The sequence below is a fragment of the Nuphar pumila genome, chromosome 2 (assembly GCF_984573655.1).
Source record: "Nuphar pumila chromosome 2, dmNupPumi1.hap1.1, whole genome shotgun sequence".
Taxonomy (NCBI): Eukaryota; Viridiplantae; Streptophyta; class Magnoliopsida; order Nymphaeales; family Nymphaeaceae; genus Nuphar; species Nuphar pumila.
The window spans coordinates 148,976,308-149,048,396 of NC_143250.1; the positions used below are offsets into that span (position 1 = coordinate 148,976,308).

General features: G+C 38.8%; 1 protein-coding gene and 1 long non-coding RNA gene across 2 annotated transcripts; one reads left to right on the forward strand and one right to left on the reverse strand.

Annotated features, from left to right (window-relative positions):
• Positions 1–3,618: 3,618 nt before the first annotated feature.
• On the reverse strand, positions 3,619–32,767 carry LOC149847609 (PHD finger protein ALFIN-LIKE 3-like). Its single transcript, XM_089997123.1, has 5 exons — positions 32,581–32,767; positions 32,478–32,510; positions 32,064–32,292; positions 4,360–4,495; positions 3,619–4,258 (listed from the first exon to the last, which is right to left on the reverse strand). The coding sequence occupies exons 1-5, from the start codon at positions 32,678–32,680 to the stop codon at positions 3,989–3,991; spliced, it is 768 nt and encodes a 255-aa protein (XP_089853249.1). The 5' UTR covers positions 32,681–32,767; the 3' UTR covers positions 3,619–3,988.
• Positions 32,768–40,653: 7,886 nt separating this feature from the next.
• LOC149847610 (uncharacterized) lies at positions 40,654–42,221 on the forward strand. The gene is made up of 2 exons (XR_016430633.1): positions 40,654–40,809; positions 41,672–42,221. It is a non-coding gene; the product is annotated as an uncharacterized LOC149847610 (long non-coding RNA).
• The last annotated feature ends 29,868 nt before the right edge of the window (positions 42,222–72,089 follow it).

The following is a 72,089-nucleotide window of genomic DNA, read 5'->3' on the forward strand; positions in this document are numbered from 1 at the left end:
AGTAGAAAAAATCATCAACAAAACTTATATTTGTCTTGCTTAGCTTGCACAAAATTTTTATAAATTGATCATGTTACATGTGATGACCCATCAATCTTCCACCAGTTATCTCTTCACTACTTGATCAAAAAAATGTTGCAACATGTGAAAATCCATGTGGACAAACATCCAATGGAGGCCTTATAGTGGTTATGTGTTCCCATATCCATACTTGCAAGGATTAATACACAATATAGTACATTAATATATAAATAATTTCCTACAGTACAATGAAGAAATAAATACCTCCAACAACACCAACATTCCCCCATATTTTTACTTTCACTCATCGCGCTACTCAGACTTGTATACAAGTACGTAAGTGAAGCTACTCATGCATATTGATCGACGTGATCCACGTATTGTATAAAATTACATGTATGATGCATGGATCAACTTTCCACCAATGTTGATAAATAAGCATGTCCCAAAGAAGTAGAGCAAGAATACTCTCACTTCATTCTCCACCCTACTATCGGCCTTAGTTACCAAACATGGTAGCTTCTCCTTCTTGGGACAAAAAAGTTCCTCAACCATGATAGCTTAATCTTTTCTTTGTTAAATGTATCCTCATTTACTTTAAAATAAATATCACACAAATGCTTGAAATCTCCACATTGATGTCCACTGACTGGCTCTCCATGGCACTTCAATCTATTGATTCATGCCATATCTTTCAACGTGATGGTCATCTCAAAATCTTTGAAATAGAATGTGTTGGTTGCCAGATTCTAGAACTGAACAACAGTCTGTAAAAAGGGCGGTCGATGTTCCATGGTGTGATTTCAAAGAATTGCCAGAAATACATCCCATGCAACAACCCTTTCGCTACATCCGTTAGTCTTACGAACCACTGGTGTGCTTGAAACCAATAACACCAGTGTGTGGGGGATGATGGATCTTTTGAATCTTTTGGTTGTGGATCCTGCAATTACAATTAATTTTGTTAGAATAAGTTAAATAAATCATTTTACGAAATATATATATAGTAGTTTACACATTGTACTACAATAATTAAATTAGTTATTCTAACATGTTTCATATATACATGATTCAATGAGAAAATAATAGTTCATGCTTCACACACACATGCACACACACACACACACACACACACACACACACACACACACACACACATATATATATATATATATATATATATATATATATATATATATATATATATATATATATATATATATATATATATATATATATAACATTTTAAACATTGAATCAAACTAAGAAATAAATACGTAATTAATATCTGTCCAGGAGCACCAGACCTTGTTCCCCGCTGCAACATCTACTTCGGAGCTTACACTTTCTCCTCCAAGATCGGATGCTTTGACTCATGAAGTTGATCCCCCTTACGATCATTCAGGGCACTTTTCATCTCAACCTGAAAATTGCCCTCCACATCCAAAATAGCCATAGGACTCTCGGATACATCTACTTCCTGAAACTCAGCCTTAGGTTTCTCATCATCCACTTGCTGAGGTACCTCCATCCACATCTCGCCATTGCCACATCAGCTGGACGCATCTCCAACCTTATCTATTCAAGCACTCAGGCCTGCAATAATATAAGAGTGAGCCAATGGATCACTCTTCTTTACCAATGAGTGACCCTCCCGCTCTTTAGATACTTTCAGGATGGGAGACAAGATTGTGGCCACAAACCTTTCAACTTTTTTGACACATTCTTTGTTAGATGCATGCTATTGTGAACAACTAGCTATTGTTTGACCAACTTTCTTTTCATTTCCTATTGAGTATTTGGTTGCAGTTTTCTAAGTTTGCGAAAGGTGCCTTTTTTATGCAAAATGCCAAATACCCAAACTCTTGGCATTGGATATGACTCCCTCTCTATCCACATGTCAAGCAACTTTCTAGTTTCATAGAACCAAGGATCACTCAGTTCATAAATTTTTTCCTTTGGCTTTTTCTGTTGTGCACTAACAGTAGAAGATGATTCGGGTGTAGACCCCTCCGACACAGTCTTCTCAGTTTGCATATTGTATTAAACAAATTAACAATTTCCTACAATACCAAGACAAGAGAATATAGGTAAATAAGCTTGCAACAAAAACATGGGATAAAAACTCAAATTGTTAAAGAAACGACAAAAAACCAAACATTGTGCCAACATACCATGTTTATTGTAAAAGATCCACAAAATATAAACAACAAAACTGAAGGATGGAATAGAAGCATATGAATCGTCCAAACACATGGAGAAAATTTGTGTTTATAAAAAAATAATTGGTTCAATAAATGAATATGTGCTTACCGAAAAAAATCACCATCGAAGATTCCAAAATACTTGAGGATGAAGTAATGCCATAATAGTTTCCAGAAAAGTGGTCACCGTGAAGCAGGTTGGGAACCTCAAATAACCCTAAAAATTTATGCTCACGAAGTTCGCATAGATTTTGGGTTGCGGTGTTCCAATTTTTTATACTCATAAAGTTTGCACATAATTTTATGCAAACTCTGTGACATATATGCGAACTTCGTGACATATATGCGAACTTCGTGACATATGTGCGATGTTTCGACATTTGAGAGTAAAATGAGGTTCGCAGAAAATTATGTGCAAACTTCATGACATATGTGCAATTTTTTAAAGTTTGAGATTAACACGAAATTTGCACATAAATGTTATGCGACCTTTGTGATGTTCGTAAACGCGCAGAACTCCTTTTAAGTGATGGTTTGCATTAACCAAGTGAAGCAATATATCATGTGAACTTCGCCAATTCCGCACATGCAGGGGTTAAAATGGTCATAGTGAAGTTGGGTATTTACGATTTTGGACATGAAAAGAATAGCAAAAATTGCAGGGCATTTCAAGAAACGTCATATTTTTCGTATCGTATGGTCATTTTTTTGTAAAATATACTCACCATTATGGTTCCCCATAGTGAAGCCGTAACACCACTGGATAGAACATATACTAAAAATGGAGATTTTGAGCCATCCAAGGCATGGGGCTCGCCATCGATCTGCATATAACCAGTTTAGGCATAACTTGTGAGGATTGATCAATGTCAAATAGCTGCACAAGATATGTCCGCACTATGAATTGAGGATGACACATTCTGAAGATATTTGTTCAATCTGAAAACGTATTATATTTCTACATACCCAAATTTTATGAACTCTAAGTTGGAATCCAACACTGGTAGAGCATTTCGTCTGAAATTGATGGCCTCATCATAGCAATGATTCAGAAGGATCATATGGTGGGATCTTCTTTTGTTCAAACAGGCGCAATTCATCTCCAAATTCCATTGGACACCTCGCAATGCACAAAGGAATGGCCTTTGGTCTCCTCTTAATTCTGACAAAGCACACAGCGATTTGCTAAAGATACACCAAGAGATTTTTATCTTACATGAAATTCAACATTAAGCATTCATCACTGCCTACCATCGTCAATGTCATTCACTTTTTGAAGGGCCAGATAAACCATATATATATATATATATATATATATATATATATATATATATATATATATATATATATATATATATATATATATATAGAGAGAGAGAGAGAGAGAGAGAGAGAGAGAGAGAGATTACCTTGTTTGAAATGAACGATACTTTACAATGTCTCCTACCTAATTTTGGTAATTGGTCAAGACTATCAGGCTGCACGTGAAATGACATGGAATCATGCGCCTGGAAGTAACTAAAAAATAGAATTTGTGAAAGGTCCATCCGGAGAAGCTTCAAAGCAAAATTTGGGCACCGGAAACGGAACACAAATAAAAAGAGAAAGAAATCATCACAAAGAACGCATCCTAGTTTTGCATAGTCAACAAAAACCAACAAATCTGAAGAATGTGAACTAAACAAGTCCCACACATCCCCATATCAGAAACCAGCTCATTTGTTAAAAAAGGGTTCTGAATGTGTTCAATCCTGCTCCGCCTTCTAGACTCTTGCCCGCTTGTTGCTGCATGCCGGGCACTTGTACTGCTTGATATGTTCAGCTCTTGCCGGGGTTATCTTAACACACTTTCCATGGAACCATCTTTCGCATATATCACAACAGATCCAGAACTCGTCAGATGCATAGTTTTCCCCACATGCCCCACAAAGCGCATCACCATGCTCATCTTCCTCTTCATCACCACTCTCCTCATCATCCTTTGGTCGAGGTAACTTTGTCAATTTTGTCTGGGATTCTGATGGCCGGGATTGCTGGGAAAAAGGACAAGAGGGGTATCAATGTTAGATCAACCCGTCAACAAAGCCAATAACCGGGAATTTTTATTTTTTCAGAGTCAGCAAAATGTGGTCACCATCTTAATGCTGGACTTGCTCTTGCTGCTGCTGTTGGGGGTGATGGTTGACTTCTCTCTGGCTAGCTTTTTAGAAACGCCTGTCACAACCTCAAATATCGTTGGGAGATCATTCAGCATGTTGAAGAGCCTCTTCCTGCAAATCCATATAAAGTCATGAAACAGATAGGACATCAAAATAAATTCTCGAACTCCATGATTCGGCACAAAGAGAGTGTGTAACAAGTGGAATGTAACTTGACACGTGGACCAGAAAAGTAATCAGAATTCCATGGAAGAACAAGTTTCAACTGTGTATGATCACAGAGCAAAATATGTAGTGACATGATTGTGCATAACTTTAGCTGGATTGGTAAGAAAAAGAGCAGTAATAAGATAGATCACACGGACACTTAACTTAGCACTAATAAGCTGCACAGGCATTTAGCATGTGTCCCATATTGTTACAACACAGGATACACCATGCCACTTCATGAAAACAGTCAAACATGTGCTGAACACGATCAACACTGTTAACTTTATCTGTTTCTTCTCATGGTCTTAATTGTTTATTTTTTATTTACTTGTGTGCATTTTTTAGATTCATTGTTCCATGTTTTAGAATTGTTCGGAAATTTGTGCATAAGATGATATTCATGTGCAAGAATCAAGCAACCAAAATGAAATTTTGGGTGACGCTCAAGTAAATGCAATTGAATACTCATTCATGATGTTCAGAACTGAGACACGTCCTGCAAAGACAGATTGTTCTGCATTGCATCTTTAATAATAGAAACCTGACATTTTCCACATCAGCATTAATCCATCAATATCTTAAAAATCTTGACATTTGAACAAAAAATAAACAGAAAGGTGACATAAAGCACCATTAAAATTGTATTCATGAGCTTCCAAGAAAACATAAAGGCAGGTCTGAAGATCTTTTTCACATACATCAAATCAACGTAATGCAAGCTTCCAAATTTCTTGGGGAGGGAATACCACTTCCAAGCTTCTTGGGAGGGAATACTATATATCAACAGAGAAGTCACCTTTGCTGGCACCCATATTATAGAATCCACAAACTTGCCTGTCCATTTTCTGCCCCTGTTATAGCCACCATAAGTACCTGATGCCTTCATCTACAACCTCCATGTCAAGGGAAGGCAATCCACCGGCTCCAAAATTTGTCCATGTACACTGCAATAAAGCCCGTAAAATGAAGGCCATAAGCTGATGTTGTACATTCACTTGTGGATTCCTCCAGAAATATAATGATCCCAGAATTACCAAATATTAACCACCATAACCATCTGTGAGTTCCTTCAGACTATGTAGCCAAGTACATTCCCCCATCTAGAGCATCATTTCCCATACAATGCTGAAACCTTCACTCAGTATGCTTCTAGTCGTACATACCACCACACATCTTTATTTTTCATCATAACCCAAAGGCCACCATTAATTTACATGCCTCGCCTACTTTGATGTGCCAGTTCTAATACCCAGGCCATGAATATGAGACCACCTAATCATCTCCTACCCTATGTCACCACGACACAGCATAAGAGGCCATGTACCGTGTCGACACGGCCCGACACGTCTATGGGTACCAGACGGCACAGGTACGTTGGCCTGTGGGTTGCATTGGGTCCAACTAAGACCCAACTCCAAACCCATAATCTCTCTTTTTTTTGCCTTAACCCTACCTCTTCCCACCCTCGGCAGCAACAGCAGCAGAAGAAGAAGATGAGAGAGAGAAGAAAAAGAGGAGGAACGAAGAGAGAGAGGTACCTTCTTCTTCTCTTACTCGCAGAGAGAGAGGCGGTGTGGGTGGGGGTTACGAAGAGAGAGGAGAGAGGCAGTGGGTGAGGGTTACAAAGAGAGAGAGAGAGGGGGGGAGGGGAGGGGTGGGGTGGGGGTTATGAAGAGAGGGAGATGGAGAGAAGAGGTGGGGTTGGGTTAATAAGAGAGAGAAAAGGGGGGGTTGGGTCTGGATCTAGACCCAAACTCTCTCTCTCTCTCTCTCTCTCTCTCTCTCTCTCTCTCTCTCTCTCTCTCTCTCTATATATATATATATATATATATATATATATATATATATATATATATATATAGAGAGAGAGAGAGAGAGAGAGAGAGAGAGTCACTAGAATATGAGAACTAGAAATATGGGCATTTCCAATATTTTTTTGCAAATCCAAACATGTAGCCTCCATAGATTTTGGGAAGAGTGGTGGATTTGGAAGCCACTTTCTGCAAGGAAAGTGGATCCTGTTTTTAATGCACACATATGGTGTTTGCAGAAAACAATTCCTACTTACAAAAATGTAAGACATGACTCCATATGGATTAACATTTGCTCACCTTTGTAAATAATAGCGCTTTCAATAGTCATTTCTCTATTGTTTCTCCCAAAGTTACCAGAAGCATCATATGGAGTGGGGAAGCGCGCTTCACCGAAGCACGTTTCAAAAACGCAAAATGTCGCGCTTCCAAAACGTGCTGGGAAGTGCAAAAAAATTTTGGGAAGCGCGCTTCCCATTTGGGGGCTTCCCCCCTTTTTTCATTTTTTTGTATTTTTATTTTTTTTTCTCTTTTTTCGCTTTCCCCTTGCTTCTGGTTCGCTTCCTAGGTCGGTTTCGAGACGATTCCTGGTTTGCTTCTAAGTCATCACACGCTTCCTGCTTCCCGCTTCCTCGACTGGCAACTCTGGTTTCTCCCTTCATCACATTGTACACTTTTAAGTCTACCCCAATAGAATGTATGAGAGGGGACCCCGATGGAAAGGGTGAGGGAGGAGATAGTGGAAAGGGCAAGAGGCTCTCAGTTAGCGTTTGATGTACAGGAACACAGTGGAGAAAATGACCGGATTAATAAAGAATGGAGTTTTCTACATGAAGTGATCCTCCACCAAAACTGCATAGAACACTTGATAGATAACTATAGATGAGAGCACGTGTGTGCATGAGAATGAATATACGCATATATATATATATATATATATATATATATATATATAGAGAGAGAGAGAGAGAGAGAGAGAGAGAGCTCCAAGAGAACCTACTCCCACATGCTAAATGGGTTAGCTAGCCTTCTGTCGTTTGTTTTTAAATTCTGACCATACAGATGTGATCTCTGTACTTGATTTTATAGGGATTAGCTCTTGGAGAGTTCAACTCCAACACATGGGTGGGGTTTTATAAAGTTTGAAAAATCAATGGTCCAATATCTTCGTAAATGTTCAAGGCTCTAAATATCACTTTTTCATCAAAAACACATAATCCAGGTGTCAATTCCTAGTCAAAGCACCAGAGAGAGAGCATCTAAAATAATTATATATTTAGAATATTACTTTTGATGGAACCAATCACAAAATTGCAGTGGTGGAAAACCACCATCCTTGTGCCATTGCTTTGCTTTTTAGCAATAAAATTAGTTACGTTCCTATAACATTCGCAGGTATTATGTCAACAATCATTTTCGTATCATCTAGTGCAGATTTTATTTAGGTAAAATAAATAACTTTACAACTAAGAATGCTCACTAAGGAATAGTTCATAGGGTTTCAATTAGTTGCTAATAGTCATAGAGAGGTATATTGGTCGTTGTCATTCATAAACATTGGCATTGAGGGATCATACACCTGTTTTACATGTTTGTATGCAATAATATATCTGCAGCGGACCAAATTTTGTACTCATCACAGAATCATGCAAATGCTTAAGCTTCAGACTCTCTGTTGAGACTACCAAAATGAACAAATACGAGGGAATCAAATGATTGCAAAAGAAGTATGCACACATTGATGAGAAAATATAAGGCCCAAGTTTAATGGCTTAAATATTTATAAAGGTAGTTACATGGTATGGTTCTGCTTATTGAGTAGTGTAAGAAACATTTCTTCCAAAGGACAAACTTGTTTTATCTGTTTTTCTCCCACTGAACAAATGTTTCTGCAATTGGTTGTCTTACCTATTTCTCAAACGAACTGCAATGTGCTTATTTAAATCACTAAACAGGCTGCCAACAAACCAAGGTCACATATTGCTATTCTTCATCATAGTTCATATTCCAGAGCACACACCTATATTATCTAGCTGGGGTCTTGCCAAATAAAAGATTTTTTCAATAAGAATCGAAGAGCTTATTTGAAATAGAGATGAAATTTCTGGTCAGATTAATCAAGCATGTCCATGTCATGTTTTTGTAATGAAGCACTAGTTCCAAGAACAATGCCACAAAGCGACTACAAAGAAGGCACAAACATATACAAGAAGCCACTAATGGGCAAAATACAATAAGCCACAAAGGGCTAATCACCAATCACACACAAATTACACAATGTAAGAAGAGAGAACTTAAAATATAAAAAATGATATATTGAAAATGCTTTGAAAAGCATTAAGAATGAGAGTGACTTTGACCCTTATTTATACAACTATGGGGACCAAGGGGAGCTCCCCAACGGTCATATTTATGACCATTGGGGAGGGTCCCAACGACTCTAAGGGGTGGATCCTTTACCTTTGATCAAATGAGAAAAAGAAAAAAGTAAAGAAAAAGCCAAAAAAGTCCCTAGTAGAGATGTCTATTTACATAAGAACAAAAAGACTAAATTACCCCTAGTGGGCATTACAAAAAACATAAGTATATATATATATATGATACCCATATATTTTAACACCCTCCCTTGAACTGACGGTGAGATCACCGAAAGTTTGCTTAGGAGAAAGGAGAACTGGGGGGATGACAAAGATTTGGTAAAAAAATCAAGTTGATACTCTGAAATGACATATGGCAGTTGAATGGTGCACCGCAAAAATTCATCCCGAACATAATGGCAGTTGAATGGTGCGCCGCAAAAATTCAACCTGAACATAATAGCAGTTCATCTTGATGTGCTTTGTTTGTTTTGGCAATGTAAATTACACTTTTGTTGTCACAATGCAACTTTGAAGGAATAGAGATGATGACTCCCACATCTTTTGTGGTCATCGTCCTGTACTCGGCTTCCATGGAAGACAATGACACCTTTTGTTGTTTCTTACGTCTCCAAGAAATTAATGGTTCTCCAAGAAAAATACAATAACCTGTGGTACAAATATGATCATTGGGGTTACCACCCCAATCAGAGTCAGTATAAGCAATTAAATTTGGAGATGAAGAAGATAATAATTTCTTTTTTTACTGCTTCTTTCAAATATCTGATAATTCGCATGATAACAACCATGTGAATAGTAGTAAGAGCATTTTGAAATTGACTTATACTATAAACGACATGAGCAATATCTGACCTAGTAATAAACAAATATGTTACTGATCCAATCAATTGACGATAAAGAGTGAGATCATCTAAAGGAGTTTCATCATTGACTCTCATCTTAGCATTGATTACTTTGAGAGTCTCCACCTTTTTTTTGTCAGTTAATCCAGACTTGACAATAATATCTGATGCAAACTTCATTTGAGAAAGAACATATCCTCTAGGAGCAACTTTAATTCTTAAAAAATACCTTAGAAATCAAAGGTTACACATATCAAAATTATTTTTATGAACATTTTTAATAGACTCAATGCTCCTTTTACCATTCTCATTGATGATCATATCATCAACATATAACAATAAAATAGTCATGTGGCCACCTGCATTTTTAACAAAAAGAGCAGTACCGATAATAACAAGTAAATCCACTATCAAGAAGAACTTTGCTAAAGCGATCATATCAAGCTTTTGAGTTTTTTTTAAGACCATAAAAGCTTTATTAAGTTTAAGGGTTTTCACTTTTTCTATCTCAAGACCCGGTAAGAGATCCATATAGACTTATTGACAAAGATCTCTATTTAAAAAGCATTTTTTGTATCCAATTGGTAGATAGGTCATTGTTTAATAGATGTTAAGGCTATTAAAGTTCTTACACTAGTCATCCTAACAATCGAAGCAAAAGTTTTTTCATAATCAATTTCATATTCTTGAGAATACCCCTTAGCAACTAACCTAACCTGGTATCTTTTGAGTAATCCATCACTTTTAGTTTTTACTTTATAAACCCATCTACAACCAATAGCCTTTTTTCCCAAAAGAAGAGTTATCATTTTTCCAAGTGTTCACTTTGTTGAGTGCTTCTAATTCTAGTTTCAATATAGACATATTCACAAAGATCTTCATTTAAAAAGCATTTTTGACATCCAATTGGTAGATAGGTTATTGTTTGATAGATGCTAAAGCTATTAAAGTTCTTACACTAGTCATCCTAGCAATCGGAGCAAAAGTTTTTTTATAATCAATTTCATATTCTTGAGAATAACCCTTAGCAACTAACCTAACCTTGTATCTTTTGAGTGATCCATCACTTTTAGTTTTTACTTTATAAACCCATCTACAGCCAATAGCCTTTTTTCCCAAAGGAAGAGTTACCATTTTTCAAGTGTTCGCTTTGTTGAGTGCTTCTAATTCTAGTTTCAATATAGACATATTCATAAATATCTTAATTTAAAAAGCATTTTTGACATCCAATTGGTAGATAGGTCATTGTTTGATAGATGCTAAGGCTATTAAAGTTATTACACTAATCATCCTAGCAACCGGAGCAAAAGTTTTTTCATAATCAATTTCATATTCTTGAGAATACCCCTTAGCAACTAACCTAACCTTGTATCTTTCGAGTGATCCATGACTTTTAGTTTTTACTTTATAAACTCATCTACCGCCAATAGCCTTTTTTTCCAATGGAAGAGTTACCATTTTTCAAGTGTTCGCTTTGTTGAGTGCTTCTAATTCTAGTTTCAATATAGACATTCACAAAGATCTTCATTTAAAAAGCATTTTTGACAGCCAATTGGTAGATAGGTCATTGTTTGATAGATGCTAAGGCTATTAAAGTTTTTACACTAGTCATCCTAGCAACCGGAGCAAAAGTTTTTTCATAATCAATTTCATATTCTTGAGAATATCCCTTAGCAACTAACCTAACCTTGTATCTTTATTTCGAGTGATCCATCACTTTTAGTTTTTACATTATAAACCCATCTACAGCCAATTGCCTTTTATCCCAAAGAGTTATCATTTTTCAAGTGTTCGCTTTGTTGAGTGCCTCTAATTTTAGTTTCATGGCATCTACCCAAAGTGAATTTTGCTTAGCTTCTTTAAAGTTTGAAGGCTCATGATGAGAATGGATCATATCCTTAGACAAACTCTATAATTTGGGGAGAAGGAATCATATGATACAAATTTTCTAGGAGGTCTAACACTTCTAGAGGATCGCCTAGGTAAGGGTTCCTCTACTTGGTCATCTAAAGAGAGATTTTGTAAATATATATCAAAAGCATTTTGATGCTCATTTCCCTCACATCGGGTATACACATGAATATCATTAAGATTCCCATAAGGAAAATCATCCCTTTGAGAAGAATTGTTATCACAAACAATTTCATCATCACAAATCATATTATTAGAAATTTTAGAATCATTTTTATGTCATCAAATAAAAAAGAATAATCAACATCTTCCTTGGGCTTTTGATGTTCAAATCCATTTTTGTCCTCAATAAAAGTCACATTTCTTGAAATATAAAGTTTGTTATTTTTAATATCATAATACCTATATTCCTTTTTTGTTGTCGCCATAGCAAATAAAAGCACATTCAAGAGCATTTGGTGAAAGTTTGTCTTGTCCTTCAAAAAGAACAAAACATTGGCAACCAAAAATTCTTAATCTTTTGAAATTCGAAGACATTTTGAACAATTTTTCAAAAAGAGAAACATTTTTTAAAGACAAAGATGGCATCCTATTTATAAGATATATTGCGGAAAAGCGGCTTCGGCCAAAAAATTCTTTGGAACATCCTTAAAAATGACAAGAGTTCTTGTGGTTTCAATAAGATGCTTGTGCATTCTTTTGGCAAGACAATTTTGTTGAGGAGTTTTGGGGCAAGATCTTTAATGAACAATGTCATTTTGTTTGAGATAATTTTGGAATTCATTTACATGTATTTTCCTCCGGAGTCGGGTCTAAAAATACCTATATTATTTTAAATTTGATTTTAAATAAGGATATGAAATTCTTTAAAAATAGAAAAAACATCAGATTTGAACTTAAGTAAACCCAAGTGTATCTAGTGAAATCATCAATAGAAACAACATAGTATGAAAATCCTCCCTTACATGCGACGGGTGCCGGTTCCCATACATCCGAATGCACAAGCCTAAAAGGTCTTTTAGAAATGAAGTTATTCGTTTTCATTACAAAATTTCTCTAAGGAAAGGGATACAACTTAGAGATACTAGGATGACCAAGCCTTTTGTGCCAAGTGATAACATCTTTAAATTGAACAGGAATGCAAAAAGATTTAGATAGTAATGACAAAAAATCCAATCAATATAGGTCTCCCCTCCTATGGTCTTGCCCAATCCGCTTTCCGGAACAAAGATCCTGGACATAGCAATTTGTAGATGAAAAAGACACAGTACAACCGAAATCGAATATTTGAAAAACCGAAAAAAGATTTAAATTGAGTTTTGAAATAATTTTAATTTTTGAAACTAAAAATTCTGTCTTTACTCGAGATTTTTTCAAGATTTCCTATTCCTTTAACATTTAAGGATGTTCCATTGGCCATAGAAACAAATGATTTAAAAGAGTTAATGTTTGATTTGGATAAAAAAGATGCATTTGGTGTCATATGGAAAGAAACACCCGAATCAAGAATCCAAGAAATTATACCGGGAGTTGATGAAACTACGACACCGAAAGTAGAAGATGTGGAAGAGTTGTTTCTTATAAATTGTTAAAAAGCTTCCGTAAGTTGAGCAATGGAGTCCTTCCAATCATCATCCCTTTTAAGTTCTTTATTTGCATTGCTTGGGTTAACTCGAACGGAAGCCACCTTTCTTTTAAGCTTATGACAATCAGGTTTAAGATGTCCCGGTTTATTACAATCTAAGTCACAGGGATTCGGCCAATCGGGTGCCGCACCCGCATCGACGCAACGTGACACGGGTACGCGTGCGGCACCAGGTGCAGTCAACTGGACCCTGGGTGCGGTTAACGCACCCAGGGTCATTTGTGTCCAATTTTTGGACAAAAAAAATGCCCGATGAAAAGGGTTGAGGGGAGGAGGATTAGGGCAAAAAAAAATTGCCCTAATCCTCCTGAGTTTGCTTCCTTCGCCGACGCTGACTCCTTTCGACCAGTTATCAAATACGTCTCTCTCTCACTCTCACGAGCTCTCTCACTCTCACTCACGAGCTCTTCCTCACTCTCACAGTCTCTCTTCTCTCACTCTCACTGTCTCTCTCTCTCTCACTCTCAGTCGCTCTCTTTCTCACTCAAATTTTCAATAATGTTATTTGGGGGTTTTCCTATGTGTTTTATTGGGCATGTGTGTGGATTTCTCAAGGGGGGTTTCGATCTCGATTTCGTCCCAGTTTGGTGTTTTGGATTTCTAAATATTGTGCGCTTTGCGCTTTGAAACCCGCCATCTGATTTCTAGGTTAATTTGTTGTTTTGAATACCGGTGTCTTTTTTAATACCTTTCGCTATTTTGTCTGTTTTCTGAATTTAAATTTCATCATTCTTTCTCGAAATTAAAACAGCTATTGCCTAATTTGCAGGGTTCTATTTTTTTTTAGTAGATGGATGATTTCGGAGGAGTTGGGATTCTAAATGTTAGTTGTTAGATGGGAGGAATTTATATAAAGTGTATGGTGATAGAGCGTATTGAAAATGGGTGCATTAACATATAGTAGGAAAAGAGTCCTCCAAGCTTCCTTGTTCTCATTTGGTGGAAAAAGGGAGAATGGGTTTCCCAACATCGTTCTGAGTTTGAGATTCAGGAGGATTTCATGCCCACGAAGAAACAGAAGATTACACCTACAAGACTTGTTTCAGAACCTATTTTTGCAGCTCAACTTTCACCACAACCACCATTTGCAACCAATACAGTTGTGTAGGATATACTTTTGGTATGTAATTATGCATTTTTTGTTTATTTTATTAGTATACTATATAATTTACTTCTTTTCTGCTTTACTTATTTGATTGTTCTTAGAATTGTGGTGTTGGTTTTTATGATGTAGAATAGAATTGTGGATTGTTAATTTGATTTATTGCATGCATGATGATGAATTGATTTGATGATATTGTGATAATTATTTTTTATTTCATTAGTGTTAATGTTGTTAACTGTTAAAACTTAAAAAGTATATATATATATATATATATATATATATATATATTTTGGCACACCCCCGCCCGCACCCATGTAACATAGATTACAATGATGACACACAATTTTTCTACATCCACCATTGTTGTTATAGTTATTTTTTTTAACAATGAGGTTTAAATGTCCTCATGTTATTGTCCGGTTTAGATACTGCATGCACTTCAACAACATCCTTTCTTAGAGCCAAACGAGTTTCTTCTTGGCATAGATCGACATGAATTTCACTAAGAGGAGTTGATGCCCTATGAAGTAGGGATCATCTTACTCGCTCAAATTTGAGTTGAAGACCATGAATGAATTGAAAAATCTGTCTCTCTCTCAATTGGCTCTTACCTCATGGCAATAGCACTTCCTTTTCAATGAGGTTCAAGGAGAGCAAGTTCATCCCATAGAGGCGATAAAGTACTATAATAGTCTCTAATACTCATATCCTCTTTCTTGGTTCCTTTTACTTTTTTTTGCAAAAAAAAATGCCTAGCAAGGCCTCATTGAGTATACATACCTTTCATGAAGAACTATACTTATTTTGATATCCACATTATTCATGAACCATGCCAATAGTTTAGCATGCTCACTTTCTCAATCTTCAACTTTGAATTGGTATTCCTGAATGACCTTTGCTTTTCATCATTCAGGACTTTTTCTTCATCTTCTTCCTTCTTGGTGAGCTTTAATTGAGGTTCTGAAACCGTGTCACGTACGTATCCCCAAAGTTTCTTGCCTTTGAAGTTGTTTCCCATAGCATCCGCCCACATTCTATAATTTGTCCCATTCAATTTGAATGAAAGTCAATCGTTGCAACTTTATCGGCCATTATGGAAGAAAGGAAGAAGAGAAGAAAAGAACAAGTGTGCAAAACTCAAGTACACTTAAAAACAATACAAAAGTGAGTCCCAAGAGTGTTCAAACACCTAGGGGCTCTTGTACCATATAATGAAACACTAGTGTCAAGAACAATGTCACAAAGTGAGTACAAAGTGTTAAAAATGTAATATATACATATATATATATATATATTTGTTATTTTACTTTTATCTTTTGTTATTTTTATTTTATCTTTATAGGTATTTTTCGTATCTAGATACACTATTCAGTCAAGTTCCTAGTTGGAACTTGACTGCAGTATAGCCGTTGGACTAGAGTCCAACGTCAAATGAGCTCTCCTCTCTTGCTTCTCTTAGTATAAATAGGGGTGAACCCCTTCGATGTAATTCAACTTCTTCAAATGCTTCTTAAGCATTTTTTGTATGAATAAAATATTATTTTTTTCAAGTGTTCTTCCATTTATACCCTTTCATGGGTTATGCTTGTAGTGTCTCCAATAGACATTTGTTGTGAGTTTCTTCGTGCATTTGTGGAAGACCACCATTTCATTACATGGTATCAAAGGCGTGAATCTTTTTGATCGTGGAAGATTCCCACAGTGTTTTTTGTGCCTTCTTTGCAAAAGTAACTCGTTCTTTTGTTCGTGATTCAAGTAATCCTTTTTAAAGAAGGAAAGCAATTGGCAAAAAGTTTGGCTATAAAATTTGTTTTTACATTTACTTTTTCTCCTCTTTTCTCTCTTTTTTGGTTATCTACTCTTCTCCTATCTCTCTTTCATTTTTCTCTTTCCCTTGTAAAAGATGGATGATAATGATAAGATCACCATCATGCCCATGAAATTAAATGACACAAATTATGTAATGTGGGCTTCAATCATGAAGCACGACATTTTGGAAAAAGGGTTGTGGGTCATAGTGGATGGTTTCGATTCGGAACCTAAACTAATTCTCACAAAGGTCAAGAATGATAAAGAGTACCTCTATCGGAAGGAGAAAAGAATAAAGTTATAGCAACATATGAGAAAAAGTGGAAGGAATGGAGGATAGGGCACGCCAAAATTATGTCATGGCTAATCAATAGCGTTGACATAAAGAAATGTTTTAACCTCACTAAATTTGAGCATGCTAATAAAGCTTGGGAATATCTTAAAAACATGTATTCTCTTCAAGATATTGCACATGTGTGCAATTTCCAAGACAAAGTTCGAACAATTACTCAAAAGGATAAAACCATTAGAGAATATTACAATGAGTTGTCCGAACTTTGGGAAGAATTGGCTCTTTTAGAACCAAAATAGAATTGTCCCGAAGACATTGAGCTCCATCAAAAACAACTTGATATGGAACATTTCTATCAATTCATAAACGGTTAAGACCGGAATTTGAGTCGACTAACTCGGCTCTTCTTTATCGAGGAAAAGTTCTCTCTGTTGTTGATACTATAGAGGAATTGACTATGGAAGAGAACAGACTTAGAAAAAATACTCCAAAATCAGAAGATGATTCCGTTCTAGCTGTGTCTAGACCAGGAAACCATGTACGCTGGCTCTTATAGGCCACCTCATTTCAATAGACAAAATGGTGACTTTGACAAAAGAAAAGTCATCTGCCACCATTGTCGTGAACCAGGGCACTATAGGTCCCAGTGTCCTAAGCTAAGAGAGCTAAGAGGAAAAGAAGAAAAGAAAGTTGCGTCTGTTGAATCGGAATCCAAAGATCAAGATGCATCGGTTTCTATGGCTCAATTAATGGAGATTTTTTAACCTCTTCTCAAAGGAGCTTCCTCTTTTGAAGCCTCAACTGAAACAGTTGTTTCTTCCTTCTCCGATCCAGGTAACCTTCCTTGGCTCCTTGACTCTGGTGCTTCCCTTAATATGACTCCAAATATCAATAGTTTATCTGAATGTTCCAAAACTAAGTCAAGTATGTCAAAAGGTTTTACAAGAACCTCTCTTGAAATAGAAGGAATAGGAAATTTTGAAAATTTTCATAAAACAAGGCAATTTTTAATTCCAAAAGTTAAATATATTCCTAAACTAAATCTAAATCTTCTATCTGTTTCTCAAATGTCTGATTATGGATGTAATGTTTCATTCTCTTCTCAGGGTTGTTGGGTACAAGATCACCAGTCAGGAAAGCTGATTGGGAAAGGCCATAGAGAATAAGGACTCTATTACATGAATTTTTTGAAATTTCCTAAGAATAATTTCTATTATAATATTCAGAAAATAGAGTTGGTTTTATGGCACAATAGACTTGGTCATCCACATATAACCAAAATCCAATATTTTTCAAGTTTAGGAAAATTTTGTAATTTTGAGCATAATTTTACTTGTAAAGATTGTATTATTGGCAAAATGAAAAGATTATCATTTCATGATAGAACCTTCGTTTCTTCCAGACCACTTGAATTAATACATTCGGATGTTTGGGGTCCTGCACCAATTGTTTTCAAAGGTAGATTTGCATATTATGTTATTTTTGTTAACGATTTTTCTAGACATACTTGGATTTATTTTCTTAAACATAAATATGTGGTTTTTTCATATTTTTTAATATTTCATAACATGGTTAAAAACAAGTTTCAAAATGATATTTCCATTTTTCGCACGGATTTAGGAGGAGAACTTATGTCCAAAGAATTCAAAGATTATCTTAATTTGCATGGCATTATACATGAAAGGTCTTGTCCATATACACCACAACAAAATGGACTGGCTGAACATAAGCATTGACATATCATGGAAACAACTAGGACATTATTGATAGCACACCAAGTTCCAAAAGAATTTTGAGCAGAAGGTGTCTTAACCAGAGTTACCAGTCGAGGAAGCGATACGGGAAGCGGGAGCGGGAAGCGAGGCACTTTCAAAAATTTAGGAAGCGGGGAAGCGTGGGACCACTTAGAAGAAAATTCCGAACCGTCTCGGAAACGACCTAGGAAGCGAACCGGAAGCGAGGGGAAGCGAAAAAAAAATGAAAAAAATGGGGAAGCGAGGGGGAAGCGTGGGGGAAGCGCGCTTCCCATTTATGGGAAGCGCGTTTCCCATAAAAGGGGGACGTGCTTCCCATAAAAGGGAAGCGCGCTTCCCAAAAAAGGGGGACGCTTCCCCTCACGCTTCGGAAGCACGACGTTTCGCGCTTCCGAAGCGCGCTTCGGGGAAGCGCGCTTCCCCTTTTGCCTAGGCGCTTCCGGTAACTCTGGTCTTAACTGCTACATATCTTATTAATCGAATGTCATCTTTCTCTTTGAAAAAATATAACTCCAATTGAAAAACTTGTAAATCCTACTCCAGATTGAGAGTGTTTGAATGCAAGTGCTTTGTTTTTACTGACAAGAATGGCAAACTCTCTCATCGTGTGATTCCATGTGCCTTTTTAGGATATGCCGATAATAAAAAAGTTATCGATGTTTTGATCTTCAAAATGAAAAATTGTAAGTATCAAGAAATGTCTCTTTCCTAGAAAAAGAGAGCTTCTTTGATTTTGAAAAACCTAAGGAAGTTACTGAATACGCTTTTCTAATAGATTTAACATCAAAAGATAATGAATATGATCTTGAATGTGACTTTGACAATGATCAAACTACTATTGATCTGGAATACAATGATGACAATGAAGAGTTAATCCATAGAGATGTTAGTTTACAATATTCAAGGCGAAGACAATCAAGCCTTCCATGTGCACTTTATTCTGATATACCAACCAAAAGGTCAGAGTGTCAAGGCCTCCTGAAAAGATTGTATCGTACGAATCTTTTTCACCTACGTATAGGGCAGTTATTGCACTAATACATTCATATATTGAACCATCTTCATACTCTCAAGCCAAAAATCATGTAAAATGGGTAAAAGCCATGAAAATTGAGTTAAATGCTCTTGAAAAAGCCTCCACTTGGACTATTCACGATATTCCTCTAGGTAATAAACCTATAGGCTGTCGTTGGGTTTACAAAGTCAAAACCAAGAGCGATGAAACTCTTGAAAGGTATAAAGCCCGATTAGTGGCCAAAGGCTATGCCCAAGAATATGGCATCGATTATGAAGAAACTTTTGCACCAGTTGCTCGTATGACCACTGACAAAACCCTAATTTCCTTGGCTTCCATTAGAAAATGGCTCATATTTCAGATGGATGTCAAAAATGCATTTCTCAATGGAAACCTAGTTGAAGAAGTATACATGAAAGCCCCGCCTGGTATTAGTATCCCTAATGGTAAAGCTCTTCGCTTAGAAAAGGCTTTTTATGGTTTTAAACAAGCACCAAAAGTTTGGTAAGATAGGTTTAGTCATGTTATGCTTGACATTGGTTTTCAATCATGTTTGACTGACACTGCTTTGTTTGTTAAAAATTCTGATGCATGAATTATAATGATTCTCCTCTATATGGATGACATAATCATCACCGGAAGCGATAAACAGGGAGTTGAAAACATCAAAAATCTTCTTAAAACTCATTTTGAAATGACTGATTTAGGTCTATTAAGATATTTTTTAGGAATTGAAATTGCTTATTCCTCTCGTGGGTATTTAATGTCTCAATCTAAATTTATTTTTTATATTGTTTTCAGGTCTGGAATTACAGATGATAAGAAAGTAGACACTCTAGAAGTTGTCAATGTTAAAATGAGAATTGATGATGGAAAACCTCTTGATGATGTCACTTCTTACAAACAACTTATCGAAGCACATTCTTACCTTTTCATTGTCAGACCAGACATTTGCACACGTTGTACACACAGCCAGCCAGTTCCAACATGCTCCCACCTTTGTTCATATGGGAGTTATTTTGCGTATTATTAGATACATCAAGTTCACTCTTTCACGAGGACTTTTCTTATCTGCAACCTCCTCACTAGATTTAATTTCATATATTGATGCTGATTGGGGAGGCGATCCTAATAACAGACACTCAACCACTGGTTTTTGTGTTTTCTTAGGTGAATCTTTAATATCGTGCAAATGCAAAAAGCAGCAAAAGATCTCTTTTTCATCCACTGAAGCTGAATACCGAGTCATGACAACCACGACTATAGAAGTAGTTTGGCTCAGACGTCTGCTTGTTGACATGAGAGTTGAAGCTACACAAGCTTCACGTATGTGCTGTGACAACAAGTGTGCGATCTACATTACAAGCAACCAAACATTTCATGAGCGCACCAAACATATTGAAATGAACTGTCACTACGTCAGAGAGGAGTATCTAGATAGAACCATTGATCTGCCATATGTTACATCAGAGTATCAATTAGCAGACTTTTTCACCAAACCTCTCCCGGCTCCCAGATTTTACTTCCTCTTAAGCAAACTTTTGATCATTATATTGTAAGTTTGAGGAGAGTGTTAAAATGTAATATATATATATATATATATTGTTATTTTATTTTTATCTTTTGTTATTTTTATTTTATCTTTATAGGTATGTTTTGTATCTAGTTCATAAGGAACTAGATATATTCTTCAGTCAAGTTCCTAGTTGGAACTTGACTACAGTATAGTTGTTGGACTCTAGTCCAACGGCTATAATAAGAGTCGTTGGACTAGAGTCCAACGTCTCTTTTGAGGAGAGCTCACCTCTTGCTTCTCTTAGTATAAATAGGGGTGAACCCCCTCAATGTAATTCAACTTCTTCAAATGCTTCTTAAGCATTTTTGTGTATGAATAAAATATTATTTTTTTCAAGTGTTCTTCTATTTATACCCTTTCATGGTTATGATTGTAGTGTCATCAATAGACATTTGCTATGAGTTTCTTCGTGCATTTGTGGAAGACCACCATTTCATTACACAAAGAAGGCACAAACATAAACAAGAAGTCACTAATGGGCAAAATACAATAAGCCACAAAGGGATAATCACCGGACACACACATTGTAAGAAGAGAGAGAACTTAAAATATAAAAAAATGATATATTGAAAATGCTTTAAAAAACATCAAGAATGGGGGGGGGGGGTGACCCCTATTTATACAACTATGGGGACCAAGGGGAGCCCCCATAGAGTTGTTGGGGAGGGTCCCAGGGTGGACCCTTTTACCCTTGATCAAATGAGAAAAGGAAAAAAGAAAGAATAAAGGAAAAGCCAAAAAAGTCCCTATTGAACATGTCTATTTGCATAGGAACAAAAAAACTAAATTACCCCTAGTGGGCATTACAAAAGACATAAGTAAATATATATATATATATATATATATATATTACAAAAACATAATATATATATATATATATAAACACACACACACACACACATATATATATATATGATACTCATATATTAAAAGTTTTGAACCCATGTTGGTGTCTCCGTGACATTATCTAATATAAACATCATGACTTAAGATAAGCAGTTGTTTATATGTAATCATTTATTTAGAAAAATCATAAACTTAAGCCTTTCAATTAGGACATGAAAGTGAAAAGTAAGAGCTTTCCCTCATCTTTTTTTAATGAACTTATAAATTGAAAGTGTGTACATTTCATGACCAGAATCACTATATTTGTTGAATAATGCTATTGTTCCCTTGCGACTTACATTGTAAAGTTGTGCTTAGAGTCTGTTTTGCTTTTGTTGAGTCTGATGTAAATTGCACGTTTCAGGTGAATCAATACCCCGAAGGGGTAGCCCGTATGCTCGAACTGTAATAGCCCTCGGGCAAAATTGTGAATGAATTAAATGCGTTGAGCTTTCTTTTGTTCACCCTCATTATGATTGCTTCTTGTGATTGCAATTCTTCTCCCTCTATTCTGATTGCTTCTTGTGATTGCAATTTTTCTTCATCTATTCTCTTTTGCACTCTGATTACAAGCTTCTGCGACTGGCAAGCGAGCTGACAAGTAGGCTTGCGGCGGTAAGGAAGGACTCTCACGCCGCGTTGGCCCATTAAAGGAAATAGGCACGTGACAAGTAGTATCAGAACCCGTTCTCGTGCTGGGAAAGGGACTCCGGAGTCTGTGTCGACAGACACGCCGACAGACTGCGATTTGTGAGCAAGACATCTTGACGCCTTATCAAAATCTATGCAACACCAAAGGCAAGGCAGTTGCCGAAGCTGAGGAGATGGGTTCACCTCAGGGCCAAGAAGAGATGACTGCAACTGTCAACAAGTTGATGGAAGATGTGACTTCGCACAAGAAAGCGATTTCACGGGCAGTTGAATCATTCGATGGACTGAATGATATGGTGGCGAGCCTACAAGAGCAGGTGAACTTACAGATGGGGCAGATTACTTCGTTGACGACAACAGTGACTGACTTGCAGACTGAAGTAGGGGAGCTTCAGTTGAAAAACCGCACATTGCAGCGGTCAGTGACCCTAAATGGCAAAAATGGTGAGAGGTCATTAAGGATTAATATGCCAAGACCCACAAAGTTCAATGGTTCTCGAGACAGCAAGGCCATTGAGAACTTTTTGTTCCAAGTAGAAGACTACTTGGATATTCAAAATATGATGCTTGAAGATCTCTGGATTAAGGCTGCAGTAGCGTTATTGGATGGAGATGCTATCACTTGGTGGAGGCAGAAGCGCAGCGACATGGAAAGAGGTCAATGTGTGATAGACACCTTTGACGACTTTAAAATAGAGTTGTGCAACTACTTTATGCCGATGAATGCACAGACGCAGGCGTATCGGATGGTTCGTGAGCTTAAACATACTGGTTTGTTACAAGACTATGTCAGAACGTTCCAGAAGCTTATGTTGGAGTTGCATAACATGCCAGAAGAGGATAAGCTCAACTGGTTCATTGTGGGACTTCAGCTATGGGCACAGTCTGAAGTGGAAAGGAGCAACTCCCGTATTTTGGAAGATACATATGTGACGGCCGAGCGCAACGCAAGAAGAATGCAGTGATACTGAATGCAGTGACACTGAGACCATGCAACCGCAGATGAGAGTCATGCAGTCGATCAACGCAGCTAGAAGTTGCGCAGTTGAGAACAGGTAGGTTAGCAAAGAACTGATGTATCTCGAAGTCATTACGAATGGAAAGTCTACTTCAACTATGGTAGACTCCGGGGCCACACACAACTTTATCTCGCGGGAAGAGGCAGAGCGGTTGGGCTTGAAGCTCATGCCAAAGCAGAGGACCATTAAAACGGTAAACTCTGAGGCCAAGCTCATCCTTGGTGAAGCAAGAGATGTGGCTATCCAAGTGGGGAGTTGGGCCGGCAAAGCCAACTTCTCCGTAGTGCCCCTGGACGATTTCAAGATGATTCTGGGTATGGAATTTCTGCGAAGCCAGAATATTATGATGCTGCCAAAGTTTAACATGTTGACAATTATGGGGCCAAAACCTGTCTCACATAGTTCAGTGCCTTACGCAGAAAGGCAAGTCATCAGTGTTATCGGTGATGCAGTTGAAAAATGGTGTCAAGCATGGGGAGCAGACATTCTTAGTTGTTGTGCGTACAGAAGAAGGGAAGGTAGAAGCACCAGTGTCGCCGACCCTAGCCCCACTGTTGGAGGAGTTTCGGGGGGTGATGCTTCCGGAATTGACAAAGTGTCTTCCACCAAGATGTGAGGTCGGCCATAAGATTGAGTTGACCCCGGAAGCAAAGTCTCCCGCAATGGTTCTATACCGTATGGGGTCAGCTGAGTTGAAGGAGTTGCGCAGGCAGTTAGACGAGATGTTAAACGCAGGCATCATTCGTCCATCGCAAGCCCCATTTGACGCCCTGGTTCTTTTTCAGATAAAACATGACGGCTTCAAACGATTGTGTGGATTATTGTGCTTTGAACAAGGTCACAGTGAATAACAAGTACCCATTGTCATTGATAGCAGACTTGTTCGATCAGTTAGGCAATGCCTGTATCTTTTCCAAGTTAGATCTGCGATCGGGTTACTAGCAGGTGAAGATTGCTGAATGTGATGAACCGAAGACAACTTGTGTCACTCGCTATGGTGCTTACAAATTCTTAGTAATATCATTCGGGTTGACAAATGCTCCAGCCACGTTTATGACTTTAATGAACCAGATCTACCCTTACTTAGACAAGTTCGTGGTAATCTACCTGGATGATATCGTGATCTATAGCAACAACATAAAGGAACATGTCGAGCACTTGCGAACAGTGTTTCAGGTGCTGAAGGAGAATGACCTCTGTGTCAAACGAGAGAAGTGTCTCTTCGGGCAGGAGAAGATCAGCTTCCTTGGCCACGTTATGGGGCGTGGTGTGCTACGTATGGATGAACAGAAGATAAGGGTCATCCAGAAATTGGTTCCACCAAACAAAGTGTCAGAATTGTGGTCATTCTTTGGTTTGGCAAATTATTATCGACGTTTCATCGAAGGTTATTCCCACATTGTTGCGCCCCTCATAGATTTGTTAAAGAAGAATCGGGTATGGCTCTAAACAAGAGCGTGCCAAGATGCCTTTGATGGCTTGAAGAAAGCTTTAGTGAGGGAGTCAGTGTTGCAACTGTCTGATCACTCAAAACCCTTTGAGGTCCACACAGACGCCTCAGACTTTGCCATTGGCGGAGTTATTATGCAGGAGGGTCATCCAATTACATATGAGAGTCGGAAGCTGAAAGATGCAGAGAGGCGTTACACGGTGCATGAACGTGGGATGATCGTCATCGTGTATTGCCTCAGGACCTGGCGGCACTACCTTCTGGGTGTCAAGTTCGTCGTCAAGACGGACAATATGGTCATGAGCTACTATAAGACACAGAAGAAGTTGGCGCCTAAACAAGCTCAGTGGCAGATGTTTTTGGCTGAGTTCGACTTTGCCTTAGAGTACAAGGTTGGAAAGACCAATGTTGTTGCGGATGCCCTGAGCCGCAGGGCTAAACTGGCAGTTGCACACGTGGAGCCTTCTGAAGTGCATTTGGAGGGCACATTATTGAGCCGCATACGCGAAGGGACACAGGAAGATCCGACAGCACAACATCTTGTTTCTCTGGCGCAAGCAAGGAAGACTCGACGATTTTGGCTACAGGATGGCCTTCTCGTGACAAAAGGGATATGCATCTTCGTGCCGCGGTGGGGAAGCCTCCACCGAGAACTGCTTAAGAAGTGCCATGATACACTATGGGCTGGTCATCCTAGTCAGGAGCGGACCTTAGCACTACTTGTGCGCGGCTACTATTGGTCGTAGATGAGAGACGACGTTGAGGGGTACGTGCGGGCATGCCTCATCACCAGCAAGATAAGGAGACAAACCAGAAGGTTGTCGGTCTCCTTGAGCCTCTGTCAATTCTAGAACGTCCTTGGGATAGCAGCTCCATGGACTTCATTGTTAGTCTGCCAAAGGTAGAGGGTCTCAGTTCTATTTTGGTTGTGGTGGATCATTTCTCAAAGTATGTCACCTTCATCCCAGCTTCTAAGGAGTGTCCTACAGAGAAGACTGCAGAGTTGTTCGTAAAGCATATGGTGAAGCACTGGGGCATACCAAAGAGCATTGTGAGTAATCGCGATGCTCATTTCATGGGCAAGTTCTGGCATGAAGTATTTCGGCTACTTGGCTCTAATTTGATGTTTTCAATAAGCTTTCATCCGCAGACGGATGGGCAGACAGAGCGCATCAACGGGATACTTGAGCAGTACCTTAGGCACTTTGTTAGTGCCAATCAGAAAAATTGGGTGAACCGCCTTGACGTGACACAGTTTTGTTACAATCTGCAGAAGAGCGAGTCTTCAGGCCACAACCCGTTTGAGATAGCCACGGGGCAACAGCCACTAACCCCACACACTCTTGCCGCACAAGAAAAGGGAAGGTCATCCTTCGCCTATCAGTTTGTTCGCGACTGGCACGAGCAGAATGAGTTGGCAAAGGCATTCTTACACAAGGCAGCAAAGAGAATGAAGAAGTGGGCGGACAAGCATCGTCGGCCCGCTGGGTTCCAAGTTGGGGACCAAGTGTTGGTGAAGTTATATCCTGGACGCACAGGCATCTTCCGCGGACGGCACCGCGAACTGCTCAGAAAGTATGAAGGACCCTTCACCATCACAAAGAAGGTGGGCAAGATGGCGTATAAGCTGGAGTTGCCCCGAGACTTCAAGGTGCACCCAGTGTTCCACATGTGCAACCTGAAGCAGTTTCATCCAGACGATGGAGATCGAGAACGCGACGTGCCACAATGAGCTTCCATCATGCAGAGGGCCCCGGCAGCACAACGGGCCGAGAAGCGCCTCAGTAAGATCCTTCGTCACAAGGTCAACTACTTAGGGGAAGCAAAGAAATATCTAGTGCAGTAGGAGGAAATAGTGAAACCAACGTGAGAGCCTACATTCCGAATGAACAGCCGCTACCCGACTGAAGTCAGAGCTTACCATGAAACAGATGGCGCCGAGGACGGCGCATGATTTGAAGGGGGGAGCATGTTCCTTTGCGACTTACATTGTAAAGTTGTGCTTAGAGTTTGTTTTGCTTTTATTGAGTCTGATGTAAGTTGCCCGATTCAGGTGAATCAATGCCCCGAAGGGGCAGCCCGTATGCTTGAACTGTAATAGTCCTTAGGCAAAATTGTGAATGAATTAAATGTGTTGAGCTTTCTTTTGTTCGCCCTCGTTATGATTGCTTCTTGTGATTGTAATTCTTCTTCATTTATTCTCTCTTGCTCTCATGCACTCTGATTACAAGCTTCCGCGACTGGCAAGCGAGCTGACAAGTAGGCTTGCGGCGGTAAGGAAGGTTCGTCGCGCCGCGATGGCCCATTGAAGGAAATAGGTCTGTGACAGCTACTGTAATTTGAAAATTCAAATCTTAGGTGCATGAATCTCATATATTCAATTAAGAATCTCTTCCTTTAAAAGTAGTTCTATTCAAGGTTTTAAAACCCGTGACTCGGAACTTGACTCGTTCTTTATTGACTCGTGACTCGGCGGGTCAACTCGGTGACTCGGACCGGGTTTTGTTAACTTTTGATTTTAAAAGAAAAACAATATATAATTTGTCTGAAACCATGTTTTTGAGTAAACATAGTCTCCAAATGTCTGTAAGAATATAAAAACAACTGCAAAGAGCTATAGAGGTTTGCTTGAATAATTGAATTTGATATCTATACAAGCACTTTGACAGTCAATTTGTCATGTGCCACAGAAATCTGGGAGTTTAAAGATCAAAAGTTTATTAGATGTAGAACAGTTGGTCACGACAAGCAAAAATTCATTAATTTTGCTAGTTTAAGTCCCGACTGCCAAACCATTTCATCAGCTTGCAGAAAGTACTAGACTCTTTTAGCCTTACTCAAGACCTGGTTCTCCATTTCAACAGTTTATCTGATTTTTCATATCAATCCCAATTTTGAGGTAAACAAGGTCTGAAACTGCAAAATAGACCATTTTTTATTTGACAAAAGCAAATGCATACAAAAATCTCCTGGTTTTGCCAATAGAGTAAGTTTTTCAATGTATGTTTTTAAACAGTCAATTGTACATACAATCTATTAGAACACAATTTTTTTTTCAAATAGTTTGTCAACATGTAAGCAAGTTTCTCAAGGGCTTCACAAATCAATGGCCTACAATATGCCAAAATTTCATGACTCAAAAAAACATATTTTTACATAAAAAAATATGATAAAGGTGTGATTCCTAGCAAATAAACCATGTTGAAGTTGAACACATATATGAGGTCAGATTGCTTAGATACAACTTGCATCTATGATTTTTCAACTAGATTGTACAGACAGTAAACAGTAGACTGCATATATGTAAATATATCATTACCATTTTAAACTAAAAAAACAAATTTCAAACATCCCAGAACTCGCCCGAGTCAGGCCGAGTCAAGCTCGAGTCAAGCCCGAGTTTTGGCAAACCGAGTTTGCCTTGCCGGGTTGACTCGCTGGAGGGCCGAGTCAGCCGAGTCAACGAGTTGACTCGGCGAGTTTTAAAACACTTGTTCTATTAGTTTTGTTGTGTCATGGTATGTAATAAGCATAATATTAAACATAACTCAAAGATAGCATGAGAGTGGAATAGGAAACAAAGATACTTGGTACTGGGCAAGAACTCCAGTGATGGCCTGAAGAAAATTTCATGATTCTATAAGTGGGTTATATAGAGACTCCTACCTTGCACAGAAAAAGTCCTCTAGTAAAACCATCATGCCACTCAAAAAAGGATTAACTTTTCAAACATAAAATAATCATGTACCAGAAAAAATATTAATGAAATAGAAGACAAAGTCCAGAAAATGCATAGCAAGAATAGAAGAGACAACTTGCTTGCATATTGCACCAACCAATAAAAACATCCAAGCTATTCTGAATGGTACGATTTTACCATGTGCAACAAAATGATGAAAAGCTTAACAAACACAGGAACAAAAAAAAGGGTGTCAAATAACAGGGAAACATTGGAACTTCATACTCAGGGAACCAAAAAAGTTACAAGACAAGACGCTCAAGGTTAAAGCATGGCTAAATGAAAAAAAAAATGTCAAGGAAAAGCACAGAAAAAATTCATGTATTAGAAGCGGAATTAAATTATTTGCATAAGCATGCAACGCCTACGATAACAAGAAGTTGTAGCTCCATTTTTAAGGAGAAAATCACAAAAGATACAACTTTGTTCCTTGCATGCTCTCTAGGGAAAGGGCAAGTGAATAGAAAAAGGATAAATACTTATATTTAGGTTGACATGTACACAAGGTGTTTCCTATCTTTCCTCTGACACAAGTATTCACATAATACAATAAAGATAATATGTTTGCACATGTCATTATCACACTGAATCACAAAGCAAGGCTAACCAAATAAAAACCTTTTAAGTTAAAAAAAAAAGATTAGAGAACATTTTAAATTCTATATGTAAGAAAAGCAAACAGTTTCATCTTAGCTAAAGACCATGGATTTGAATCTAAAAATCTATTATTTCAAAGACAAAAACAACATAAACTTAGTTCCATCTTAGCCAAAGGTTGCTGGTTTAGAACTGCAAAGGCAAATATCCCCACATTGTCAATCCCAAAAGAAAAAGCTTAAGGGGGGAGGGGGGAAACAAAATATTAGATAGACTGTGACAATAAGACAATGTCATCTCTCTCTCTCTCTCTCTCTCTCTCTCTCTCTCTCTCTCTCTCTCTCTCTCTCTCTCTCTCTCTCTCTCAAGTCTACTAAGGCTTGACCAAGTCATTGACTAGCCATGTAGTCAAAGGCGTTGACTAGGCACCTAGTTGGGCTAGTCGAAAGAAAAACTAGGAATCTGTTTGATTCCTAATTTACCCCAACAAGGGGCACCGATTTTCACGACTAGATGCCAGGTCAGCGCTTAATCTATCCTCGCCTAGGCGCGATGGAAGTTATGTTTTTTTTACGATAACCGGGGGGGTTATTAACCATCTCTCTCTCTCTCTCTCTCTCTCTCTCTCTCTCTCTCTCTCTCTCTCTCTCTCTCTCTCTCTCTCTCTCTCTCTCTCTCTCTCCCTTCCTCCACGGCTCCGCCTCTTCTTCTTCTTCTTCTTCTTCTTCTTCTTCTATGCCTCCCCCTTCTTCAATCAATTTTCTGATTTGCTGAAAAGGTTGATATGCAAGGTTGTATTGAAAAGTGGTGATTAATCAGATTTTGTTATTGCTGATTATTTTTTGTTGCTATAAGTTCTGTAATTGTTGTAATTGCTCTGTCTCTATTTTTTGTTGCAGCTAATTTTGTGATTGGGTGTTGAACTGTTATTACTTATTAGTATTCATGTAATATGTACATGTTTCTTTGATTTTTTTCCTCTAAATTGTGTATTTTTATGAACTTTTTTAACTGGGTGACTTTAGTATTACTCATTATATATATATATATATATATATATATATATATATATATATATATATATATATATATTAGTTATGTGTGTATATATAAGATTTGGGCAGGCTGTTAGTATTATCAACTTTTTCCCCTCTAAATTGTGTGTTGAAGAGGCTGTTTGTCTTAATAATATTTGGGCAGGTTTTGTAATATAACATGTTTACTATGCTTGACGATAGCAATATCTTATGCTTTGTGCATTTGGTGTTGATTAATTTTATGTTGGATACATGTTTGTCGTTAGTTTTAGCACTTTGTTTTAAGAATTTAGATTATTTTTAAATTATTTGGCATTTGTTGATAGCTGTTTGCCTTGCTTATTCAATTGTTTTTAATATTTAGGCAGCTTTTGTAATGTTCTACGTGTTTTTTTGGTCCATTATTGTTGATTGATTTTATGTTGCATACATGTTTGTTATTTTAGCAATTCATTTGCATATATATATATATATATATATATATATATTAATTAAGGTATTGACTAGTCAGCCTAGTCCCGCCTAGTCTTTTTAGGGGTCCACCAACTAGGCACCGCCTAGCACTTTTGACTACATAGTTGACTAGCTACACCCAGCCTGATTTGCTGACTAAACGTATCATCTAGTAGCAGCCAATCTAATTTAGCAAACAATGTCTGAAAATGTACATTCAAGTGACTGCAAGCCGAGTAAGCTAAAGCTGTCAGTATGACCAAGGTCACCAGGCCCTTAACCCAAAGACTCATCGATCACTTGGGAAAACAAAAGACAAACAAGTCATTCTAAATCCAAAGCTACATAGATAAGTCCAGAACCCTGTCCATGTCATTCATATAATCTATTTTTACTTGTTTTTTGCTCTTTACTCTTTCTCCAACTTTTTGCTCTCTTTGTCCAAGGTGCTGCCCTTCAACCTCTTTCATTTCTTCCCATAACCCACTTGCACATATGACTGCCCAATTGATGGTTACCAGAATAACTTTCCAAAGGTCACTAAGATGGAGGAGAGGTGAGATGACTGACTCCAAAGAAAAGCAGCACTCTTCCTCCATTGCCACTTTTAGAACATCCCTCTCTTCTTCCTCATATAAGCAGAATGGCACACAACCATGATGGGGTTAGGGTTTCAGTTTCAGAGAGTGAGAGGGTTGCTTGTCCTATAGATGATTAAACCAGGTGTTTACATTCTGAGAAATACTGACGGAGAGTGTGAATTGTAGGTTCTTGGCATTGGATAAAAAAGGAACAATTCCAATAGCATTCCCTAATATCACCGAAAACACTGTTAAAATACTTCTACTGGACGGTTTTATTGAAAATGTTAGGAAGCACAGGGAAAGAAACAAACATTGTTGGTTTTCACACTCATATAAGAAAACATAACTTCAAAACAACTTCCTCGACATAGCAAGTCAGAGTTAGGGTCACTCTTTTTATATCTTACATCACTCCCCTGCTTCGCAAAGTCAGTTGAATGTCTTGTAGCAGAAGTTGTAAACAGACAAAAAATAAGCATATCAGCAGACCATTATCTTACTAAGTCAAAGAAATATCCAATTCATCCACCGGTACTTATAGGGACAGTTTATGCTTCAGCTCTGCAAAGGTAAGAGACAATAGATATAACAAGATTGCAGACCTGAAGGGCATCCTGAATCGGTAACACGGAAGCTCCTGAAGTCATATCCAAGAAAGAAAACCGAAACGTAACATACAGAGGAACAATTGCTAAGATGCATCCAATCTCTCGATGACCATCTATGACTTCATATTAGATGATATAGCACATGGAAATACAAGTGAAAGGAACCACACACATGAATAAGTGATATAACTGATAATAGCGAAGAGGAATAATTATCATAAAATGGATAGAGTCGCACATCCTACTGATGAAGAAGAGAAGTAACGCGCTTTCAAATATAACATGCAGAGTAACCTAAAGAAGTTCACCTATCGTTCTTGTCAAAGCCGAAGCGTGCGCCAAAGTAGAAAGCAACAGCAAGCAGCCAAGCATCACTGTGAACGGCCACGAGAGACAACCAATCCTTCTCTTGCATACCGTCCCTAGCAAAGTTGATTCCGAGAGCTGGTTCAGGGAGTTCGGGAGGAACCTCCTCTGCGGGGAGATTGACTTCCCAAGACTCGTTCGGGAATCCATAGAGGCACAGGTTCTCTTTCTCTGCAAGAGAAGGAGAAAAAGCATCATCAACCACACAGACATAGGGTAAACTTCAGATCAAACTATCGTAAGCCAGCCTCAAAAGCGAGCAAGAACAAAGAGGCGTTAAACTAGGGAAAAGGGGACGAAGATAGCAGGAGAAACCAAAAGGCTAAGAATCATTGGACGGAACAAGAAAGGTTCACCTGGATCACACTGCTGGTAAAACTTGTCGACCTCTGCACAAAGAACGACCGATCAGTTGTTAAGAAGACACCACACACACATACACACACACACACACAATACCGGTGGTAAGAGCCTTAATCATTCCGGTACGTCGACCCCTGAAATCCTTAAAGACCTCCTCGACACTGCGAGGGTTGTAATGGCCCGACCCTCCTTCCATGTCCTTACCCCCACCCCCACGCTCCGCCCTATGCACTAAAACTTCGACCGACAGAGAGAGAGAGAGAGAGAGGATTGGGACCAAGGAAGAAATGTGGGGAAGAGAGAAAAGCGATGTTCCCTCTCCTTTGCGACTACGATTGCGAGGGTTTAGTCATCGCCCTCATTTGGTGGTAAGGTTTCCCAATACTATGTAAGAAGGAAAGGGAAGGAAGGACAGAGAGAGAGAGAGAGAGAAAGCGACTCGATTAGAGCGTGGAGGAGGAAAGAGCCGTCGTTGTCGTCGTCGTCGTTAGCATGGGCGAGGGCAGAGAGAGAGAGAGATAGAGGAGAAGAGGAGACGAAGAGGTAGAGAGCTGGGGATCATGGGAGACTTTGCTGAGGAACGCCTACGCCTCAGATAGCGGTGCGCGTGGCCCTTTCGGGGGGCAGAGGCAGGGCTCAAACGCTCCCTTTCCACGGTCAACATAGCCTCACCCACCAGGTGTACGTGTGTCTATGCTACCGGGCTTTAGACTCCTTCCATCTCCCCAGTGCGGCTTGGCAGTTATATTGCTAACGAGCAATACAATTGTTTCCTTGCCACTTACATTATACAATTGTGTTCAGAGTTTGTCGATTCAAGTGAATCAATATCCCAAAGAGGTAGCCCGTATACTTGAACTGTAATAGCCTACGGGCAAAATTGTGAATGAAGTAAATGCATTAAGCTTTCTTTTGTTCATCCTCGTTGTAATTGCTTATTGTGATTGCAATTTTTCTTCATCAATTCTCCCTTGTTCTCTTGCACTCTAATTACAAGCTTCTGCAACCGGCAAGCGAGCTGACAAGTAGGTTTTCGGCGATGAGGAGAGACCATTGTGCCGCGCTGGCCCATTGAAGAAAATAGGCCTGTGACAAGTGGTATCAGAGCTCATTCTCGTGTTAGGGAAGAGACTTCGGAGTCGGTGTCGACAGACACATCGACAGGCTGCGATTTGTGAGCAAGACATCGGGTGCCTTATCAAAACTTGTGCAACACCAAAAGCAAGGCAGTTATTGAAGCTAAGGAGATGGGTTCACCTCAGGACTAAAAAGAATTGGTTGCAACTGTTAACAAGCTGTTAGAATATGTGACTTCGCATAAGGAAGCGATTTCACATGCATGTGAATCATTCAGTGGACTGAATGATATGGTGGCAAGCCTGCAAGAGCAGATAAACTTATTAATGGGGCAGGTCACTTCGTTGACGACTGCAGTTACTGACTTGCAGACTGAAGTAGAGGAGCTTCAGTTGAAGAACTGTACGTTGCAGTGGATGGTGACCCTAAATGGCGGAAATGGTGAGAGGCCATCAAGGATTAATGTGCCAAGACCTGCGAAATTCAATGGTTCTCGTGATAACAGGGTCATTGAGAACTTCTTGTTCCAAGTAGAAGACTACTTGGATATCCAGAGTGTGATCCTTGAAGATCTAAGGATTAAGGTTGCAGCGGCCTTACTTGATGGAAATGTTATCGCTTGGTGGAGGCGGAAGCGCAGCGACATGGAGAGGGGTCAATGTGTGATAGACACTTTTGATGACTTCAAAATGGAGTTGCATAATTATTTTATGCCAAAAAATGCGCAGAGGTAGGCGTACCGGATGGTTCGTGAGCTCAAACACTTTGATTCATTGCATGACTATGTTAGAACGTTCCAGTTTATGCCGGAGATACCTAACATGTCAAAAGACGATATGCTCAACTGGTTCATTATGAGACTTCAACCATGGGCACAGTCCGAAGTAGAAATGAGCGAGCCCCGTATTTTGAAAGATGCATACGTGGAGGCTGAGCGCTTAGTTGACACTCAACGTAAGTCTTTCACCCCATCAATCAAAGTTGAGAAGAAGCCTGACCACGGAGGCAAGAAGGATAACCAGTGTAATTATAAAGGTGAGGCACTGTCACGCCATCAATCTGAAAAAAAACAGAACTTCACAAAGCATAACAACAACAACAACAAAGGTACGGTTGTGACATGTTGGTTCTGTAGCGATGACATATCGTCAATCAGTGCCCAAAGCGCCTCGTAAAGGACGACGGGCAAACTAATGTTACACAGGAAGAATGCAACGATACTAAATGCAGTGACACTAAAGCGATGCAACTAAGGATGGGGGCCATGAGATCAATTAACGCGGCTAGAAGTTGTGCGGCTAAGAACATGCAGGTTAGTAAGAAACGTATGTACTTGGAGGTCATTATGAATAGAAAGTCTACTTCAGCAATAATAGACTCCGGGACCACAAACAACTTTGTCTTGTGGGAAGAGGCAGAACGGTTGAGCTTAAAGCCTTGGTGAAAGTAGAGGACCATCAAGATAGTAAACTCTAAGGCCAAGCCCATCCTTGGTGAAGTAGGAGATGTGGTTACTCAAGTGGGGAGTTGGGTCGGCAAAGTCAACTTCTTTGTAGTGCCCCTGGATGATTTCAAGGTGATTTTGGGTATGGAGTTTCTGCGAAGCCAAAATGTTATGATACTGGCAAAGTTTAATACGTTGACGATCATGGGGTCAGACCTGTCCCACACAGTACAGTGCCTTACGCAAAAAGGTAAGTCTTCGGTGTTATCAGCAATGCAACTGAAGAAAGATGTCAAGCATGGGGAGCAAACATTTTTAGTTGTAGTGCGCGCAGAAGAAGGAAAGGTAGAAGCAGCAGTGTCGTCGACCCTACCCCCATTATTGGAAAAGTTTTGGGGGAAAATGCCTCTAGAATTGTCGAATCGTCTTCCACCAAGACGTGAGGTCGACCACAAAAATGAGTTGACCTCCGGAGCAAAGTCTCTCACAATGGTTTCATACTGTATGGGGTCAGCTGAGTTGAAGGAGATACACAGGCAGCTAGACAAGATGTTGGACGCAGGCATTATTCATCCATCAAAAGCCCCATTTGGTGGCCGAGTCATTTTTCAGATGAAACGTGATGGCTCCAAATGGTTATATGTGGATTATCATGCTTTAAACAAGGTCATGGTGAAGAACAAGTACCCATTGCCACTGATAGCGGACTTGTTCAATCAGTTAGGCAGTGCCTATATCTTTTTCAAGCTAGATCTGCGATCGGGTTCCTGGCAGGTAAGAATTGCTGAAGGTGATGAGCCGAAGACAACTTGCGTCACCCTCTATGGTGCTTACGAATTCCTATTAATGTCATTTGGGTGGACAAATGCTCCAGCCACGTTCACAACTTTAATGAACCAGATCTTCTACCCTTACTTAGACAAGTTTGTGGTAGTCTACCTGTATGATATCGTGATCTACAACAACAACAACATAGAGGAACATGTCGGACACTTACGAACTGAGTTTCAGGTGCTGAAGGAGAATAACCTATATGTCAAACGAGAGAAGTGTCGCTTCGTACAGGAGCAGATCAGCTTCCTTGGCCACGTTGTGGGGCATGGTGTGCTGCGTATGGATGCGTGCGCGGAGTCTTTTGAAGTGCACTTGGAGGACACATTGCTGAGCCGCATCCGCGAAGGTACGCAGCAGGATCTGACTGCACAACACATTGTTTCTCTGGCGCAGGTAGGGAAGACTCAACAACTTTGGCTATAGGATGGCCTCCTCGTAACAAAAGGGGGACACATATTCGTGTCGTGGTGGGGAAGCCTTCGTTGAGAACTACTTAAAGAGTGACATGATACACTATGGGTCGACCATCATGGTCAGGAGCGGACCTTAACACTCATTGAGCGTGTCTACTATTGGCCGCAGATAAGAGACAATATTGAGGGGTATGTGCGGACATGCCTCATCTGCCAACAAGATAAGAGGACAAACCAGAAGGTTGCCGGTCTTCATGAGCCTCTACCAATTCTAGAACGTCCTTGGGATAACATCTTCATGAACTTTATTGTTAGTCTGCCAAAAGTAGAGGGCATCAGTTCTATTTTGGTTATGGTGGGTCGTTTATCAAAGTATGTCACCTTCATCCCAACTTCCAAGGAGTGCCTTGCAGAGAAGATTACAGAGTTGTTCGTAAAACATGTGGTGAAGCGTTGGGGCATACCAAAGAACATTGTGAGTGATCGCGATGCTCGCTTCATGGGCAAGTTCTGGCGTGAAGTATTTCGGCTACTTGACTTTGATTTGCTGTTTTCAACAAGCTTTCATCCGCAGACAAATGGGCAGACAAAGCGCATCAATGGGATACTTGAGCAGTATCTTAGGCACTTTGTTAGTGTCAATAAGAAAAAATTGGGTGAAGCTCCTTTATGTGACACAGTTTTGTTACAATTTGCAGAAAAGCGAGTCTTTAGGCCACAACCCGTTTGAGATAGCCACATGACAACAATCACTAACCCCGCACACTCTTGCCGCACAAGAAAAGGGAAGATCATCATTCACCTATATGTTTATTCTCAACTAACACGAGCAGAATGAGTTGGCAAAGACATTCTTACACAAGGCGACAAAGATAATCAAGAAGTGGGCGGACAAGCATCGTCGACCCATGGGGTTCAAAGTTGGGTACCAAGTGTTGGTGAAGCTATATCCCGGTCATACATGCATCTTCCGCGGGTGACACCGCAGACTGCTCAGAAAGTATGAAGGACCCTTCACCATCACAAAGAAGGTGGACAAACTGGCATACAAGCTGGAGTTGCCCCCAGACTTCAAGGTGCACCCGGTGTTTCACATGTGCAACATCAAGCAGTTTCATCAGGATGATAGAGACCCATAACGCAGTGTGCCATAGCGCGCTCCCATCATGCAGAGGGCTCCGGCAGCACAATGGGCCGAAAAGCACCTCAGTCAGATCTTTTGCCACAAGGTCAACTACTTGGGGGAGGCAAATAAATACTTGGTGCTATGAGAAGAAACAACAGAACCAACATGAGAGTCTGCATTCCGAATGAACAGACGTTACTCGGCTGAAGTCAGAGCTTACCATGAAACAGATGACGCTGATGACGGTGCATGATTTGAAGGGGAGAGCATGTTCCCTTGCGACTTATATTGTACAGTTGCGCTTAGAGTCTGTTTTGCTTTTGTCGAGTCTGATGTAAACTGCCCGGTTCAGGTGAATCAATACCCTGAAGGGGCAGCCCGTATACTTGAACTGTAATAGCCTACGGGCAAAATTGTGAATTAAGTAAATGCGTTGAGCTTTCTTTTGTTCACCCTCGTTGTGATTGCTTCTTGTGATTGCAATTTCTCCCCCTCAATTCTCTCTTGCACTCTGATTACAAGCTGACAAGTAGGCTTGCGGCGCTGAGGAGGGACTGTCGCGTCGCGCTGGCCCATTGAAAAAATTAGGCCCGTGACAACAATGCCCTCTTTTTTTATTTATTTAGGGGCATCTTCATGTAGGAGGAAACTCTCCAATAATCTTTTTACCAAGCAATATGCATTCATGTAGTGTTGTAATTCAACATAAATCATCCTCAATCTACTTTACATGGTTTTGTGCTCTCTCTCTCTCTCTCTCTCTCTCTATATATATATATATATATATATATATATATATATATATATATAAAGAAAAGTGTTAGATGACCATCACTTTTTTAGCTTATCGCCAATCTACTACCAGTAAATAGGTGTTTATGAGTTATTTTTATAAATTTGACCATATAGATGTGTTAGGCATGATAGTTTTGATAAAAAATAAGACGTTGATCCTTTTTTATATATAAGAAAGGTAGTAGTTGTCTATCACTTTATGAGCTTCTTGTAAATAAGTGTTTTGAGAATGTTTTTCCTAAATATGATATACATATGAACTTGGCATGATCGATTTAGTAGGAAATGACACTCATCATTTTTTTGATAAAAACATAATTTTTAAGCATTGAATAATTTTTAAAATGATAAACTCTCAATTTTTAAATCTTATAAAAACCTACCTGCGTGATCACTTTAGAACATGACCGGAACGAACTTGCGTTGATTGTCCATCAATGCGAGTTTGCATCAGATAACACTATTAGTAGTGACTTGTCACTGCTAAAGGTCCCCGATGAGACTTTTAGCGGTGATAAAGTCGTTGTTAAAGGTCCTAGACCTTTAGCGATGACTTTTGTCACCACTAAAAGTCTTTTTGCAAAAATAGTGCCGTTGAGCATTCTGCATTTTAGTCATGCTTGAAAGTGATCATGCACTTACGCACATATTTGTATGGCTCGGTTTTAGAAAAATAGAAACAACCCTTTCAAAACCTGGTGATAGGTACGGAAGAAAGTAGGTGCTTAATGGGTTATTCTGTTATTTCAGTATTTTTTTTACAGTTTTAACTTCATAAATGTGTTGGGCATGATCAATTTACGAGGAATCCACACCTGGATCATGTGTTTTCGATTAAAAATGATATTTTTAGCCTCAAAATTTTATAAAGTTTTTGGGTCGTTGATTTTTCAAACCTTACAAAAAACCCACCCATGTGTCAAAATTGAACACTTCAATAGATGATCCCTATAAAATCAAGTACATATATCATATCAGTACAATCAAAATTTTAAAATAAAACAAAAAAACCCTAAAAAATATATATTAAACACCTACGCTCTACTCTTTATATATAGAGAGTAATGGGTAGGTGCTAAATGGGTTTTTTTGTTCTTTCGGTGTTTTTTTTGCAATTTAGACGCCATAAATGTGTTGGACATGGTCGATTTATGAGGAATCCACACTTGGATCATGTGTTTTCAATGAAAAAAAAATGATAATTGGAGCTTAAAAAATTTACAAAGATCTTGAAGGTTGATTGTTTGAACCTTATAAAAACCCACCCATGTGTCAGAATCGAACACTTCAAGATTCGATCCTTATAAAATCACACACATAGATCACGTCTGTATAGTCAAATTCTAAAAATAAAAAAAAACCTAAAAAACCCATTTAACACATCACTTAGCACCTACCCATATATGCTAAATGGGTTTTTTTGTTCTTTTTGCTTTTTTTCACAATTTTGACCCCATAAATGTGTCAGGCATGGTTGAGATTTACGAGGAATCCACACCTACATTATGTGTTTTTGATGAAAAAAAATGATATTTGGAGTCTCGAAAATTTACAAAGATTTTAAACCATTGATTTTTTTTCAACCTTATAAAAACTCACCTATGTGTCGGAATTGAACAATTCAAAAGTTGATCGCTATAAAATTAAGTACATAGATCATATCTGTACTGTTAGAATTAAAAAATAAGATGGAAAAAGCTTGAAAAACTCATTTAGCACCTACCTCTCTCTCTCTATATATATAGATAGAGAGAGAGAGAGAGAACTAAACTGAACATATTAGGTCTCATTTTACCCCCATACGATTTTAAGTTTTTTATGATATATATATATATATATATATATATATATATATATATATATATAGAGAGAGAGAGAGAGAGAGAGAGAGAGAGAGAGAACTAAACTGAACATATTAGGTCTCATTTTACCCCATACGATTTTAAGTTTTTTATGATAGATCTGAACCGTTCAATGTGTTTAGCATTCTCGATTTAGTGAGATTCCACTCTTCAATCACACTTTTTGATTAAAAAATACATTTTTATGAGTTAAGAAAAATCGGTACTTTCATAGCCATTAATTTTAGATCATTAAAAAAACTTGTATACATGTCAGATTCAGGCGATCCAAAAGCCGGTTCTCACTAAACAAAACCTATATATCACATCTACAGTATTAAACGTGAGAAAAAATACTCAAAACTATGATTTTTAAAGGAGCTAACAAGACCTAAAGGAGCTAACAAGATCTAACAAAAAATGTTGTCTAAGCATTAGTCTCTCTCTCTATCTAGAGTAATTGGTAGCTGCGAAATCCATAGGTACTCTGTGGTCAAACGCGCTGACCGTCCATCGCGCATTGATGGACGGCCAGTGCAAAACAAAACAAAAAATCGTATTTTTGATGAGGTTTTTACCAAAAACAATCGTCCTCGTGCTCGTGCTCGTGCTCGTGCTCGCGCTCGCGCTCGCGCTCGCCCTGCCTTCTTCCTCTCCCTCGCTCGCTCGATCTCTGCCTGCTACTCCCTATCGCGATCTCCTTCGCAGTCCAGTTCGATCTCCCTCTAACCGCTGGAGGACTCACCCATCGCCGGAGCGTCGCGCGGAGCGTCGCGCGGAGCGTCGCGCGGAGCAGTGAGTGTGCCCTTTCCCCTCTATCTGCGCTTTTCCCTTTTGGTGGTGTTCTGAAGATGTTACGATTTCCGGAAGAATCGAGCTCCATACAAGGCCTACAAAGCCCCATCGAGTCACGGCCATCATCTTCCTCCCTATGGGCTGACCGATTCGCGGGTAGTAGGAAGGAAGATGCTGGTCGTGGCTCGATGGGGCTCATACGTAGAATATTTTTTTGGTAACATGTGAGTCGGATTGTTGATTTCCAGAAGGGAAATTAACAGTGGGGTTGAATAGTTTCTTAGTTTGCTTGCAGAGATTTTGTGTATTTGGTTTCTTCTTTGTCACTGGATGATTTGGGTGTTCGTTGCAACCCCATTTGATTCTTTTCCTTGATTTTGATTTTTTGGTATTTGATCTGAAACGTAAAATGGACACTCTTGAAATCAGAAAGGGGATTTTGTGAGAAAGTGGGATATCATGGTTTCTTAGTTTGTTTGAAAAGTTTCTTTTGTTGTCACTAGATGATTTGGCGTGTTTTATTTGTTATGAACTTTGGACTTGGTTTATATAGTTGGATTTCTAGTTTGGGTTGAGGTTTTGATCGTTTTCCTTCCTGGATTCCTTCGTCTTCTGCCTTACCTTTGTTTGGTGAGGGCAGTGACCATTGTGGCATGTTATTCTGAGATTCTATCGTTATCTTCTGATGTGCTGCTACTATTTCCCATTCTTAGCATGCTCTCTTATAAAAAATGAGTTACTTTTTGCTACCTTTGTTAGGAAAAGACAACATCAATGTTAATCTCTAGTTCATATTTCTTTTGCAGTTTTTTGGGACTGGTTACTGACTTTTTTTTTTCTTATCTTTCTACTGCCTTTGCAGATCCCTGTGATTGCTTTGGCAAAAGGGGGCACAGAGAACCTGAGGCACTTGCTTCTGCATCTTTGAAGCGGTTGTTTGTTGGGAACAAGCTATATGTAGTTAGTGCCTGCCGGCAAAATAGGATGGTTGGTGATGCTGATGCATCTTCTTGCATAAACCAACGACGAGCTGCTATAAGAATCTTCACTAATTCAGATCCCAAGTTGAGAGTTCTAAGGAATTCAAAGCAGTTTCTTGCATGGTTGTAGAAATATGGAAAATTCGACAGTGTATGCTTATACTTCATAGTGTCAAAAGGCTATATCTAGGACAGTTGTCAACTTCTGGATTGTTGTGCTTTATATTTTAAGGCCGTTATTTTTTTTATGTGTATGTGTGCATGCACACAAACTTGAGAGTGTTGGTTATGTACTGATGTTTGATGCGGTTGTTTTACACCCAACACAAGCAAGCATTGCGTCATGAATTTGGACCACAATATGTAGATTCTTATTTCATTTTGTTATATGCGAGATACCTTGACAGGATGATGCCACTAATATTTTGATAACTGGTCATGTACACAGAAGATGTTATGTCTCTAACTCTGTAGTTGATAACTGGTGAAGTAGATGATTAACATATTTTTAAGTGTAAAAGACTTGTCTGTTGCAACAATCCTCATATATGCATTCAAGGAGAGATGTGAATGTTTACAAAAAGGAGTTCTGTCGTCTGTTATATTGTTGTGATATTTTTCAAATTACAGTGTTGGTGGTGATGATGTTTGGAGTATAATCATAAATTGTTTTCTTTTACTTTGTTTTATTGAATGTGAGTTCCTGTAGAATGATGGCTTATATTGACATGGAATGCAACTTAATGATGTATTGACGTGGAATCAATTGCTTAAAGGAATGACTTCAAGTTAGATGATTAACAGAAGATGTTATGTCTCTAACTCTGTAGTTGATAACTGGTGAAGTAGATGATTAACATATTTTTAAGTGTAAAAGACTTGTCTGTTGCAACAATCCTCATACATGCATTCAAGGAGAGATGTGAATGTTTACAAAAAGGAGTTCTGTCGTCTGTTATATTGTTGTGATATTTTTCAAATTACAGTGTTGGTGGTGATGATGTTTGGAGTATAATCATAAATTGTTTTCTTTAACTTTGTTTTATTGAATGTGAGTTCCTGTAGAATGATGGCTTATATTGACATGGAATGCAACTTAATGATGTATTGACGTGGAATCAATTGCTTAAAGGAATGACTTCAAGTTAGTTCAGTCTACCTGCAGTGGTCATTGTTAGGAAGTCATGGTATTGGGTTCCATTTTTTGAGATTAAGGCAAATTGTGATCCTAATCAATTGTATTGAAGAGCAAATAATAGCAAATTTGTAGGATATTATAGTTTTTCTCACAAGCAAGCAAGATATGTACACAAAGTTGAAAATGTAAGGCTGCTTTCAACCGAACTTTTTTAGCATGGGTTTTATCTGATACAACATGCCTTGCGTGGGTTATGCCAATCAACAACTGCTCTGCGACCAGTGGGTTGTGTCAGTTTTTCTATACATTTTGAAACTATTTTGATACATCTTGCAAAAAGATATTTGGCATTCTTTGGGAAGGGTTTCTTTTTCAACTACTTATTTCTGCATACTCGCTGCTGGTGCAAAACCATCGCCAGTTCCGAGTTTGTGGACCAGGCTGATGTAAGGCCTCAACAACCACAACTTGGACAGTCGAGATTATCAGAAAAACCAGAGGAGCAATAAAAACCCGGATCTCAGAATCGTGAGTATCGTGTACTCATTTTGTAACACTGTTAAAAATCATTGTTGCATGGCCATTGAGAAGAAAAAAATCAAACAGAACAAATTCATGTACTGTAGAACTGTTTTCCATTCTATGCAAAAATGAGATTACAAGAAATTTATGCAATTTGGAACCAGCTTCCTATCTATTTGATTTCCTGGAGCGCCATCCACTTGCACTTTTACAGCCTCCATAAAAGGATGGATGTGAATTTCATCATCTCATGGTGTCATCTGGAGTGAATATATCTTTGTCAAATACCTCCTGGAAGTGTCAAATGATCCTTTTTTCACCAGAATCAGAACTAAGAAATTTAGTCCCTCTTGATACAACACGAAAACAAAAGGAATTGATCATCGAAAATGAGGGAAAACAGAAAATCCTCAGTTCTCCCAAGATGGAATCGCAAGACAACACCATTTTGATCACTAATTTCCAAGAAACCAAGAAGAAGAAAGAGAAGGAAAACAACTCACCAGAGTTTGATGGTCCCCGTTTCGTCCATAGCCTTAGGTGATCGATATCCTTAAAGGATTCTAGGGTAATGCTGGGGTTACGTCCCCTTTCTTAATTAAACAAATTCGTACACTAGTGACAAGCTATACACAAAAAAACTAAACAAAATTCTGTTCATAGCTATTCCAAAAGTCTCCTCAATTGGAGTTCAATATAAGAAATACATAATGCTCAAGAAATAGTGAAAATGTGTACATTACATATAAATATTTATATAGTACATAATGGTCCGCAGATCCACATGTATATCAAGCTTCCAAGGAACGACAACCTCTTCCACAGTTGAAGCTTCCTACAAGTTCCCTCCTGTAGAGTCCAAGCTTTTGATTCTATTTACGAGTTGGTTGTAAACAACTCGAAATGAGTTGGATATCTCCATTGGAGACCTGCAGAAAAAGAAGGTGAATTTAACAAAACTATAAAAACCATTAGTCTCTTTAAAGATCATCATAAATTAGGTTTGTATAATTACCACATCCAGTTAAACCAAACAAATAAAGCCGGTTGCCAGCAGCAGTTGCAGTAATCAGGACATGGGGTGGCTCCAACTCATACTGAATATTTCCTACTAGAATGTTCAGTTACTTCCTCAATACCTTTCCTTCAGCATTTTCCCCAATAACTTCTGGCCCAAATGCATTGATCACTTTTTTGGGTGGTCCAATATCTTCAATTTTTGCATAGTCTCGAAGATCTATAACAGTCACACAATCAACCATCAAGGTTATACTTCATTATTGATACTATGAATTCATTCTAACATCAGAATGAAATTAGCAGATTGCAAAGAAGTTTTTTGAAACAGTATAAAATCAGGTGCCACATTCAGAATCAGATTCTGAAAAAGTCTATATGTTGCAAAGCTTGATAATTATGAAGGTGTTTGGAACAAAGCCATCAGACACCTTTGTCCTGTTCACCTAAAAAGGGACCCATCGATTCCTTGCCTCAAGTTCTGTTGGCCAACTTCGATAGTGCGAAACAAATGAATGTGTGGTTTTCACCATGCTTTTAAAACCCAATCACTCGTTCTTGTGTGACTCGTTGTAATGCCCTAAATTTTCACTCAATTTTTTGGCAAATTTTTTTATATATAGTAAGCACAATGAAAATAGTTTTAAAAAGAATGGTGAATATCTTGGGCGAGTTACAGGTAATACCATCCAAATAAAACATCGAATAAAATAAATGAAAATCAGACGTTTATGACAGTCAAATTTAAAGGAGTCATTACAATGAATGTATTCAAATGTAACTCAATTAATTAATCATTGGCCAGGATCTCCAGAGATTGTGAATCACGGCATCCCACAACAGCTCCTGCGTTATCGTTTCTGACCTGTAGATTTTTGGCAAATGTCAGTCATACTACACTAGTCTAAGTAGGAAAACTTGTCCCAAAGCATGCAAACAATGTACCAGACATACAAGAGCATACATTATGGTGATTTAAAAGCTGGATTTCAAAAATGGCATTTTCAAGGCATATCATAGCTCATTCATGTAATTCAAAAAACAAACATCATAAGAAATTAAATGTTGAAAACATACCTCAAAGCATATCACAATACTATTCACGGTGTATTCACGTAATTCAATATGTAAAGTCAATTGCATGAAAACATGTAAAGCTGAACATTTAACTGTTAAGTTTCATAGTTAACCCCTTGCGGGTACGCACAGTTCGACTACGTTGAGACAAATGAGATAATTTGGGAGTTTATTATGCTAAAGCGTTTTAATAACTTGAATGACTATCTGAATCAGATTCCTAAAAGGGCGGTATAATGACCGAGCGAACTCTTCTAAAAGCTAAAATTTCAAAATGCATCTGACTTCTGTAGAAGTTATAGGACCTACCCACCTAGGATTCAAGTTTGGTAGTCCCAGTCCCCTAACTCTTGTGGGCAAAGGAACATCGAGACATTGCCGCTCATAATATGATAAAGAATGTTGTATATTTTAACAACTCACAAAATTTATATCATCTACCCTCTTCAAGGTAGTACTGGAACTAGATGGACATCAACCATACAAATTTATTGTTTATGACATTGTTGTACCTGCCTTACTGGGCAACCAGGGTTTTGAGAACCCATGTACCACATCAGGGTACAAAATATTGTCTATCATCGTGGCAAGAATACCGACTACACTAGTATGGTAGTTATTTCATTATTTATGGTATATTATGATCACCCATCCAATGTACTCATGGTGTCGGAACACCAACGAGGTCTGAAAACAAGCTCCGGTACGAAACTGACGAGACATTATTTAATGTTTATGTTCATGCACTTTATAAACCAATATGAGAATTTCGTTGTTGTTGTTCATGCACTTTATAAATCAATACTATTTGGGCATATATAGAGTGCCTCGCTGGTCCAATTCGACCACAGACCCAACTCATGGGCGATTACACAGGTATACTCAGTACACCATCACAACAAGGTATTGGTATGACCCATAAACATATTTCAAGTGCTAATGTGGCACTAACAAGGATCTACCAAACCCACTTTGAGTTTTTGCACATTCATTAACCATGCAAATGTCCATACTATAGAAATTATCAAACACATGTTTCCAAGAATATGCTTTCATGTTTGGGACCATGGTTAAATAGGAAACAAGTAGAATTTAGTGCAAAACAATAATTGCATATAATACATCATGTGGTTTTGCAAAGTTCTAGTAAGTGATATAAATCCACATCAAGACAGTAAAGAATATTATTTTCTCATCACATTCCCAAGCGTATAACTATTGCGATCTAATATACCACATCATGCATGAAATAATGCACATATGCATGCAAGGCATCAATCTTTCTTTCATATATATATATATACATATATAAATCAACAATTACATACACATACGTCCTTTTCGTACATATTACACACACACACACACACACACACACACACACACACACACACATATATATATATATATATATATATATATATATATATATATATATATATATATATATATATATGTGTGTGTGTGTGTGTGTGTGTGTGTGTGTGCATGCGTGTATTATAAATCTAGGCCATGACAGTTCATAGAGAGATTGTGTCCTGCTGCGATCACAAGTAATGCACTAGCAAGTAATGGCGCTCGACAGATTACCTGCTCATGGTAAGCAGGCTGGTTCAGTTCGAACCCAGCCTACCGCACTTGAGCAAGTGCAGCAGTTGCTGTCACCCACCTTGCTCAACACAACAAAACGAGTTGTGTTCAGCAGGGTGCATTGCCCTACTGACAGCCACACGACAGTAATCGACCGTGGTTTGGCAGACTACAACTAGTCTGCCATATATATTTTTTTCTTTCATTCGGCTGTGACAATCATGGTGATTGTTGCAGCGAATGATCGAACTAGCAGGCTGGGGGTCGAGTAAACCCCAACCTACCAATTTTCTGGCATGCGGACGTGAGCACCATAAACACTCAGTAGGTTGTTGTGTGCCCTGCTGCAGCACCGCTGCACACAGACCAGTGATCGGCCAAGTCAAGGTTATAGATTCAATAAAAAAATATGATGCGTGATTAAAAACTTTGTTTGAATCAGAAATTTGGAAATCAATTTTTTTAGACTACATGTGAATCAAGAGCTAAATTAGAATCAATGTTCAAAATAATACAATCATTCATAGACGTGGTATTCAGATCTTCATCCGATTAGATTTGTTACTCTATTAGCATTCATGGATAAATCAAATCTTGAGAATACATGGAGTTGAAACCAAATAGGTATAACCACGATTATGTGACAGAAAAATAATTGGAATCATATTGATAAGAAATCGATTACATACCATATCAGTCATGTGTAGGCAAGATAATAAGATTTTGGATTAAGGATCAATATATATGACATGATCTCATGACTAACGTGCAATTTAACTCCTCACGAACTAATAATCATAAATATTTAGATCTGGAATCGACTTTTGAAACTTCAATCAGTTAAAAATCGATACTCATAGAAATCAGTTATAGTGTAACCCAACCATGACTTACTCTATCACACTCACGAAACATCAAAGAAATGAATGACTTATCTTGCAACTATAAAAATCGAGATAAAACACCAATCATTGCTCAATTTTCTTTTGAACTATCATACTAAGTAGCAGATCTTAGATAAAATAATTCATCGAATCCATAACCAATATGATTCATTTCATCGCTAATGTGCCATCGATGTCAACAGTCACTATGGGTCTATGCATATAGGGCTTTACAAGCTGGTTCATCATTTACCAACCGTGGTGCAAGAACCCTACCTTGTTGAAGCTTGAGAGACCAAAAAAAAATTGCGAAGATGGGTACTAGCATGACCTACATGTGTGCGCCCTTCACGAACACAAAACTGTGTGGGAGAGAAGAAAAATATGAGATAAATGAAATAGATAGAGTGAAAAAGAGAGTCTTTGAGAGAGATATAGAAATGGAGTGAGAGGGTTGGGTGTGTGATGCTCCCTTCTCTAGTGAGCCTCACACCAATATAGAAAGATGAGGGGCGCCACCCCCCACCTCTCTAGGATTTCCATTTCTACATTCTAAAACTGGAATAGAAGCATACACTGCAGACTGGAACAGACACGACTGTGCCTTTTCTGTCTATTATATTATATTTTCCAGATACATGTTCTAAAAATCAAGAAAAATATAAAAAAGGATAAAAATAGATTAGAATGTTAGCTTTCCAATGCCACCAAAATTACCTTGATCTGATGAGTGGTTTGGGAGAAACGCCATCTGGAAGATAAACTGTTCAATTGTTCCAGTATGCAGAGTATGCTTTTATTCTAGTTTTGAAGCTTAAAAGCGAGAATCCTAGAGGAGTTTTTGGCTATGACTAAAAACAAAAAAGTTATAAGCATATGTCTTAGCTTTTCAATGACTATAAAACGTAGGTTTTTGATGTCAGAGAGGAGAGATACAAACATGAGAACATATACTGTTTGCAGAAAATATATATGTAATTTTTGTATATATTTTTTATGATTTTCTCTTAAATATATGCGAGATTCCTCCTATATATGCGATTTTCTCCTAAATATATGTGATTTCCTCCTATATATGTTATTTTTCTCTTAAATATATGATTTTTTTCTAAATATATGCAAATTTTCTTCTATATATATAATTTTTCTCCAAAATATATGTAATTTTTCTCCCAAATATGTGATTTTTCTCCTAAATATATATGATTTTCTTGAAAAAAATGGCATATATAGGAGGAACTCTATATATATTTAGTAGAAAATAGCATATATAGGAGAAAATCACATAAAATATATGCAAAAATTGCATGTTTAGATAAAAAATCATATATATAGGAGGAAAATTACATATATAGGAGAAACTCTGCATATATTTAAGAGAAAATCACAGAAAATATATGCAAAAATCACATAATTTTTTTGCATAATAGTCTATATTCTCAAGTAAGTATCTCTTTATTCCGACATTGAAAACCTACATTTTTATAGTCATTGGAAAGCTGAGACATAGTCTTATAATTTTTTTGTTTTGAGTTAGAGCCAAAAACCCCTTACGGATTTTCATTTTTTAACTTCAAAATTAGAATAGAAGCATGCTCTGCCAGCTGGACAACCAAACAATCTATCTTTTAGAGGATGTGTCTCCCTAACCATAGGAACTTATAATTAAACATCCATGGTGGCTAGGGAGGATCACATAGATGGGACACTCTTTAGACTTGCTTTTTTTTCTCTCTTTCTCTTGTAAAAATGTATAGAACATGATATGCATTTTTTTGTATGACGTACACTCATGATTTTGATATAATATGCTATGTTTTTTTATCATCTCATGGTAAATGCATGAATGTCAAGTGCTTGCATGATATATGCATGTGAATGTGGTATGAATGATATGTGATGGGAGTGTGTGAGTTACAAGAATGGTATATTTGTGAATGGTGAATGACGTGATATATGTGACTATGAGTATAAGAACATACAATGAATGAATGATACTATAGAAAGAATGATCCTTTTTTTATGAACTAGTCCACTCCTGGAACACACATGTTATTGAAAAACCATCTTTTTATAATCTTTGTGATTTGTGTGTTCACATCTGTGCCCTTGATTGCCTTAGTTTAAAATATTCTCAATCCAACAAGCTTCAAAATTCAACCATTTTGACATTCTTCCCCTTTTCCAAGTTATCCCAAAGTTAGGAAGGACTGACTTGACATTTATCGTCACCTTCCTTATTGACTCTTAACAAGAATAAAGAGAATAACTAGTCATAAAAACTTATAATTAAACATCCATGGTACATGATTGCCACATTCAACCTTTTAGAGATTAGGACTCTATATACTGCCAAATAGGAAAAGTGTCTCGAGGATCTTTCTTATGCCCTTGAGAAAAAAGAACATTGAAGATAAGTCCAGGTTCACCCTAAGTCAGTTCACCTTTCTATCATTTCCCCCAACTAGTAACCTCCTCACTTCCTCTCTCTAGACGCAACATGATTTTTCGCTCTTTCATATGTAGCCTTTTTGGCTCTTTTTGACTTTTTTGCATGTGGTTGTTTTGGGTCTTTCATTTCTTAAAGGCCATTGCCACCTGAATCTATGACCAGGTAATAACTTAAGGCAAAACCACCAAGCCTAGGGTTATGACAAGGCTTTTTCTCACTTTGAAAATACAATTTTTACTCCTAGCATCTTTTTTAACCTTATTCACCTTTCAGCTGATTTAGTTTTTAGGTGAGGTCCACATGATGTTAATGACTAAGGGTTCTTTGGGACCGACCAAAGGAAGTTGATAAAAAAAGTCCAAGAAAGAGGTGACTTAAACCTGATCTTAAGCTCATAGAGTAGGTTATCTAAGAAAGTCCTATATGGTTTTATATAAAAAATTTTGGGACATCTAGTTGTAAATCTTCATGATTCGCTTCTAAAAATCCTTAGTTAGGCTGCAATGATTTGGGTAACTTCACTTTATTGCTAGGTTTTACAAAAGTTATTCAAAAGAACATCAAATCTAAGTGAAACTTTTTTAAATACATGACATTCATTGGATCGGGTAATTCAACTCCATTGGAATTGATTAAACAGTATGAGTTCCTAGGTAGAACTTGTTTGACAATGTAGGGTCCTTTCCAATTTGAACGTCACTTCTCTAAGGGATGTGGTCCAGTATGGTGAATGAATTTTAGGACTATCTCATAGACTTGAAAGGATCGCTCAATCACATGTTGAGAATAGTATCACTTAATTCTTCTTTTATATTCCTTATTATGCTCAGTTGCTAAAAGCTTTTTCTCATCTAAGAGATCTAGTTCAGCCGGTCTAAGCTCCTGTTGGAATTCTAAAGGCATTTTTAAAGCAATAGTTATCCTTTTTGGTCAATTGGCTTTGCATTGAAGGGTGTATGGATGGTGGTGTGATATGTAAGCAATGCATCATGTAACTTTTAATGCCAATCACAACTGATTTATACAATTCTCTTAATGATGTGGATTATGGTTTTATTGATGGCTTTAGCCTGACCATAACCTTGGGGTAATAGGGGGCTGAAAAATAATGGGTTATACCAAATTTCTTACACATCTTCCTAACCTTTTCATTCTTGAAATGAGAACCATTATCTAAAGTCAAGTTTGTAGTATCTATAAGGTCTAAGACATGGGTAACATGCATTACCAAAGACATGAAGAAACTCATAGTAAGGTCTTCTCTTATACAGAATCTCATAGGGAGATTTATTTATATTAACAATGAAAGATAGTTTATTTATCAGGTAGGTGGCAGTGCTGAAAGCATATGTCCAGTATTTGGTAGGCACACCTACTTAACTCAAGAGACAAAGGCCGATGTCAACAATGTGCTAATGTTTACGTTCAGCTGCTCCATTTTTCTCGTGAGTATAAGGGCAAAAGACTATATGACTAATACCACAGTTACACAAGAAGGGATCAAGAGCATTAAACTCTCCACCACCATCAGTTTATAAATATTTGATTTTTTTTTTAAATATTCTCAACATTGGTTTTAAATTATTGAAATACATGCTCAACATTGGACTTTAAACCAATCACATAATCGAAGTAAATTAATAATATGCATCCGTAAAAATAACATAATAATGATATCGATCCAAACATCAAAATAAATGAAGTCAAGAGGTCCAAAAACAATATGCTTAGAGAATGGCAAAGCATGACTCTTGCCTCTCTAGCATGTTTCACAAATATTATTCTTAGTCTTATGAAAGAAAGGAATTCCAAAAGTTTTATGCAAAATAACCATAATGTCCTTGTAAAATGGTGCGATTTTGAAAATGTTTCACAATTTGCCACAATCTTTTTCATGCCCATAAATTTGATTCTCAGCTGTTTAAGGATATTTTTGCCCTTCGCACAAGCAAACTTGATGATGTTCACACGATAGATACACATGTCATCCAAAGGTCACAACATCTGAATAAAAATGATATCCGCATGAACATTTTACGGAACTGATGAAATTGTAATGACCCCAACTCATCCCCATTGAAAAGTGGATTTTTTTAAAATAATTGCGGAAAACAAAACCCAAGGATATGAGGCCTCATAGACTTAACACATTCCAAACTACAAGGATCTTACATTGAACGAACAATCAAATAATTAATTTTATTAAGCACTAATCAAAGTTTAAGAACATAATCAAATCAATATCCAAAATTATGGAGCCACACTTTTTCCAAACAAAATATCAAGTAGTCACGTAGTCTCGTAACTGGGCCTCAGATCCTGTAAAAAAAAAGCATAAATAGTACTGGATAAGAATCAAAGATCCTTTTACGAAATCCTCTAAAAATTCAAATAGGCAAGAAATAACGTAAATTAAACTTATGAAAGTTTTCAGAGAAAACAAACTATAACAATCTCACAATTCAATTAACCATTTATGCATTTAACAACAATTATCATTCAACAACAATATTTCACATGAAACAAAATAGGTAAAGATGCATGAACTAATGCAAAATAGTAAATATGCATGGTTTCAATGTACATGCATGATTAAATTATTAAGTTATTATCAAAGTTTGCTTTTGCATGAATGTCTCTATTAAATGCACACAAGGTTAGTTTCACTTTTCATTAAAACCCGCAGATACTCAAAACGGGTACAATAATTTTTTAAAGTTCAAGATAGGTTCCCAGTTGTAACTTAACACACAATTTGTATTTTATTATTGGGTTCTATACTTGTTCCTTCACCAATATCATGAATTAACACCATCCATCGAAATATTAGAAATCAACATCTAATGTCGAGACACCAGAGAAATCAACATCTACTAATGCCACTTTCTTAGTATACCAAAAATAACAATTGTGTCTACAATGCCACCCCCAGGCAAAGTGGCTGGGAGGCGAATCACCATATTAGATTTAGGAACACAATCACACACGAAGTTTTAGTATTCTCACGGTTCTCCGAAATTGTCATCCAGGATTCCTGCACTATGGAAGAAACATCTAGGAATACAACATTAATTGCATTGTTTTATCTCTTTTATCTTTTTATCAAAAAATAGGTTCTTTACAAAAGCTTCTTTTTGCAAATCAACATACAAAACACAATACGGGACCTTGGCCCATTATAGAACTTAACAGTGTAATTAACTCAGAAATTCAATAAATCTAGAATGGATTTTGCAATGCACAAAATAAGAGTTAGAGCAACACCTGCTCGTGGCCTATATTGCCTACAATAGTTTGCATCAGACCACTGATGCATCTCATGCAAAACCCACCGTGAACATGTAACCACATAATAATTCAACATGCCCACAAATGCACATTCATTCACACACAATACAAATGTATATGTAAAATAATTTACATATGCATATGAACACATGTTTTCAACATACATTTTTGTCTTCATAATTCATAACATGCATAACATGCAAACATACACATGATCATGTTAATGCAACATTAATACAATTGCAGAATTTATGTGTTCATAACATGCATATTTATGCTAGCATAATAATAAATTTTATGAGCATATGTAAACAACAACATTTTGCCAATTCAAGCATGCTCGGAATACAAAACATAACTATCGAGCCTGACGCTATGCTGCCCCACACACGCGACAATACTAAGACACTATTGACAACATGTTTTCCATGTATAAACATGCAGCCAAATAGTGTTGAGCAACATGCAATTTTTCTTCTTGAACACCAAACCGTGAGTCAAGTCATCGAGGTACATAGAAACAACTATGAACCCCAACTATTGACAGTCTGTTGGAAAGAAAAGCTAAACACAGTCCATCAGTGAAAGTCAATTGGGCTTAGACAAAATAATCACAACCCCAGCTGATGACCATATGCAGTCTCAATTATTTTCATAAATGATTGGCTAACAACCCTAAATTGCTACACATAATAATAGTGTATGAGATAACTCGTTACAACACTAAAACAGTTATATTTCTGTACAAACTATACATGTATGTGATGACACTTTATGTAGCTTAAGTAGTAAAACAGACTTGTACTCGGTGACACTTTATAAGACATGAACAATATATAAACATGTAATGCAGTTATACGAAGTCAAACAAAAAGTCAAATAAACATGTACTGCAGTCATGTGAACCTTCAAATGCACAATCACATGAACAATTAAATGAACATGTACTACAGTCATATGAATAGTCTAATAAGCAGTCGTATGCACAGTCAAATGAATAGTCAAATGAACATGTATATAAGTATGTAATTTTGGTGACACTTCATAAAGCATGAAGTGTCATATGTAAGCATGCATAAACAGTCACATAAACCTGTATTTTTAGTGACACTTTATAAAGCATGAACAATGATATATAAGCATGCATAAATAGTCACATAAACCTGTATTTTTTTGGGTGACACTTTATAAAGCATGACAATCATATATAAGCATACATAAATAGTCACATAAACTTATATTTTTTGTGACACTTTATAAAGCATGTACAATCATGTATTATATATATATATATATATATATATATATATATATATATATATATATATATATATATATATATATATATATATATATATCAATGACAGCCTTACACTCAATCCAAATCAATAAAAATATCTGCAGATCTGGACCAGATTTGTTCATGAGTAGAACCAGATAGGTCTATTCAGATTAGTCCATGCGCAGAATTGGACAAGTCTGTCTAGATCTGTCCCGATGCAAGAATGGACATGTCTGTCCAGATATGTTCATGTACACATATGACAGGTCTATACTTAAGAACATGTACAAAATATCATTTGGCCCCTTTTTCTATGCATATATAGAAAAAAAATCGTTATGCATATCAAATGTGTAGATAAAAATCAAAACCTCTACATGTTCGCTGCCTAGGAAAAAATTATCCTTCACATGTGCAAATCGACACACACACACACACACATATATATATATATATATACTCATAAAAGATCAGGTTTCTACCTCTCTTTTCCACAAAAAACTTCATAAGTTTGACTAAGGCTATTTTTTTTGTTCAAATCATTAGAGGAACCTGTACCTTTGTTGAAATTAGAAAAGGACCAAAAAAATTATCGAATGATCGGAGAGGAAGAAGATACCTTCCTTCTTCTTCTTCCTTTTCTTCTTCTCTTTTCCCTTTTTCTTTTCTCTCTCCGCTCCCACAACTTTCTCTTTCTCTCTCTCTCTCTTTCTCTTTTACTCTTTTTTTCTTTCTCATATATATATATATATTTTGTGTTTTTATAGAGGATGGGATCCTCTAAAGGCTGACGCCCCTCTAGAGTTCCCATTTGGGTTGGGAGATAGAGTTCTCCCTCATGTGGAACTCTATCTCCAACTTCTTTAATATTTTCTCTTAAAATTTGTTGACTTTTCTTACTTTTTACTTCTTTGATTACTTATCTTTTTGGTTTGTTCAACAATTTGGGCTCTTCTAGAGGGTGACACCCTCTCTGAAAACCCTACTTATTTGGTAACTACCATATCTATAATAATTTTTGGAATTAAATAATTATTAATATTTAATTAATTATTTATTAATTAATAAATATCTAGAAGGTGTCTTACCCCTCTGGAAGTCTTTTTAACTTTAACTTTTCTTAAATTAAACCTTTACATTGTATTTAAAGCTTTCATTTCATTAGACCTTTTTTGAAAAAATAAGATTTTTAGGCCAAACGTAGACCAAATTCATAAAAATAAAATATTATTGTTTTCAAAATTTTGAGGCGCATCTAATGATATATGATATCAATTTTGCATAAATTTAACCTGAATTTTGCGTGATTTTAAAGGTCAAAAATAAAAAGTTTTATCATATCTTAATTGGCTCATTTAGGTCTTGTGAATGAGACTTGGGCCAAACCCAAACTCAATTGACGCCACCTAAAATCGAAGATTTATCAATTTTACTATAACACGGCCAATTTTTTTGAAATATCAAAATTTAACATAATATATAAACACACAATATTATAGAAATTCAAATAAAATATTTATGAACATGGCTAACTTGAATCCCAATATAGAAGATCCACATATAAAATGTGTGGATCTTTCAAGATTCGCAATCCTCATGCAATCCTTCTAGAATTTAAAAGTTTGAGCTCAACGGGTTCACTCCATATATGTAACGCCCCGGATTTCCAAAACAAAGCTAAGTTAAAATTTTCATGAATTTCTTTTTTTTTTCTTTGCAGCGGAATTTAGAAAAGCTTTTAGCAGCGGAATCAGACGATAATGAGTCGTCAGTTTTAGAAAACTCCGAGTACGTTGCAGGTATGTGGCCAAGCAACTCATTGACCACCAAAGTGTTCTATTTTATCGAAAACCACATGTTTATTACAACACTACTGCTTAGAAAAGCAGTGTAGGTTCAATAAAAAGGAAGCAGTACAACTCTGTCTAGAGAAACCCTGGAACTCGATGCCGCCTTGCTCCGCATATCGCCACGCAGGTTCAACACCTGAAATCCCCATTAAACGGGGTCAGAACCACTGATAGTCTGGTAAGCATGCAGTCATACATCCATTCAACTCAAATACAATAATGACCACTCAGAGTCGCAATGCGCAATAACGACGCTCAAGCCTCCAAGACTTAGCGTATATCGCAGGAGCCTCCTTAGGGCTATGAGTTGAACATCCGCTCAAGTCTTCATGACTTAGAGCAAGCCTTTCAGGGCTGTGATTTGAATAACCGCTTAAGTCTCCACGACTTAGCCATGACCTCTTTCGGGTCTCAAAGTGATGTCTAGCTCAAGTCTTCATACTTGGCACATCCGTATCCCACGCATCTAAGGACAACTCCTCGAGCTTCGCTTAGTCGTGCGGATACAACACGGGTCTTTGCCCAGTCGGTCCAGTAGTATACCGAACATGACATCTTCACAAAGGTTATGCAGGACTGACTCAACACGTCATCCACTCATACATTCAAAGCATCGCTGTACCTAGAACTAATGCATTGTTTGATAATTAACCGCTCCCGCCTTTGGTACGCAGGTAGAGCTATTGTTCGGGCATCAACGCGACGTTCTGGGGGTTGATTATTCTATGTATTTTAGATACCCCAGAGGCCTGTTGACACTATCCATAGTAGGGCAGTGTGTTTCAACTGGGAGAACCCTACTAGGCCCATATTCGGATGCATCCTCTACTTGCAGTAGTTGGGTTCAATCCTTAGATCTTAAGGATAACCACGACCCCAAAACTCATGAGTGACTGAGGCCATCGTGGACTCTATCAGGTCCAAAGTAAAATACATGTCACTCAAGGCTGTACCATCACTGTCATTCCACAGTGAGCATAATTCCTGAAGGAGTCTGCCAGTCTTACAATTACTTAGACAGAATCTGCATGCCATTTAGGCAGCCCGTGCTTTCAGCACTACGAGAGTGTGTACCCGACCCCATTCAGTCCGCCCCAACACAGTCATTACTGAGGGGGTACCCCTAACACGATTTTCAACCGCGGGGTATGTGCGACCTTAAGTCTTATTCATATGCATGCAGAACACCGCTCTTTGGCACTTCGGCCACCACGAGCATCACACCTCTTTGGGTGGAAACAACACACTCTGGCTCTTCGGCCCTTACGAGTCTGGTTGTGTAACCGTTCTCAATGAGCATGCATATGACTCGATCTAAATAGATCGGCTACTCGGCGTATTTTTACGCGACGAGTACAAATCTAGCCAAGGCGCAACCTCTACTCCGGCTCAGCGGCCCTTACGAGCAAGGTGCCCTTGTAGGCACAAGGATACGAGCCGATCTGGCATCGTTCCATCAACGGACATCATTATGCCGTTTAACTGGTTCCGGCAGCTCTTCTGCCAACCATTTCGTTAGCACCTCCCCTGCTCTATCGGCAGCGGTGCGACGAACCCTTCTACGTTTGTAGAAGGCAATACATGAACCGGGTAGCACTCTGCTATATGTCAGAGTATCCTGCTACGTTCTTTCTGAGCTATTCTTAGCTTCTTCAGAAATTTCAGCAGCACTTCCTCTCTTTTACGGAGAAAGCGTGCGTTTCTTTTATCCATTTCAGCGGCATCTCCCCTCTTTGGTAGGAAATCACCACGCTTAATTCGGGGAAATGGATGTGCACCGTTGCAGGAACCCTTGGCCATAGCCAGGCCATACGTAATTGACTTAGTTTTTACGTAAAGAGTATTTTGCCAAAAAGTGAAGCCTTTCCAATAGGGGCTTCATTCGTCAAGCAGAATCTTGAACGAGGAGCGGTCAGAGAATCACATTGGCGATTTGGAGTTTGATCTCCATTTGAACGCTCATTTATGCGTTATATATGTAGTACAAGCAGAAGTCTGTGCTTTATACAGCGGCGGCGTAAAGAAATGCAAATACTATTGTTCAGGGTGTGTAACTGAACGAAATATTCTACATATATAACAAAACAGAAGCCTTGGCATCCTTCGACGCGATGGCATAAGTAAATACATTGCAGAAAGCAGGAGCCTTGGCATCGTTCGACGCGACGGCGTAAATAAATGCATAATCGGAAGTGCAGTAATCGGAAGTGCAGAAAACAGGGAGCCTTGGCATTATACGACGCGACGACAAAGGTAAATTACATAGCCTGTGCGATATAAGACGCGTCGGCAGAATCAGCAGATATACACCTAGATCCGTATCCAACGATAGTTACGAGGCGAGCGGGTGAACACCGAAGTGTTCTGAAGGGCTCAACCAAGAACTAGGGCAAGATACCATTTTAAAAACGCATATACTGCGTGTTTGAACATAGATATATCCGACGATAGTTCCGAGACGAGCGGGTGAATACCGAAGTGTCCAAAAAGGGCTCAATCAAGAACTAAAGCAAGATACTACTTCAGAAAGTATATTCTATATACAAACAATCAAATACTTGAGAGAGATGGATCAACGAAGCGAACTTACTTCAAATCGTGGAAGAAACGGCTCCAGGTTGCTTCTTTGGCTTCGAGCCTTCCTTCGAGAGGTCAGACTAAGTCAGATGAAGCTGACTTAGTTGAGAAAGAGGTAGAGTAGGTCAAGCTACTCAACCTAAGTGGTTTGAACCAAACAGGGTTCGATCCAAGTCAACTGGGTTCAGCAGGTTCGAACTCAACTCAAGTAGGCTAAGTCTGGGTTCAGAAACCCAAACCGGAATTAGGACCAAAAAGGACTTTGGCTTTGACTTTAAACCCAACTAGGTTCAAGTCAAGTCAACTAGGTTTGGACCAGGTCAAGTGGGTTCAGACCCAGGTCAGGTGGGTTAGGACCGTCAGGCAGGCTCAGACCAGGTCAGGCAGGCTCAGGCTAAGTCAGGTAGGCTCAGACCTACTGGGCTAGGTAGGGGAGGTTTTAGGAAGTAGGAGAGAGAAAGAGGAGGCTAGAAAGGGGGGGGGGGACGATTTTTTCTAAAGGGGAGGGCCTTTATTTATAGGAAATGAAACTTGGGCCCCAAGTTTCCCCTTTACCCATTTGCCCTTGGCTTCTTTTTAATGCCAAGAGGTTCCTTGGTGTGGGGCCCACTTGGATATTCCATGGGATATTTTTGTGGGTCCCACCAGATATTTTCTGAGGAATATTCCTGTGGGTCCCACCAATATTTTCGTGGGTCCCGCAAAAATTTCGGGTTTTCGGCGATTTTTTTCTGAAAAATTCTGAGTACGCCATTCCCTTCGTATTGACGTAACTAAGAAAGTTGGCTCGCAGGAATCCTTTGATTTCATTCAGGTAGGAAGTTATGGCTTCCAGAGTGTTTGAGCATATATTCGCGATTCGACGAATATCCTAAGTATAACTGGCTCGCAGGAATTGATTCATTTCGCATTCTGAGAAAAAATGCTATTTTTACCGGTAAATGCCTCATGAATTTTATTCAGATATTTTTTGAAAAATTGCGGGTCTTACATCATTACCCCCTTAAAGGAATTTCGTCCGCGAAATTAAGCTAAGAGTACAAGGTGAAGAGTTCAGGATATTTATCCCGCATATCCGATTCAGGCTCCCAAGTGCAATCATCGATTCTATGATGCTGCCACCTCACTTTAACAAGTGGAATGACCTTCGTTCTTAGCACTTGCTCCCGGCGGTCTATGATCTCCACTGGCCTTTCTTCTACCGTCATATCTTCTCGAATGTCAATATCTTCATGTTGAATGACGTGAGAAGGATCATGAACGTACTTTCTAAGCATTGATATGTGAAATACATCATGTATTTGCGCGTATTGTGGTGGCAATGCTACTCGGTAGGCAGTCTCTCCGATTCGGCTCAAAACTTCGAAGGGACCAACGAATCTGGGGCTGAGCTTCCCCTTCTTTCCAAAACGAAACACACTCTTGGTTGGAGAGACCTTGATAAAAACCTTATCTCCAACCGCAAAAGTGAGTTCTCTACGCCGCTGATCGGCGTAGCTCTTCTGTCGACTCTGAGCAATCAGTAGCTTCTTTCTGATCATGTGGACTTGCTCAGTATAATGCTGCAACACAATGGGCGAGTCCAAGGTCCGCTCACCCACTTCACCCCAATGGATTGGTGATCTACAGGGTCGCCCGTACAAGGCTTCATACGGTGCCATCCCAATGCTAGCGTGGTGGCTATTATTATAAGCAAATTCAGCCAACGCTAGGTGGGAATCCCAATCACCTTTCCATTCCAGCATACAGGCTCTTAGCATATCTTCAAGAGTCTGTATGGTTCGTTCTGATTGCCCATCTGTTTGGGGATGGAATGCTGTACTGAACTTGAGTTTCGTCCCCAGGGCTTTCTGAAGCTGCTCCCAAAAGTGAGAGGTGAACTTCGGGTCACGATCGGATATGATCGAAATCGGCACTCCATGGAGTCTAACGATTTCCCGAATGTAGATCTCTGCCAATCGTTCAGTTGAGTATCGAGTGTTGATTGGCAGGAAGTGAGCAGACTTGGTGAGTCTGTCCACGATCACCCATATCGAATCGTGTTGTCTCTTGGATCGAGGCAATCCAACGATGAAATCCATCGTAATGCCTTCCCATTTCCATTCTGGAATCTCGATCCGTTGCATCTTTCCACCAGGTCGCTGATGTTCGATCTTAACATGCTGGCAGATCAAACATTTAGAGACAAACATAGCCACATCACGTTTCATACCCCTCCACCAATACTTCCTCTGCAAATCTCGGAACAACTTCGTACCCCCAGGGTGGATAGTATATTTGCTACTATGGGCCTCCTGGAGTACTTCCTGTCTTAGCTTAGGGTTATTTGGAACCCAAATCCTTTCTTCCATCCATATTCCTCCATCTTCTTTCAAATGGAAGAAAGTGTCATTTCTTTCAGCATGAGCTTTCAATTCCAAGTACTGGGGATCCTTGAACTGTTCGGCTACGATGCGATCGAGGAACTCAATGTGGATCGTCAAACATGACATTTGAATTCTACCTGAATCAGCCAAAAATGGCTTCCACTTGACGAAATCCTCCATCAACTTCCATTGTCCAGTTAGGCTGGCCAGAGTGCCAACAGTCTTGCGACTAAGGGCATCTGCTACAACATTCGCCTTTCCAGGGTGATAGGAAAGCGTGAATTCATAGTCTTTGAGGAATTCCAGCCATCGCCGTTGCCGCATATTGAGTTCTTTTTGAGAAAAGAGGTATTTTAGGCTTTTATGGTCCGACATGACCTCAAATTTCTCTCCATAAAGGTAGTGTCGCCAAATTTTAAGTGCGAACACTACCGCGGCAAGCTCCAAGTCGTGGGTTGGATAGTTTTTCTCATGGACTCTCAACTGTCGTGACGCATAGGCGATTACTTTGCCATGCTGCATCAACACACAACCCAGACCTGTTCCTGAGGCATCAGTATATGCCACGAAGCCTCCCTGACCAGAAGGTAAGGTAAGGACAGGAGCAGTGGTAAGCCTCTGTTTGAGAACCTCAAAGCACTCCTTACACTGGTCAGTCCATTCAAACTTGACTCCCTTTTTAAGTAATTTTGTCATCGGTACGGCGATTCGGGAGAAGTCTTGTATGAACTTCCGATAATATCCGACAAGTCCAAGGAAGCTACGGACCTCAGTGATATTTTCTGGCTGCTTCCAGTCCATCACAGCTTCCACCTTCGCAGGATCCACTGCGATTCCATCTTTTGAGATCACATGACCAAGGAACATCACTTTATCTAGCCAGAATTCACATTTTGAAAACTTAGCATAGAGTTGGTTATCTTGAAGGGTTTTCAAGACGATTTTCAAGTGCTCCCTGTGTTGTTCCTTGTTCTCAGAATATACGAGAATGTCATCAATAAAGACGATGACAAAGCTATCCAAATATGGTCTGAATATCCGGTTCATTAGATCCATAAAGGCAGCAGGCGCATTAGTGAGTTCGAAGGGCATTACTACGAACTCATAATGGCCATATCTCGTTCTGAAGGCAGTCTTAGGTATATCCTCTTCCTTAACTCTGAGCTGATGGTACCCAGACCTAAGGTCGATCTTGGAGAACACTCTTGCTGTTCTGAGCTGATCGAATAAGTCCTCAATCCGAGGCAACAGGTACTTATTTTTAACAGTTGCCTGGTTAAGCATCCGATAATCGATGCATAACCGAAGGGATCCATCCTTCTTCTTTACAAACAGCACTGGGGCTCCCCACGGTGACACACTAGGACAGATGAACTCTTGTTTCATCAGTTCTTCCAACTGACACTTCAACTCACTGAGTTCAGCTGGAGCCATTCGATACGAAGCTTTGGATATCGGCGCTGTTTCAGGTAAGGATTGAATTCCAAATTCAACCTCACGAAGTGGCGGAAGTCCTGGCAATTCCTCAGGAAACACATCGGGAAACTCCCGCACCACCTCCAAACTCTCAAGGGGTTAGTCGTTAGATTTTTCCACCGAGAGACTCAACAGGAAGGCCACACAACCCTTCATAAGGTATTTTTGTACCTTAAGTGCTGATATGAGCCTTTTCTGTGGAACTGGTTTGGATAACCGGTACTCCATCTTAGGCAATCCGGGTCGAGATAGAATCACTCTGCCCTCGCGGCACAGAATCTTGGCATTATTCTGAGCCAACCAATTCATTCCCAGAATGACATCGTACTGTATCATATCGATTAGGATGGCGTCAGTAGGCAAGTGTTGCCCTGCTATCTCAATATCCAAATTTTTCACACACCGGATACATTTGGTGCGTGAACCCAACGGGTTATATACTTCGATCATTTTATCAATCGGTTGCACCGAGGCATAGAGTTGTTCGGTGAAATCGTCAGAGATAAACGTATGAGTAGCACCACAATCAAACAAGACGTAAGCTGCATGTCCATTAACAGGTACGGTGCCTTCAATCAGGTCACCATTTTCGACTTGTTCAGTCGTTACAGCGTATACACGACCTGCAGCAGGCCTTTGTTCTATTCTAGATGGAGGTCGTTGAAACTGAGAACGTTGTGGCGCTGGTCGAGAGGGTCCGGCAGATCCGGCATTACTCCTCTGTTCATCTGCAGCCTTCTTGGCGCAATCCCTCATAAAGTGGCCCATCTTGCCACAATACAAGCACCCACCAATGTCACGAGGACATGGCTTTCCGGGGTGATTCATACGACACCTTGGGCAGCTGAAGTTGGACTGCTGACCATTCGGAGTTGTGTTCTGTCTTGGCCTCACAACTTGTTGAGTGTTGTTCCCTCCTTGGAACTTCTTCTTTTGAAAGGGTTGTCGTGAACCCTGGCCACTTGGGAACGTCCTTTTACGATTCCCAACATTCACTATGGGCTTCTTTGCTATGATCACTTTAGATCGCGCCCAATCCTCTTGGATTTTTGAAGCTGCTGCTACCGCAGCCTGAAAAGTCGAAGGCATGCTTGTTATCACTCGAGATCGCAACCCTTCGCGCAGACCATTCACATATTTGTCGGCCCTTTCTTGGTCTGTTTCGAACAATCGAGAGCAGTAGCGCTCTAGATTCTGAAATTTGGTGGTATAGTGTAAACACCCCAAATTTTTACTCACCTCCCCAACATTTCCACCAAGCATCAACATCCAGCCTCTGAAATCGCTGGAGGGCAAAATAGTCATTTTCTGAGCCCGAACCTTGCAAAAGTCCAAATTTCATCTGAAACTCTCAAATTTTCTCTATTTTTATCTCAGATGTTCAAGATTTTACTCCTGACAGGAGACAGACATCTCCAAGTCTTGGTTCAAGATTATATTGCATAAGACATGTCATTGCATATCATTGCATGAGCATTTCAAATCACTGCACTGCACAGCATGTCATTTCGAGGTCCAGAACTCTCGATTTCAAAATCTTCAATCCAGATTAGAATTTTAACTCTTTTCAAAATGGATTTCAAAACCCTGGGTCTTCAAAATTATCAATTTTTCCCATTTTACCCCCAGGACTCTGAATTTCAAAATATTTCCTCAGGAAAACCATCTGGATAGTTTTCAATGTGGATTTCAGTCACTTCACCTTAGATTTTACCCTTTTTGACAATTTCAAATATCTTTCTTTTACAAAATCGCCCTACAAGGGCCAACTCTTTTCAAAATTTCTGTTTTGCCCATTAGTCCAGATTTTATGAAAATTCCAAAAAAAAAAGAAGTTGTGGTTTTATCCTTATTTCAATAAAGAAGCAATGTGGGACCCACACTGAGGTGGTGTCACACAAGCTTTCCTTTTGAAAATTTGAATTTTGAAAAACCCAAAAATATAGGAGCCTTGTCCCTTGGATTGGTGCCACTTGTCCTTTTTCTCTCCTCTCATCCACATGCCAAGTGTCAGTGTGGGGCTACCTTCAGAAGCCGCCACATGTCATCCCAATTATCTGCCATGTGTCACCCTATCCATCCTGCGCCATGTGTCATTCCAAGACTGCCAGGAGATGCCAAGTGTCATAGGTTGTCCTGTCTAGAAAAAGTGGAGTTTGTCTCCTCTGAGGTGGCGCCACTTGAAGTGTGTCTCCTGCAGGGGACACGTGTCAACCCCTCCTTCCTTCTAGAAAAGTAGCCTGACACATGTCCTCTCTCTATTTTTTTCAGAAAAGTAGGAAACATGTGTCACTCCTAAATTCCTACAAAAAAAGGTAGGCTTGTCTCCTCTGAGGTGGCGCCATCTGGAGTGTCTCCTGTAGAGGACACATGGAAAGCTCTCATTTCCTCAGAAAAAGCAAGTGCCATGTGTCATTTTCTGCTTTCCTCAGAAAAACTAGAATTCAAATATTCAAAAATCCCCATAGGTGGCGAAAATCAAGAACTCCTACCTTTTTCATCCTGTCTGAGATGGCGCCACATGGCTTGGCCCACCTTCTCTCCCCTCTGCCACGTGTCATTCTCTGCTTCTTTCAGAAAAAGTAGAGGACACATGTCTTCTCCCTACCTCTTTCAGAAAAGTAGGAGACACATGTCACTCCTGGCCTTCTTCAGAAAAAGCAAACCATTTAAAATTCAAACAAAGCACTAGGTGGCGAAAATCCGGAGCTCTGATTTTTCCAGATGGCCTATGAGGGCGCCACATGTCCCTTCCCTCCTTCTCATCCCTCTGCCACGTGTCATCTTCTACTTCTTTCAGGAAAAGAAGGTGACACATGTCTCCTTCTCATTCCTTCAGAAAAAGTAGAGGACACATGTCCTCTCCCTACTTTTTTCAGAAAAGTAGGAGACACATGTCACTGCCCTCTTTTTCCTCCCTCTTGCCACATGGCATTGTAGGAGCCACCCTGAGGTGGCGCCACATGTCCATCCTCCATTCCTCCAGGGCCAACCTCCATTTGAATTTCAAACTTCCCCTTGAGGTGGCGCCATTTGAGAAAGCCTCTCTAGACAGCTGACACTTGTCCGCCACATGTCCAGATCTCCTTTCTCCAGAAAAGGTAGAATTTAAATTCCTCTGAGATGGCGCCTTCTGAGCCCACTGCTCTGACCTTCTGACATGTGTCAAACACCTTTTGAGGTGGCACCATTCCAGGACTCCACTTGGCTCCATTTTTATTTTTTATTTTATTTTTAAAAAAGGTAGCCCACCATGAGGTGGCGCCACCTGAGGACTCCCTACAAAAGGTGAGTTTGAATTTCAAATTCCAAGAGAACACCCTCTGAGGTGGCGCCTTCTGGGAGTTCCCTGCAGAGAGAATCAAGCAAACTTTTGAAAAATTCCAAATTCCCCCTGCTGAGGTGTCTCACCCACAAAATTTCCATTTTTTTTATTTTTCTCAAAAATTAAAACACCTTTTGAGGTGGCGCCACCTGAGGGCTCCCTGCAAAAGACAAATTCGAATTTCAAACCCCTCAGATGGCACCCCCTGAGATGGCGCCACATGGAGGGCTCAGATCCAGCCTGTTTGAAATTCAAATTTTTTCAGAAAATCTATAAAAACAAGGCTCCATGTCCAGCATAGGAGGATCATTTTTTTTAACTCTTGTGAACTTGGAAAATCCGACCTAGCCTTCCTAACATCTGATTTGGAGCCTTGGAAATCGTGCCCTCTTTGGCGCATTGAAGAAGGTCGAGTAAAGCTCGTGCTGTGGCGAATTCGATTCCAACAGAGGTCGATTTTTGTGAACCATCCGAAGCCCGGAGCAAAGGACGAAGGAAGCTCGTGATAGCCGCCCCTTTCAAGAGCTCCTACGCTGCGTAACGAAGCAAGGTGCACTTCTTTTCCCCTTGATGTGATTCTATAATTCGAATCGGGAGTCGTTTGAAGAAAGAGCTCATCCGAGGGATGGATTGAGCTATTCTCATAAAACGACATATATAAAAAATGTTTTGTTATGCTTCTTTGATGATTTTTAACATTCATATAGTTAGCTAGGTTTAATTTGCATTTTATTTCATTCATTTAGCATATTTCATGAATTAATTAGGATTAATTTAGCCTTTATTTCAATTCTGCTTATTTTCAGTAGGTCTCTGTTTTTGTCAGTCAGTCCACACATCATTTCATGCATTTAATTTTTATTAAAAATCCCAAAAAAATCACGGAATGTGCCCTTAGGTGTCCCTAAAATTTTGCCAAAAATTCGGAGGCATTTGAATTTGTTTACTGCGGTAAACATTCAAAATGGAAAGTCGGTTTTTTTTACCCGAGGTGCGTTTTGAAAATCATTTGCCAACTTGTAAAATCAAGATATACCTCATGGGAGATCCAATTTTCGATCCAAAAGATATTTTGAACTCGGGAGAATGTCTAGTTTTTAATATGATTGTTTCAGATTTTTCTGATTTTTTTTTATTTCTGACAAAAATCCGAGAGTTCGGGACACGTGTCAGAGCCTAATTTGGGCCTCTGAGATCTTGGATCGACTTAGGGCTACGGTTTATCTTTGTGTGTTGCTCCAAATCCAAAAATGTAAAAAGTGAAAGTTATGTCCGTGGTGTTCTCTGTTTGAATCTGAAAGCCTGCAATTTGTAAAACAGTGTTGACCCCTGCTTCGGATTTTTCTTGTCAGCCCCCTGTTTTTCTACATTTGTCTGTTCTGTTAGTTTAGGCAGGAATAGTTATATTTCTCTCTGTGTTTATGTTGATCAAATGCCAAAGTTATAAACATGAAAGTTGTTCATGTAGGTGTCGTGCATAGCTCTGATTAATTTCATAAATTTCCATGGCTGTTTTGTATTTCTTTAGCATTTGTCATCAGATTAGTGTGATTTTTACCTCTGTCAAAACTAAATCTCTGTTATTGAACTCACCATGCCTCAAATCCCGAAGCTATAAAAACCAAAAATGTTCCATTTCGTGTCTTTTAGCAGTCTGCAAAATATCAAAAGTTTCCATGGTGTAAATCTTGCATTATCATATTAGGCATTGCATTTGGTTCGGATCCATAGGCAAAATCCACCATTTTAGGACTTTCTTTGAATTTTGGCATTTAAATCATATCATTTCATGATTTTTAGCATTCTAGGCTGTTTATCAGAGTAAGTAGATGCTTCATACCGAATTTGGTGCAATTTGGAATCCATTTGAGGTTCGGATTATCCACAATACCAAAACAGGGTCCCGCAGGACCCAGATCCAAGTGAAAAACAAGCGAAATTCGTTATTTTGGCTAAATTTCAAAATGTCAAATTCTGATTTTACAGTCCTAATGTGTTTAAAAGCATGTCATACTGCATTTCATCATCATTTGATTCAATTTGAATTTCAAAATCTCAATTTTACTAAGTTTTCCTTCAAAAAACCCTGATTTTAAAGGTGTAACTTTAATTTTAGGGGTATTTTGGTCATTTTGACCCGAATTCCGAATTTCAAACTGTTTTTCACTGAATTCCCTGCATTTACATCATTTCAAATATCAAGGAAGCATGATCATAGGGTTTATATCCAATTAAATCCAATAATTTCATAATATTATTGGAAAATTTTGGAAAAACCCACATATTTGAGCTAACTTTATTTCAAGCTTGGCAGAGACATTCCAAAGAAGGAGCTGAAGTCTGCAAATTTCTTTTATTTCCTTTATTTAGTGATGTAATAATGCAAATTTTGGAATAAGAGATTTAATTTCCTGCTTAGACTAGGATGCATGTCATATAGTTTGAATTTATGCAATATCCTGATTATATGATTCATGCATTTTATTTTAAAAGCACTATGAATGTTCACGAATGGCACGTGCACCAACTCTTAGGGAGTTGATGGACTCGGTGGGATCCATATTTACGGCCCTAGTCGGAATATGGACGAGACCCAGATCCATCATCTTTCTACTAGTCACATTGAGCCTACACTCTTAGGCTATCTTAAAATGCACATCATATTTCCAATGTTTTCAAAGCATTATGCATTAAATCAATTAAACTCTGAACATATTCATGGCCACAGTCAGAATATGTGAAGGCTTTATTTTGACTTAATGCACATTTTTCCAACAAATTTCTTATAGAATCTTTAAAAGTGCATTCATTTACTCATGTCATTCGCATCATGAAATCATTGGTTTTCCCACGATTTTCTTAAGAAAACTTCATTCTCAAGAAATCGATTTCTCAAGAAACTCTGAGGATTTTCCAAAATCGATTTTCCGAAGTCAAGTTTTTCCACAGTTTTCCCTGGAAAATGTTATTTTCTTAAGAGCTTCAAAAGAATTTTCCAATCTTTCTCCAAGTCAAAATCGATTTCCAAGTATTTCAAGGTTAAGATTCTCAGGTTTTCAACTTCCCAAGTTTTAATTTTCCTTTTCCACAAGGGATTTCCAATGAATTTCCATCATTTTCCTAAGAAAACTCTCAAAGTCCAAGTTTTCCTAAGAAGTGTTTCCCTTCTCAAATGTTCACACTTTTCCTAAGAACTACTTACATTTCTCAGGACTTCCAATCATTCATGATTTTCCCTTTATAAACTTTCTCGAGATTTCAAGTCTTTTCATCAGAGTTTCCTGAGAAATTGACCTCTTTCCTAAGAAATGTTTTCAACTCCAAAGTTTTCTCAAGCATACATCATGTTTCCAACTTGCATTTTCCAAAATCTCATAGCACATGCCTGAATTCTCTATGCATCTAGGATAGAACATAACTTTGATGATTTAACTAAGTCAAGCATAGTTTTTGTCCTTGGTTCGATTACCCCTGTTAAAGGCGGCAGGAACGGTCGAACCTCGTACCGACAGGTCGAGCCCCATCCCATGGATTTTCCTGCAATTTTTAAAACGGAGGCGAGTAATTTCAAAACAATTTCCAAAATCCGGTCAAAGTTTGAATCACAAAAGCGTTTTCCCTCTTTCTCTTCCGCAAGGAAGGGAAGACGGGGGAAAAATTTCGCGACGACAACATATAGTCCATTAGACTGATACCGCCCTGTTCCAACTCCAGAAACTCCATCTTTTTCTTGTGTCTGGAATTCAACGGGAAGTAGTTATCCATAAAAGTCCTCCGAAAGTCAGTCCAAGGAATGACTTCGACTTGTGAGAACTGGATAAGTTTAGTGGTATCCCACCACTTCCGTGCATTGTCTTTCAACCGATACGTGCCAAAGTTGGTCTTCTTTTTCTCTGGTACTCCCAGTACTGAGAAGGCACGTTCTGTCTCTTCGATCCAACTCTCCGCAAGCTCAGGATCGGCTCTGCCAATGAAAACTGTTGGGTCAAGCTTGAGGAACTTCTCATAAGTCACTCCTCCTAGGTGCTCGTTTCGTGGTGCGACTGGTTCTGGCCTCGTTTCACGGATGGCTGTAACCAGGTTGTTGAGTGTCTCTAACAGGAATCCTTGCGTATGGGACTCCTCACTTGGTATGGTTCTCCTCGTCGTAGGAGTCATTTATCTATGCACACACAAGCACTTGTTTTTAGTTTCTCAATGTATATATGGAAGTAAAAAGCTTTATTTACTTAATATACATCATATTTACACAAGCATCGCCTTAAACAAAACGTCACGCCGCACTGACAGACTTTAGGCGTTGAGAAACTATATACATGAGTCTACTGACTCCAAAACATCACCAGTCTCTTTAAGACCTGGATTTCTTTGATGAAGACGAACTCAAAAAGGTCCATCTATTGCCACATGGCCTTGGAGCAGGCACTACTAGCTTTGGCATGGGCGACACTTCCGCACTAGCAAGCGAATATTGGGGATATATGAGGGACTCCAGTCCACTTTCCCAGTCAGCAAGATCAAGACTCTGGGAGTCTGGAATAATGATCGGCGAACAGAAAGAATCCCCTCTTTTGTTCCTGCCGTTTAAGCTCGGCGTATGTGATGCCGGATGGTAGCTTGGCGAGTGATAAACCTCCGCAGGGAAGTTCAAATCAAAATCCCTCAACCTTGGTAATTCATCAGAAGATGTTGGGGTATGGTTGCTCCCAACACTAGAGTGATGCGGTCCACTGACACGCAAAGTCTCATCCCTGAGACCCTTTGAAGCCCGCCGACCCATATCGACGGTATATTTCCTTTGGCACTCGTTGGCGGAATGCCCATCTTCGCCACAGTATTGGCAGTCTTGGACTTCATACGGGCATATCCACTCATCGTGCATGACCTTGTAGCGATAGCAGTATCCACGCGAGTCATGAGTTCCCATCTATACAAAGATGCACCCAGATCAGAACAAAAGTATAAAAACATATACTTACAGTGCGATATCGGGACCATGACGGATCTTAAACCAGGTTTCTCAGACTCATGCTCTGATACCAATTTTGTAACGCCTCGGATTTCCAAAACAAAGCTAAGTTAAAATTTTCATGAATTTCTTTTTTTTTCTTTGCAGCGGAGTTTAGAAAAGCTTTTAGCAGCGGAATCAGACGATAATGAGTCGTCAGTTTTAGAAAACTCCGAGTACGTTGCAGGTATGTGGCCAAGCAACTCATTGACCACCAAAGTGTTCCATTTTATCGAAAACCACATGTTTATTACAACACTACTGCTTAGAAAAGCAGTGTAGGTTCAATAAAAAGGAAGCAATACAACTCTGTCTAGAGAAACCCTGGAACTCGATGCCGCCTTGCTCCGCATATCGCCACGCAGGTTCAACACCTGAAATCCCCATTAAACGGGGTCAGAACCACTGATGGTCTGGTAAGCATGCAGTCATACATCCATTCAACTCA

Coding starts and splice junctions, on each gene's coding strand:
- LOC149847609 (XM_089997123.1), bottom strand. CDS start 32,680: ATGGAAGGAGGGTCGGGCCATTACAACCCTCGCAGTGTCGAGGAGGTC. Junction 32,293..32,477: donor TTACCAGCAGTGTGATCCAG/GTGAACCTTTCT, acceptor CTTCTCTTGCAG/AGAAAGAGAACCTGTGCCTC. Junction 4,496..32,063: donor GGCTTTGACAAGAACGATAG/GTGAACTTCTTT, acceptor ATGGATTTGCAG/GAAGAGGCTCTTCAACATGC.